The following is a 72,089-nucleotide window of genomic DNA, read 5'->3' as shown; positions in this document are numbered from 1 at the left end:
ATTGCCTGGATGAGTGGATCTCCAACAACACCAAAGAAACTCAACACCATCCAGGACAAAGCAGATCACTTGATCAGCACTCCATCCACTACTTTAAATATTCACTTCCTGCACCACCAGTGAACAGTGGCAGCAGTGTGTACCATCTACAAGATGCACTGCAGCAACTCACCAAGCCTCCTTCGACAGCACCTTCCAAACCCCCAACCTCGACCACCTAGAAGGACATTGGATGAATGGGAACACCACCATCTGCAAGCTCCCCTCCAAGTTACACACTGTCCTGACTGGGAACTATATCACCATTCCTTCACTGTCACTGGATCAAAATCTTGGAACTCCCTTCCTAACAGCACTGTGGGTTTACGTACAACACATGGACGGCAGCAGCTCCAAAAAGGCAGCTCACCACCACCTTCTCAAGGGCAATTAAGGATGGACAATAAAGGCTGCGTTTGCTGACAACGCAACCACTAGGTGGCACAACTCGCTTTCTCCCCCTGCTTTGCACCGGCCCATCCACCCTCCATAGTCGCTCGCTCCAGACCTCGCTGCTCCCCCCCACTACTTCCCTGGCCGATTGTCTCCCGATCATGTCACCCCATTCTCCAGTCGTTCGCTCACTCCCCACCCCCCCTCCCCGCCAGCCACTAGCTCTAGGCTGCGCTGCTTCACTTCTCTCGGCCACTTGCTCCCACGTTTGTCCAGTCTCCACGCGCCGCCCGAAGAAGCAAGGTGGGCTGCAAAGTCTGACGTAGGAGTGAGTAGTGAGTGGCCTAGAGGAGGGAAGTGGCATGGCCTAGAGCTGGCGGCTGGAGCGGGGGTTGGGGGGCAGAGAGCAAGCGGCCATAGAGCTGGATGACGCGAGTGGGGAACAATTGTCCAGGGGAGCATCGAGGTGTACAGCGAGCGGCTGAGGGGAGGAAGCATCGAGGCCTGGAGCGAGTTGCCGAAGGGGGAGAGCTCCAGCCTCAAAGTCTCCTATTCAGCCGCTTCCTCCAGCTGAGTGAGGGACTGGATACCTGATGACGCTTTAGCGCACATGTGCGAAGATGGACCAAGCGCGGATATGCGATGATGTTGGCGCTGCTCAATGACATCATCTTCCACATGTGCCACTTAATCCTGGCAAGATTTAGCTGTGCCTATGCACAGCTTGGCACAGTCCGATGATGTCAGCGGGCCGCTCCATTGACAGGAATCACATTGTGTCAGCAGTGCCCACATCCCATGAAAGAATAAAAAAGAGATTTACCACAATGGTAGCAGCGTGAGGGATTTCAGTTATGTGGAGAGATTGGAGAAGCTGGGGTTGTTCTCCTTGCAGCAGAGAAAATTCAGAAAAGATTTGACACATTTGTTCAAAGTCATGAAGTTCTTCAATAGTTTAAATCAGGAGAAACTGTTTCCAGTGGTAAAAGGGTCAGTAAGCAGAGGACACAGATATCAGGTGATTGGCAGAAGAACCAGAGGTGACATGAAGAACCATTGTTTACACAGCAATGTGTTGTGATAAAGAAAGAAAAGACTTGCATTTATATAGCACCTTTCAAGACCACTGGACATATCAAAGCACTTTGTAGACAATGAAATACTTTTGAAGTGTAATCACTGTTGTAATGTCAGAAATGCAGCAGCTAATACCCACAAACAGCAATGTGATAATGACCAACTGATCTGATTGAGGGGCAAATATTGATCACAACACCAGGGAGAATTGCTCTTCACTTGTTTGACATTGCAGCATGGGATCTTTTACATTCACCCAAAAATGCAGACCAGGTCTTGGTTTAACATCACACCTGAAAGGCAGCACCTTCAACACCCTCAGTGCTTTACTGGAGTGTCGGCTGTGAAATCTGAACCCAGAAGCTTGTGATTTCCAGGTGAGTGTGACCAACTGAGCCACAGCTTTGACCTGAGTCTCAATCCTTCTACCAACAATTTCTATCGGGTCTGTCACGACCCCTCATGATTGTGAACACCTCTATCAAATCTCCTCTCTAAAGAGAACAACCCCAGCTTCTCCAATCTATCCACATAACTGAAATCCTAACCACATGTTGCAGAAATCGATTTTTCCTCAAGTTCCTTCTGGTTTTGTGAGTCACCTTAAATCTATAACCTTCGGTTATTGACCTTTCAGCAGTTAGAAACAGTTCCTCAGTATTTACTCTACCTCAAACCTTCAATGAAGCTCTGCAAAGTAACTGAAAATCAAGTTGTCAGAAGTGCGATTTGAACACATGCCTCCAGTGAAAGCTGCAACCTGAACAGAGAAGCTGAAACCGCTCAGTCACCTCAACTGTTCAGACCTTTTTGACCTCGTCCTCACTTCTGTACTTTGAAAGGTTCACTCAGTTCAGGAACTTGTTCAATGTTGCTGGAATGCTCAGTGACTGGGATATTAACTCCCCCGGGTTTTCCTGAGCTTGTTCTCGGTGTATGGGGATGTTTGTCCTGGGCCGTGGAATCTTGCATCCCTGTAATGGACATTAACCCACTGATTGAATCTGTATTCACTGCTTTCCGCTGGTGCTGGGCAATTGCAGAGTGTGGGGCCGGAATGTTGCTGCTTGTCCCGGCCTCACTCACTCTGGGAAAGGGTGAATAATTGATGCATCTGTTTCTGTATCTGAAATGTGGCTTAGATCTGCTGTTATTAACCGAGGCAGCGCTGCAGAAGGATACGTTAACAATCTCTCACTAATCAACTGCAAACAGTCAGAATGTGTAACTTTGAGCAGCGCTTTCTGCACCGTCAGGGCTGGAAAGTTGAGGGAGGGAGAGACACTGTCAGTATCTGAGTGTATACAGCACTGTACAGAGAAAGAGCCAATATACCGGGGCTGAGACACAGTGCATCTTTTCACATTTAATCACAATAATATCCACAGTCAGGAGCTGAAAATGATGAAAAACCGAATAGCAAGAGCAAAATTAAGAAATGTAAGTAATTATAGATTAGCTGATCAGCTTTCACTGTGTTACCTGGTAGTCTACTGTTTTATATGCAATGCTGTCTCCACTGTGGCCAGGGAATGATTTCTTCTCAAAGGCTGAACATTAACAAAACTGCTTGTAATTTAAAATCTTTTAAAAGTAATTCCATGGAGCGAATGGGGCAAAGTCAAATAACTGCACCAATTATAGGAGAGCTGGTTGGTGATGACATGGATGTGTCTGCAGTGTGCAGGACCAGACTGTTTCTATAGATTCACAATGAATGTTCCATCTTTATTTATAACAGTAAAACTGATAGTGGACAATGGCTATTCTGGTTGCAGCAACCTGAAGCTTTAACTCATTAACACCCTACTTTAGGGTAATTTAGAAAGCATAACATGCAGCTCTGTCAGTTAGTATGTTTGTTTGTTAACCCACAATTTGATGGTTCAAGCACATAAATGGATGAGGCTTTATTAACTTAAACTCTTCTACATCTGCTATATTACTCTTGCTGTTGATTTTTCAAAGATAAGGTTCATCAAGTCTTTTTTTATGAAATCCATTCTGACTGTTTTATTATTTTTCATTTCCATCTGAATTTTCTACTTTGGAGGATTACAGGATATTATCATTTTTTTAATTCATTCATGGGAAGTGGGTGTCGCTGGCTAGGCCAGCATTTATTATCAATCCCTAATTGCCTTGAGAAGGTGGTGCTGAGCTGCTTTCTTGAACCACTGCAGTCCATGTGCTGCTGTTATGAAGAGAGTTCCAGGATTTTGACCCAGCAACAGTGAAGGAACGGTGATACAGTTACAATTCAGGATGGTGTGTGGCTTGGAGGGGAACTTGCAGGTTGTGGTGTTCCCATGCATCTGCTGCCCTTGTCCTTCTAGGTGATAAAGGTCGCGGGTTTGGAAGGTGCTGTCTCAGGAGCCTTGGCACATTGCTGCAGTGCATCTTGTGGATGGTACACACTGCTGCCACTGTGTGCCAGTGATGGAGGGCATGAATGTTGTAAATGGGGTGCCAATCAAGCGGGCTGCTTTGTCCTGTTGAGTTTCTTGAGTATTGTTGGAGCTGCACCCAGCCAGACAAGTGGAGAGTATTCCATCACACCCCTGACTAATGTCCAGGCTTTGGGGAGTCAGGAGGTGAGTTACTTGCCGCAGGATTCCTAGTCTCTGACTTGCTCTTGTAGCCATAATATTTATATGGCTACTGAAGTTCAGTTTCTGCTCAATGGTAACCCCCAGGTTGTTGAGAGTGGGGGATTCAGCGATGGTAATGCCATTGAATGTCAAATGGAGATGGTTAGATTCTCTCTTGTTTGGGATGGTCATTGTCTGGCAGTTGTGTGGTGAGAATCTTATACATCTTTATTGTAGGGTACTCTATTGTACTGTTGAGTGACTACACTTTAAAAGTCCTTCCTTCATTGGCTGTAAAAGGGTTTGCAATGTCCTGTGGTCGTGAAATGCAAGTCTTGCTTTTTCCATTGTTATCAGTGTCATTGTGATCAAAAGATAGGATTCATGAGCACAAAGTTTAAATCAATTTTGATTAAAATAATGTAAAAGCATCTATATTCTTGCACTGTACTTAATAATCTCCATCTTCCTATCCTTACCAAGTACAATGTCTTTGACCCTGACATTGATTCCACAATCGCAGTCCCTCAGACAATTTCAGCTCAGTTCTGATGAAAGGTCACAGATCTGAAACGTTAACTCTGTCTCTCTCTCCACAGATGCTGCCAGACCTGCTGAGTATTTCCAGCATTTTCTGTTTTTATTTCAGATTTCCAGTATCAGCAGTATTTTGCTTCTGTGTTACTTTGAAAGTTAAAACTGACCCACCTGTCTACAATTCACACTGGGGTCTCCCATGAAATGATTCTGTATAATATTGATATAATGAATACAGATTCCGACACAGAGCTTCCTGTGGGGAATTGGGGATATGAAAACCAGCAGACTCTGCAGGGATTTCCACTGGGAGCACAAATTCACAAAATCTACCTTTTATATATCGATTCATTTTGATTGTCCTTCTGGAAAATTATTTTGAAGCAATTTAAACATCAACCCACAGCTCCATGACTGGGTCAATTATGAGGTCATCCTCTGACAGGTCATGTGACAGCTGGAGCCACAAGACATCAGAACCAGATTTGTGACTGGATTCAAACCCATAATCCTGTCATAATGGCTTTTCAAATAAAGCTGTTGCTGTTTGAAAACACAGCAGTTAAACTTTCTGCCTGACCATGAGGGGAGCTGGGGAGAAATTTACAAAACTAAATCCTTTTACAAAATAGTTCAAAAACCATTCACTGAAAAATCATGTGAGGATTCATATGCAGTAGAGAAACAAGCAGAATACAGAAAGTACAGAGGAGAGTTGAAAAAGGAAATGAGATCAGCAAGAGAATGTATGAGAAAAGATTAGCAGGTCACATAACTGGGAACACTGAAGTCTTTCACCAACATATGGACAGTCAATGAAAGGGTGGGTCAATTAGGAGATCCTGTGGAGGCAGAGGGTGTGGCTGAGGTACTAATTAAGTACATTTCATCTGTCATCACAAAACAAACGGGTGCTGCAAATGTCACAGCAAAGGAGGAGGAAGTGGAGAATTTGGAGGGGATGAAAATAGATAAAGAGGAGACAATTACAAGGTTAGCAGTGCTCACACCTGTCTACAGGTCACCCGGTCTGGATGGGCTGCATCCTGGGTTGCTGAGGGAAGTCAGGGTGGAAATAGCAGAGACTCGAACCACAATCTTTCAATCCTCCTTGAATATGGGAATGATGCCAGAGGACTGGAGGATGGAGGTAAGCTTGGGTAGTTCGATCTTAGTTTAACTTGACCATTTTTATCATGTATCCATTGTCATAACTAACAACGTTAAGAAAGCCATTTTAAAATGAACACATGACCAAAGGAACCATTTTGTGTTCAGTACTAACGTTTATATCCTGTATAATTAATGAGTAGCTACCCATCCTGAAACAGATGATTGTAAAAGTAATGAACCTTGATTGAGTTATAATTAATGAATCAATAAACATTTTAGAGAGAATGGATTTTCATTTAAAGTTAGTTCAATCTAATTACTGTGAGTTTCTGTGTCTGTGTGGGAAAGGACAGTTTCAGCTAAATGTATTCAAACAATGGACCTTTCTCGGACCCCTGATAAAACCCATGGTATGGTACATCGTGACCTTCAAGAGTCTAGATTTAATGAATAGGAAACTTGTTTCAGATCAGATTGGGAGACAGTGTGAAACCACTCCATTGTACTCATGTCTGAGATTCTGAGGACAGGTGACTGTTAGTGGAAGACATTATTAAGAACTAATTAAATGTACCTAGCAACAGCTAGGACCAATTATTATTTTACATGTTGGTGTGATGGCCATCCAGGGGTTAAAAGTAGGGACCTTGTAAGGTTTCAGTGTGCAGGAACACTAGAAGATCTCAGGGGTAAAGACTCAGATCATCAACCAAGTTCTCCATCTGACGAGGGATCTAGACTGGACAAAGAGGACCGTGACACTCTGAGACCAAGCTCGACCAGTCCCCAGAGCTGTAAAGTTATATTCCCCAAGTTTGTTAAGTATAATTTTACTTTCAATTATGAAGTACTATTTTACTCTCAATAAAAGTTCTGGACTTATTAATCAAGTATCCTGTTGCTTTAATTGGTTAAAGTCATGCCCAAAGTGATTGTCTGCAATAGACTTTCCAGAATTAAAAGATAAGTCTGCAAGGGTTGTGAATATTACAGCCCTGTTTAAAAAGAGAGATAAACCCAGGAACTACAGACCAATTAGTCTAATGTCGGTGGTGGGGAAACTTTTATAGACAATTATCCAGGAGGAAATTAACTGTCACTTGGTAGAACATGGACTAATAAATGACAGCCAGTACAGATTGGTTAACAGAAGATTGTGTCTGAAATAATTAATGAATTAATTTCTTTGATGAAGTTTCAGAGAGAGTTGACGAGGGTGGTGAGGTTAATGGTACGTGTCTGGACGTCAAAATTGTGTTTGAAAAGGTACAATAAACTAGACTTGGGGCAGCACAATGGCACAGTGGTTGGCACTGCAACCTCACAGCTCTCGCAACCCAGGTTCAGTTCTGGGTACTGCCTGTGCAGAGTTTGCAAGTTCTACCTGTGACTGTGTGTGTTTCTGCTGGGTGCTCCGGTTTCCTCCCACAAGCAAAGACTGCAGGTTGATAGGTAAATTGGCTGTTGTAAATTGCTCCTAGTGTAGGTAAGAGAATGGTGGGGATGTGGTAGGGAATATGGGATTATGGCGTAGGATTACTATAAATGGGTGGTGGTTGGTCAACACAGACTCAGTGGGCCGTAGGGCCTGTTTCAGTTTTGCATGTCTCTATGACTTGCTAACAAAATTCAAGCAGATGGGATTAAAGGGGCAGTGGCAGTGTGGATCCAAAATTGGCTGCAGGGTAAAAAGTAGGGTGAATGCTTGTTTTTCAGAATGGAGGGAGTAATACAGCAATGTCCTTGTTGTTGCAATATGTTCAATGTCAGACCCCGAGCTGTCCGAGGGATGGGGCAATTTGTGATGTTCCTGTGGTTGCAATATTTGTAGTGTCTGACCTTGATCTGTCACAGGGACGTGGCATTTATGAGGTCCCTGTGGGGTGCTGTTTGTTTGGTGTATCACACTGACCTGTCCCAGAGAGCGGGAAGGTTGTGATGTCCTTGTGGGTTGCAATCTGTTCAGTGTCTGACTCTGATCTGTACCAGAGATGGGGCAGTGTGTGATATCCTTGTGCATGTCATACAGGCCCACTGGTGTGTGGTTCCATCCTGATGCCAAGAAACAGAGCCCCATCTCTGGGCAAAAAGTCTCACTTCTCAAGGGGTGTCTGGAGAAGACACAGTGGCGCAGTGGTTAGCACCGCAGCCTCACACCTCTAGTGACCCGCGTTCGATTCTGGGTACTGCCTGTGCAGAGTTTGCAAGTTCTCCCTGTGACTGCGTGGGTTTCTGCCGGGTGCTCTGGTTTCCTCCCACAGCCAAAGACTTGCAGGTTGATAGGTAAATTGGCCATTGTAAATTGCCCCCAGTGTAGGTAGGTGGTAGGGGAATTGAGGGGATGTGGTAGGAATATGGGATTAATGTAGGATTAGTATAAATGGGTGGTTGATGGTTGGTACAGACTCGGTGGGCTGGAAGGACCTGTTTCAGTACTGTATCTCTAAATAAATAAATAAGAAGGCTGAGGCAGTAAACCTGGACAGTAAATCCGGAGTGGAGTCCTGGAGGCGGTTACCTGTGACTTATCAGGCAGTTTTCCAGCAACTCCTACAACAGAACTGGTAACAAACAGTACTGGTTTTTCCTTTCCTTTGGACAATACGAGCAATGCTGAGAGGGGGTCCTGATGCTCAGGGTCTCCATACTGTTTGCCCAGGCCTGTGCCCTAGAGAGGACACTCCAGCTTCGTGGTTAAACATGAGCACAACCCGGGAATAAACAGTTACTGATTATAAGCTCTCATTCAATTGGTGTAGAGTATGAGCGCCAGGGGTTACTTCGGACAATGGGAGAGCTCTTAGTGTCTCATTGGATAGCTACCATTCACTCCAAGCTGGGCAGCCCCCAGTCAGTTAGGTGCTGTGAAGCCACGACCTGCTTGCTTCAATGGGTGCTTGGAGCTTATAGAGTCATCTCTCAACAGGCGGATTGATAATCTATGCACCAGGAAAAACAAACTCAACAAAGAAGACACCAGTCCTTCGCATCACAAGCTGGAATGTGAGGACCATGTGTCCTGGCCTTACCGACAACCTTCTGCAGGTTGATGACACACACAAGACAGCTGTGATTGACAAGGAACTCACAAGGCTCAATGTGGACGTTACTGTGCTGCAAGAAACTAGACTCGTTCAAAGTGGATCCGTCAAAGAGAAACACTACACCTTCTTCTGGCAGGGGAAAGCCCAAGAGGCAACTCGTGAGCATGGAGTGGGTTTCACAGTAAAATACACGCCACTTCAAATGAGTGAACCACCCACAGTAGGCTCAGAGAGACTTCTTACTCTTCACTTGTCAACAAGTGTGGGCCCAGTTAATCTCATGTGCATCTATGTCCCGACACTCACCTCCACCCCAGATGTCAAGGATCAATTCTATGTGACACTTGACACTGCCATCAGTAGAATTCCCAGCACTGAGGGACTGTACCTTCTAGGAGACTTCAACACAAGCTTGGGTACTGACTACACAGCTTTGCCAATGTGCATAGGGCAACAGGGGATTGGTAAGATGAACAAAAATGGACAGAGGTTGCTGGAGCTATGCTGTCACCATGGATTCTGTGTGATGAACAGCTACTTCCAGGTCAAGCTGTGCTACAAGGTGTCCTGGAGACATCCGAGATCATGCCATTGGCACCAGCTAGACCTTATCTTCACCAGACATAACACCCTCAGCAGTGTCCTCATCACTCGCAGCTATCACAGCGCTGACTGTGACACTGATCACTCCCTGGTGTGTAACAAGGTCAGGCTTCAGCCAAGGAAGCTTCATCCATCCATGATAAAAGCTCGTCTTCTGATCAACACTTGCCGAACCACTGATCCAGAAAGGACCCAGGAGTTCCTCAACATCCTCGATCAGGCTCTTTCAGACAACAATGCTCAAGGCCTCAGTGCAGTGTCAAAGTGGAATCATCTGCACACCACCATCTATAACTCTGCACTCACTGTGTATAGGAAAAGAGATGGGAGGAATGCTGACTGCTTTGAGGCTTATTGGACTGAAATGGAGTCAGTTACTGTAACTAAGAGGAGAGCCCTCATGAACTACAAACAAGTCCCCAGCAAACAACATCTAAATGCTCTCAGAGCTGCCAGAAACAAGTCTCTGCAGACTGCTCGGCACTGCACCAATCAATACTGGTTAAAACTCTGCTGATGAATCCGGGGATGCTAGAGGGATGTATGAAGGAATTAAGAAAGCAATGGGCCCAGTAGTAACTAAATCAGCACCTTTTGAAGACAAAGAGAGGGGTGATCATCACTGAACCTAACAAGCAGATGGAAAGGTGAGTGGAGCATTATCTTGAACTCTACATAACGGAGAACATTGTCATTGAAGTAGCTCTCAGTGCCATTCCAGACTTCCCTGTCATGGAGGAACTGGACAGTGAGTCCTCCATAGTCGAGCTCAACAAGGGCTCAAAACATGCGTGATGCAAACATTGTCACCTTGTACAAAATTAAGGGGGATCGAAGTGACTGCAGCAATTATCGGAGCCAGCTACTCAGTTCCACTCACCTGCTCGATCCCTTTCCTCCTGCAAGTTCCTTTGCTTCAGGTATCCATCCAATTTCCTTTTCAAATCATTGATTGTCTCTACTTCTACCACACTCGTGGGTCAGGACATTACCACTCACAGCATAAAAAAATTCCACCTCACCCAAGGATGGGAAATATTTATATCTTCTATATTTAGCTTATTCCCTATCTCTACGAGAATAGAATGGCAGTCAACATGAAAGGGAACCCAAAAATCTTCGAGCAGTATATAAATAATAAGCAGGTAGTCAGCGGTGAAGTGGGCCCCATTAGGGACAAAGAGGGTAATATATACTGAGAGCTGCAGGGCAATGTTAATCTAGTTAATAAGTACCTTGTATCAATGATCACTAAGGAAGTGGAATTTGACAAAATATCAGTAGAAGTGGATAGTGTAGAGGCAATGGAGAGGGTACAAATTGAGAGAGGGAGGTACTGAAAAGGCTGGTTATGCTTCAGGAAGATAAATTACCTGGTCCGGATGGCTTTCATCCCAGATTGCGAAAGGAAATGTGGATGCAGATAACAGAAAGGCTTGCTATAATCTTCCAATCTTCCCTGGATACGGGGGAGGTGTCAGAGGATTAAACAGTTGCAAATGTGACACCCTTATTCAAGAAAGGGTGTAATCACAGTCCGGCTAACTACAGGCCAGTTAGATTAACAGCAGTGGTGGGTAAGGTTTTAGAAAGAACAATCAGGGAAAAAATCAACAGTCACTTGGAGAGGTTTGAGTTAATTCAGGAGCGTGAGCATGGATTTATAAATGGGAGTTCATGCTTGACTAATCTAACTGCATTTATTGATGAACTAACAGAGAAGGTTTATGAAGGGAATGCAGTGGATGTTGTTTATATGGATTTTAAGAAACGACACATAAAAGGGTGATTAACAACATTGAGGTTCATGGAATAGGAGGGTCAGTGTCCAATTGGATAGAAAATTGGCTTAAAGACAGAAAACAGCAAGTCGTAATAAATGATTCATTCTCAGACTGGAAGGTTGTCGACAGTGCTGTTCCCCAAGGGTCACTGCTGGAACCACTGCTTTTTACTTGCGACAGATAAATGACTTGGATCTTGGAATATAGAGTAGAATCTCAAAATATGCCGATAACACCAAACTTGGAGAAGTGGCAAACAGTGAGGATGAAATGAACCACCTGCAACAAGACAGTGATAGGCTAGCAGAATGGGCAGACAGGTGCAGATGGATTTTAATAGTGACTAGTGTGAGGTGATGCATTTTAGCAGAAGGAATAGGGAGAGGCAATATATACTTAATGGCACAGTTCTAAAGAGTGTGCAGGAATAGAGGGACCTGTTCACTCAACAATGAACAACGTGAACAATTACTTCTTGTTGTGTGCTCTCAGATTTGTCACCTTCACTGCACTGGAGTGAGGTGACATCTACTGGCAGGAAGCAAGAACTGCAATCAAGCAGCAGAAATTCCATCGTCTGTCAGGGTGAAAGAAACATTGCAATGTGAGGAAATAGTGAATGGGTTTGATTGGGTTGGTGGAGACATGTATCCACTTGTGGTGGAGTCCAAAGCAAAGGCCAGAAATATAAAATTGTCATTATTAAAAGATATGAGGAATTCATGATAAATGTATTTAGGTAGTGAGTGGGTGGAATCTAGATAAAATAGAAAGTGAGATTGGGTGGACAGAAGCAGTGTGAAAGGATGGCTCAAACAAAAGGTAAACGCCCTGAAAGGTGAACTCTGTTTCTCTCTCCACAGATGCTGCCAGAGTTTCTGAACATTTACAACACTTTCTGTTTTTATTTCAGAATTTGCAAGATGTTGCTTTGCTCTGAAAAAAAATGGATGGTCGGCTTTGGCTGCCAGTGAAATTCCACAGGAGCTAAAAGGAAGTTCTGATATCAGTGGCATGTTCATCTAGGGGTATGATCCTTGCTTCGGGTGAGTGATTAATTAATGTGTGAGAGATCCTGGGTTCAAATCCTGGACAAGTCCTTCTTCTTTGGCATTTTTAGTTTAAGGTCATTGATTGGTTTCAGCCTTGCAGAATGCGGAATTGATTTCCATATGGAGCCTGCTTGAGGACCAGAGAGCTGGATTCAAAGAGCTTGATTAACTAAATGTACAGATAGCCAAGTGGGAATATAAAGTTGTTGCAGTAATTGTGACCTGACTCCAAAAACAACAGGACTGGGTTCTGGACTGGAATGGAATGGAATTCTTCAGTGTTTCTGTTGTTTGGCTTGCATTGACTCATCGATTTTCTTGTTTTTCACTTTGTCGATGCCTTTGAATAATTGTGGATCCTTCTTCAGATTGTCATCTTTCACCAGGTAGTTCTGACCTCTGATGATGATGATCGTAATGAGCTTCAACTCACTGATAGTTTTGGAACTGAACAGATTTCCTTTGCTTGAGTCTACAACATGGAACTCAGTCTGACATGTGGACCCATGGGAGGATTTGAATGCCACCCCTGCGTTGGAGAATACAGTTGCATCCATCCAATAAGAGACCGAGTAGAAGTGACAGTTCAGTCAGTCAAACATTAAACTTTTAATTTCAGGGTGGTGAGTTTGAGTGCCATTTTGTTTTTCCCTTTTTTAAGGCTTCATTAGCAGAGAGTACAAGGAGTGTTTGAAATGAAATTCAGCAAAAGTATGAGAAAGCCTCACTTTGATTCGGGACTCATCTCTCTGCAGCATCTCGCTGTGAAAGATTGAACTTCATCTCATTTCATTCCCAGCTCGGGGTCAGTGCGGCTCAGTGGGACTTCTGCCTGTCTCCTGTTTCACAATCCATCAGTGCTGAGAAAGCAATGGGGAATATTATTCACGGCTCTGTAACCTGAGGACACCGATTTAAGGTGAATGGCAAAAGAACCAAAGGCAACATGAGGAAAAACTTCTTTTGCACAGCGAGTGGTTAAGATCTGATATGCACTGCTTGAGAGTGTGATGGAGGCTGATTCAACCATGGCTTTCAAAATGGTACAAGATAATTATCTGAAGTGGAAAAATTGCATGTTTTCATGGAATACATGAGTCTGTGGCATGAGATGAGTTGCTCGTGCATAGAAGCAGCACAAGCACAATGAGCTGAATGGCTTCCTTTTGTTCTGTAACTATTCTCTGATCTATGATTCTTTTCAGAGTGAAATCAACACTCACATACAAGAAACTGACAGGTACACTGTAAACTTCGCATTACCAGACAAGAAATTGACAGATACAGTGTGAAACCCACAGTCACGCAGCAGCAGTTGGCAGGTAACGTGTAAAAATCTTTCTTTCATATCCCAACTGCAAGGTACAAAGAAAATTAGGTACAAACCCAGGCTCACACTTCAAAGACTGAGAGATACAAAGCAAAACACATATTCACCTACAAGTACAGAGACGAAGACACACTCAGAGGAGGTGCAGATTAAAGACACATGCATGTAACAGAAACTGATAGGGATAGAATCAAACCCTTTCTCACTTCTCAGAAACTGATAGATAAGGACAAAAGCTGATGCTCACATACAAGTTGTTGAAAGATATGTGGTGAAACTCACAGAGCAATAGCAGAAACAAACAAGTACTGAATAATACCCACAGTCACAGACCAAAAACGGAAATATACTGAGTTAAACACCACTTTCTCACACCAGAAACTCATGGCTACAAAGTGAAGCTGACTCTATCCTCCCAGGCACTGACAGGTGTAAAAGAAAACACTCACGACGATACCAGGTCATGAAATGTACGTAATAAAACCTTTCAGCTGAAAGAATAGCATTAATGACAGGTGTGATACCCAGAATGCTCAGCGGCCTAGAATCCGCCCTATCTGTGACAGGAGCGGGGGGCGCAGGCGCGGTAGAGAGCTTTGTCAGCAGCAAGAGCTGCGGGTTCGGAGTTGGAGCGGGATATTCACAAAGTGCGAGAAGACTTTGCGGGCTCACACAGCTGGAGCAGGGCCTCAGGGCCACAATAAGATGGAACAATCCCATCTGTATCCCTGCGGATGGCGGTGGTGAAGCTTTTCCCGGTGAGGCTCTCGAAACGGCGTCTATAAATGGATAAGAATTGGGGACTGGGCAGGGAGCGTCTCTAAATGAATAAAATTTGGGTACTGGTCAGGAAGCGTCTGTAAATGGATAAGAATTGGGGACTGGGCAGGGAGCGTCTGCAAATGGATAAGAATTGGGGGACTGGGCAGGGAGCGTCTCTAAATGAATAAGATTTGGGTACTGGTCAGGAAGCGTCTGTAAATGGATAAGATTTGGGGACTGGGCAGGGAGAGTCGATAAATGCTTAAGAATTGGGGACTGGTTCGGGAGCGTTTTTTTATTCGTTCGTGGGATGTGGGCGTCGCTGGCTCGATCTCAGCTCGAGTAATGTGTCCCGTTCTGGGCACCAGGCTTTAGAAAGGACATCAAAGCTTCTGAGACAGTTCAGAGGAGATTTACTAGAATGATACCAGAGATGAGGGGTGTCAGTTCTCTGGACAGGCTGGTGAAGCTGGGATTGTTCTCCTCAGAGTAGAGAAGGTTAAGGGAACATTTAATAGGGGTGTTCAGAATCATGAAGGATTTTCATAGGGTAGAGAGGGAGAAACTGTTTCCACTGTCCTGGGGGTCAGTAACCAGAGGACACAGATTTAAAATAATTGGCCAAAAATGTCAAGGGGAGGTGAGGAGAGATCTTTTTACCCAGTAACTGATTCGGATTTGGAATGAATTGTCTGACAGGGTGGTGGAAACAGATTCAATTATAACTTTCATAAAGGAATTGGACAAATATTTCAAAGTGAAATTCTCCAGGATTATGGGGAAATAGGCAGGGGGTTGGACTAATTGCATCCTATTGTCAGAGAGTCAGCAGAGGCACAATGGGGCCGAATGGCCTCCTTCTGTGCTGTATGATTCTGTGAACATAAGAACGAGGAGCCGGAGTCGGCAAGTCAGCCACTCGAGCCTGCTCTGCCATTCAATACAATCATGGCTGATCTCATCACGGCAGTTCTTGTTTCTTGCCAGTAGATGTCACTTCACTCCAATACAGTGAAGTTTACAAATCTGAGAGAGACACAACAGGAAAGAATTGTTCACATTATCGTGAATGTGTGGGATTTAGAAATACTGGGAGTGGAGACGAGTTATTACTTGTCTACTCGATCCCCATAGCCCTGTAAAATTATTTCCTTCAAGTGCCCATTCAAATTCCTTTTGTAATCCTCGATTGTCTCCATTTCCACCGCCCTCGTGGGCAGCGAGTTACAGATCATCACCAATCAGTGTAAAAAAGTTCTTGCGCACATTACCCCTGTATCTCCTGTCCAAAACCTTCAATCTGTGTCCCCTAGTCCTTGTACCAATAGCTAACGGGAACAATGTTTCCTTGCCAATTTATTTAAAACTGTCATAGCCGAAAACACATCTATCAATTCTCCCCTCACTTTCCTTTGATGCAGGGAGAACTACCCTAGCTTTTCCAAACTAACCTTGTAACTAAAATCCTCCATCCCAGGATCCATTCTGGTGAATTTCCTCTGCATCCTCTCAAGGACGCTCACATTCTTTCTTAAGTGTGGTAAGCAAAACTGGAAGCAACACGCCAACTGGGGCCTAACCAGAGCTTTATAATGGTTCAGCATAACTTCCCTGCTTTGCACTCAATGCCTCTTTTTTTCAAGCCCAAGATCCCATATGCTTTGCTAACCACTCTCGCAATATGTCTTGCCACCTTCAAAGATTGATGCACATGAACCCCAAGTCCCTCTATTCCAACACACACTTTAGAACTGTGCCATTAAGTAAATATTGCCTCTCCCTATTCCTTATGCCAAAATACATCACCTCACACTTGTCACTATTAAATTCCATCTGCCACCTGTCTGCCCATTCTGCTAGCCTATCATTGTCCTGTTGCAGGCAGTTCATATCATCCTCACTGTTTGCCACTCCTCCAAGTTTGTTGTCATCGGGATATTTTGAGATTCTACTCAATATTCCAAGATCCAAGTCATTTATCTTTAGCAAAAAAAGCAGTGGTTCTAGCACTGACCCTTGGGGAACACCTCTGTCGACTATCCTCCAGTCTGACAAAGAATCATTTCATAAGACTCCCTGTTTTCTGTCCTGAAACCAATTTTCTATCCAATTGGACACTGACCCTCCTATACCACGAACATCAATTTTGTAAACCCCACTTTTATGTGGTACCTTGTCAAACGCTTCCTTAAAATCCATATAAACAACATCCACTGCATTCCCTTCATCAAGCTGCTCTGTTAGTTCATCAAAAAATGCAGTTAGATTAGTCTAGCATGAACTCCCATTTATAAATCCATGCTCACTCTACTTAATTAACTCAAACCTCTCCAAGTGACTGTTGATTTTTTACCCTGATTATTCTTTCTAAAACCTTACCCACCACTGCTGTTAATCTAACTGGCCTGCAGTTAGCCGGACTGACCTTACACCCTTTCTTGAATAAGGGTGTCGCATTTGCCACTGTTTAATCCTCTGGCACCTCCCCCGTATCCAGGGAAGATTGGAAGATTATGGCAAACTCTTCCATTAACTGCATCCGCATTTCCTTTCGCAACCTGGGATGTGAGCCATCCAGACCAGGTGATTGATCTACCCTAAGCACAGCCAGCCTTTTTAGTACCTCCCTCTCTCAATTTGTACCCTCTCCATTGACTCTACTCTCTTCACTTCGACTGATATTTTGTCAAATTCCACTTCCTTAGTGATCACTGATACAAAGTACTCATTAAGTAGATTAACATTGCCCTGCACCTCTAAGCTTATATTATCCTTTTTGTCCCTAATAGGCCCGACTCAACCTCTTACTACCCACTTATCATTTACATGCTGCTCGAAGATTTTTGGGTTTCCTTTCATGTTGACTGTCAGTCTATTCTCATAGAAATAGAGAATAAGCAAATATAGAAGATGTAAGTATTTCCCATCCTTGATGAGGTGGAACTTTCTTATGTTGTGGGTGGTAATGACTTGGCCCACGAGTGTGGTGGAAGCAGAGACAATCGATGATTTGAAAAGGAAATTAGATGGATACTTGAAGGAAAGAAACTTGCAGGAGGAAAGGGATCGAGCTGGTGAGTGGAACTGACTAGATTGCTCCTGGGTGAGCCAGCATGGACGTGATAGGCCAAACGACCACCTTCTATGCTGTAAATGACTCTGTGTTGTTTCTCAAATTCAATCCACTGGTGCTTGGTAAATAATTTCAAAGTAAATTGTGCAACTGGAAAATCAGAACCAAGGCAAGGGACGCATAATGAAGCAAAATTGCTGAAACCCGAGATTGAACCAGGAACCTTTATATCTTCAGTTCAACGCTCTCCCAACTGAGATATTTCAGCCCTACATTAACAGTGTCTTGTTGTCCTTGTTTTGGAAGAAAATACATACACTCAAGTTTTCCAAATAATTAAAGAACACAACATGTGAGTAATATTCCCCATTGCTTTCTCAGTCCTGATGGATTGTGAAGCGGGAGACAGCCAGAAGTGCCACTGAGCCGCACAGACCCCGAGCTGAGAATGAAATGAGATCAAATTCAATCTTTCATAGTGAGATGCTGCTGAGAGGTAAGAGTCCTGAATCAAAGCGAGACTTGCTCATTTCAAACACTCCCTGTACTCTCTGCTCATGAAGCCTTAAAAAAGGGAAAAACAGAATGGCATTCAAACTCACAACCCTGCCATTAAAAGTCTCATATTCGACTGACAGAACTGTCACTTCTACTCGGTCTCTTATTGGATGGATGCAACTCCAACGCAGGGATGGCATTCAAATCCTCCCATGGGTCCACATGTCAGACTGAGTTCCATGTTGCAGACTCAAGCAAAGGAAATCTGCTCAGTTCCAGAACTATCAGCGAATTGAAGCTGATTACGATCAACATCATCAGAGGTCAGAACTACCTGGTGAAAGAAGACACCCTGAAGAAGGATCCACAATTATTCAAAGGGATCGACAAAGTGAAAAACAAGAAAATCGATGAGTCAATGCAAGCCAAACAACAGAAACACTGAAGAATTCCATTCCATTCCAGTCCAGAACCCAGTCCTGTTGTTTTTGGAGTCAGGTCACAATTACAGCAACAACTTTATATTCCCACTTGGCTATCTGTACATTTAGTTAATTACAATTTTGTCGACAAGCTCTTTGAATCCAGTTGTCTGGTCCTCAAGCCAGCTCCGCATGGAAGTCAATTCCACCTTCTGCAAGGCTGAAACCAATAGATAACCTTAATCTAAACATGTCAGCAGGCCAGGGCTCATCTGGGATTAGAAACCTGGATTTCTTACATGTTGATCAACCACATTCCCTAAGCAAGAATCATACCCCTAGTCCAACGAGCCACTGACCAATCAGGTTGCTTTAGCTGCTCTGGAATTTCACTGGAACCCCCCAGCCAATCATCCATTTTTTTTTCAGATCAAAGCAACATCCTGCAAATGCTGAAATAAAAACAGAAAGTGCTGGAAATGTTCAGCAGCTCTGGCAGCATCTGTGCTGAGAGAAACACAGTTAACATTTCACGGCACTCACCTTTTGTTTCAGCCATCCTTTCAGACTGCTTCTGTCCATCCAATCTCACTTTCTATTCTATTCACATTCTAACCATTCACTACGTTACTACATTTTTCATGAATTCCTCATTTCTTTTATTAATGGCAATTGTGTATTTCTGGCCTTTGCTTCAGACACCACCACAAGTGGAATCATGTCTCCATCTACCCAATCAAACCACTTCGCTGTATCCTCACATTGCAATGTTTCTTGAACCCTGACAGAGTTTCTGCTGCTTGATTGCAGTTCTTGCTTCCCGCCAGTAGATGTCACCTCACTCCAATACAGTGAAGTTTACAAATCTGAGAGAGACACAACAGGAAATAATTGTTCACATTATAGTGAATGTGTGGGATTTAGAAATACTAGGAGTGGAGACGAGTTATTATTGCACTCTGCTATTACATCTTTTATAAAGGACTCCAGCATTTTCCCCACGACTGATGTCAGGCTAACCGGTATATAATTCGCTGTTTTCTTTCTGCCTCTTTTTTTAAATAGTGGAGTTACATTAACTACCGTCCAATCCATTTGAACTGTTCCAGAGTCTACAGAATTTTGAAAAAAGACCAGAAATGCATCTGCTATTTCAAGGGCCACCTCCTTAAGTACTCTGGGATGTAGATTATCAGGCCTTGGGGATTTATCGGCCTTCAATCCCATCAATTTCCCAAACATTCCCTACTAATACAGATTTCATACAGTTCCTCCTTCTCATTAGACCCTATGTTCCCCAACATTTCTGGGAGGTAATTTGTATCCTCCTTTGTGAAGACAGAACCAAAGTATGTATTTAATTGGTCTGCCATTTCTTTGTTCCTCATTATAAATTCCCCCGTTTCTGACTGTAAGGGACCCACATTTGTCTTCACTAATCTTTTTCTCTACACCTATCTATAGAAGCTTTTACAGTCAGTTTTTATGTTCTCTGCTGGCTTACTCTCATACTCTATTTCCCCCTTCTTAATCAATCCTTTTGTCCGCCTCTGCTAAATTCCAAACTGCTCACAATCTTCAGGTTTGCTGCTTGTTCTGACCATTTTATATTTCTCCTCCTTGTATCTAATACTTTCCTTAATTTCTTTTGTAAGCCACAGTTGAGCCACCCTTCCTGTTTTACTTTTGCACAGACAGGAATGAACAATTGTTGTAATTCATCCATGCGCTCTTTAAATGCTAGCCATTGCCTATCCACTGTCAACCCTTTAAGTAACGTTCCCCAATCTATCATCGCCAACTCCCGCCTCATACCTTCATAGTTTCCTTTGTTTAGATTCAGGACCCGAGTCTCTGAATCAACTCTCTCACTCTCCATCTTAATGAAGAATTTTATCATATTATGGGCGCACTTCCCCAAGGGACCCCACACAACAAGATTGTTAACTAATCCTTTCTCATTACACAATACCCAGTCCAGGATGGCCTGTTCTCTGGAGGTGTAAAACACCTCTATCAATTCTCCACTCAATCTCCTTTGATATAGGCAGAATAATCCTAGCTTTTCCAACCTAACCTTGTAACTAAAATCTCCCATCCCTGGAACCATTCTGGTAAATCGCCTCTGCATCCTCTCCAGGACCCTCACATTCTTTCTAAAGTCTGCTGAGCAGAACTGGAAGCAACACTCCAATTGGGGCCTAACCAGAGTTTTATAATGGTTCAGCATAACTTCCCTGCTTTTGTACTCAATGCCTCTATTTATAAAGCCCAAGATCCCATATGCTTTGCTAACCACTCTCGCAATATGTCTTGCCACCTTCAAAGATTGATGCACATGAACCCCAAGTCCATCTATTCCAGCACACTCTTTATAACTGTGCCATTAAGTATATATTGCCTCTCCCTATTCCTTATGCCAAAATACATCACCTCACACTTGTCACTATTAAATTCCATCTGCCACCTGTCTGCCCATTCTGCTAGCCTATCACTGTCCTGTTGCAGGCAGTTCATATCATCTTCACTGTTTGCCACTTCTCCAAGTTTGGTGTCATCGTCATATTTTGAGATTCTACTCTGTATTCCAAGATCCAAGTCACTTACCTTTACCAAAAAAAGCAGTGGTTCTAGCACTGACCCTTGGGGAACACCACTGTCGACTATCCTCCGGTCTGACCAAGAACCATTTAATATGACTCGCTGTTTTCAGTCTTTAAAACAATTTACTATCCAAATGGACACTGACCCTCCTAATCCATGAACCCCAATTTTGTTAACCACCCTTTTATGTGGTACTTTATAAAATGCGTTCGTAATATCCATATAAACAACATCCACTGCATTCCCTTCATCAGTATTCTCAGATAGTTTATCAACAAATGCAGTTAGATTCGTCAAGCATGAACTCCCATTGATAAATCCATGCCCACTCTCCTGAATTAACTCAAACCTCTCCAAAGGACTTGATTTTTTTCCCTGACCTGTTGATCTCATGCTGATAGCAAGCTCAGCAAAGAGCATGTATTTGGCAATGTGACGGTCATCCATTTGGCCCAGTCAACAGAGTCACCGCTGACTCAAGAGGGCAAACATGCTGCGGATCCCTGCACGCTGGTGTACTTCCGCATTCGGCACTCTGTCCTGCCAGGAGATGCCCAGTATCCATCTGAGGCAGTGGAGGTGGAAGCTGTTCAGCCGCTTTTTTTGGCTTGTATAAGTTGTTGATGCTTCTCTACTATAAAGGAGGGTGCTGAGAACACAAGCCTGGTACACGTGGAGCTTTGTATTTTCGGTCAGTTTGCTGTCGGTTCACACTTGTCTTCTCAACTTTGACATGACAGCTGCAGCATTGGCAATCCTGGTGCTGATTTCAGCATCAAGGGCCAGATTGCTGGTGATTGTTGATTGAAGGTATGTGAAGCTGTTGACAACCTCCAAAGTGAGGTTGTCGATGTTGATGGAAAGTGGAGTCTCTACGTCCTGGCCCGTAACTTTCATCTTCGTGATGCTGATTGTCAGTCCAAACTCTTTGCAGGCCAGGGAGAACCGATCGACAAGCTGCTGTGACTGAACTTCATTATGGGATGTCAGCACAGCATCATCAGCAAATAGCAACTCACAGACTAGGAATTTACCCACTTTAGTCTTGGCGCACAGTCTTGCCAAGTTGAACAGCTTGTCGTCAGCTCTGATGTGCAGGTGAACACCTATATCTGAGTAATTGAAAGTGTACAATAGCAGCATGGAGAAGAATATGCCAATTATAAAGGATGTGATAACTAGACAGTTCGAAAATGATGACATGATTGGGCAGAGTCAACATAGATTTATGAAAAGGAAAACAGGTTTGAAAAACCTGTTGAGATTTTTGAGGATGTTACCTATAGAACAGATAAAGGAGAACCAGTGGATGTGTGGTATTTGTATTTTCCTTTGGTAAGGTCCCACACAGGAGGTGAGTAAACAAAATTAGAGCACATAGGCTTGGGGATAATATACTGATATGGATTGAGAATTGGTTAACAGACCGAAAACAGAGAGCAGGAATAACGGGTCCTTCTCAGGATGGCAGGCTGTTACTATTGGGGTACTGCAAGGATCAGTGTTGGAGCCACAGCTGTTAACAACCTATATAAATGATTTGGATGTGGGGATTAAATGTAATATTTCCAAGTTTGCAGATGACACAAAGCTCGGTGAAGTGTGAGTTGTGAGGAGGATGCAGAGAGGCTTCCAGGGGACCTGGAGAGGCTAAGTGAATGGGCAAGAACATGGAATATAATGTGAATAAGTGTGAAGTTATTCACTTTGGTAGAATAAACAGAAAGTCAGAGTATTTCTTAAATGGTGAGAGGTTGGGAAGTGTCGATGTCCAAAGGGACCTGGGTGTCCTTGTTCCTGAGACACTAAAAGCTCTTGTGCAGGTGCAGCAATCAATTAGGAAGGCAAATGGTATGTTGTACCCACACGAGGGGTCATGAGTACAGGAGTAAAGATGTCTTGCTGCAATTGTATAGAGCCTTGGTGAATCCGCACTGGAGTATTGTGTACAGTTTAGTCTCCTCATCTTATGAAGGATACACTTGCCATAGAGGGGGTGAAACAGAGGGTCAACAGACTAATCTTTTATTTGCATTTATTTCATTTCATCTCAGTTTGTTCAGTTTGCTTACCTACTGTTTTTTTTCAGGTTTGTACTTCCTGCTTTTCAATATTCAGTTCATTAACACCTAATCTGTACTAATGCTTTGTCTTTCAACACACCATTAACATATTGTTTGCCTTTGCTGCATGACCTTTTGGTCAGCTATGTGGCCTTGTCCAATCTACACCTTCTCCTTTGTTATCTCTTGCCCCACCCCCACCCCACTTGCTTATAACCTGTGACTTTTCTAATATATGTCAGTTCCGAAGATGGGTCACTGACTTGAAACGTTAACTCTGCTTCTCTTTTCACAGATGCTGCCAGACCTGCTGAGTGGTTCCAGCATTTCTTGTTTTTATGTCACCAGACTAATCCCTGGGATGGTGGGATTGTCTTATGAGGAAACTGGGCCTGTATTCCTTAAAGTTTCGAAGAATGAGAGGTGATCTGATTGAAACTGACAAAATTCTTACAGGGCGTGACAGTGTGGATGGAGACAGGATGTTTGCCCTGGTTGGTGAGTCTAAAACCAAAGGACATCGTCTCAGAATAAGGAGTAGGCCATTTAAAACTGAGATGGGTGGAATTTCTTCACTCAGACGGTGGTGAATCATTGGAATACTGTGCCCCAGAGGGCTGTGGCAGCTCAATCATTGAGCATGTTCAAGACAGAAATTGATAGAAATCTTGATACTCATGACATCAAGGGATATGGGGATAGCATGGGAAAGGGGCTTTGAGGTAGGTGATCAGCCATGATCGAATTGAATGACAGAGCAGGCTCGACGGGCTGAATAGCTTACTCCTATGTTCCTCTGTTCCTAAGAGAGTTGGCGCCAGCGCGCAGCCCTGCTTTACCCCACTGCTGATCTTGAAAGCGTCTGATGTTGCTCCATTGTAACTGATGGAACTGTGCATGTTCTCGTAGAAAGAAGAGATGATGCCCAAGAGGTCAGGAGGGCAGCCTATGTTCCATTGCAGTTTGAAGAGGCCGTCTCTGCTGACAAGATCAAAGGCCTTAGTGATGTTAATAAAAATGTGTGAGGCTCTGTGGCGCAATGGATAGCGTGTTGGACTTCTAAATAATGATTGAGACGATATTCAAAGGTTGTGGGTTCAAGACCCACCAGAGTCAGATTTTTGGACCAGAAACAGAAGATCACAACGGAACAACAAATGAAGAAATGCGCCAAAAGCACAGATTCGGAGACAGAGCGAGAGAGAGAGGAGCAGAGCAGGGGGAAAAAAAATCGAGGAGTGACGTCACAATGGAGAGTGAGAGCAGGGAAACGGAGAGCCGCTGAGGTGAGGATACAGGATTTGGTTCTTTCTTCGGTGCAGTGGAAGGAGCTGTTTGGTGAGGATCTGGTAAGCTGTGACATCACAGGCAAGCAGGTAGTTGATTGGTTTGGAAGAACCGACCTGCTTGATGCGCATCTGGTAAGTGATTAAGATCCATTGTGGTCCTCACGTTTAAAATAGTAAACAAACTAGTGGTAAGTTTAATAAAATATGCAATAAAATGAATAATTGAATAAAATATTTAAGTAGTTAATTGAAACACGTTAAGGATGACAGGACAGGTGATGTGTCACAGCTGCAGCATGTGGGAGTTCCTGGATGCCAGTGTGATCCAGGGCAAACAGGTCTGCAGTAAGTGTTTGCGGCTCAAAGAGGGAGAAAAAAGGAATGTAGTGGTAGTAGGGGACAGTATAGTAAGGTGGATTGACTCTGTTCTCTGCAGCAAAAGCAAGAGTCCAGACGGCTGTGTTGCCTGCCGGTGCCAGGATTCAGGACATCTGCTCAGGGCTGGAGCGAAACATACAATGGGAGGGGGAGGATCCAGTCGTCGTGGTCCATGTCGGTACCAAAGACATCGGCAGGACAAGGATAGAGGTTCTGCAAAGTCAGTGTGAGGAACTAGGCACCAAATTAAGAAGCACAACCTCAAAGTTAATCATCTCTGGGTTATTACCTGAGCCATGTGCAAATTGGCATAGGACAAATACAATTAGAGAAAGTAATGTGCGGCTGAAAGACTGGTGTGGTAGTAGTGGGTTCTGGTTCATGGGGCGTTGGCACCAGTACTGGGAAAAGAGGTGGCTGTACCGTTGGGACGGTCTACACCTGAACCGTGCTGGTGCCGGTGTTCTAGCGAGCCACATAACGAGGGAAGTAGAGACGGTTTTAAACTGAATAGTGGGGGCAAGGGATCAAATTTGGGAAGATATGGTGAATCAAGGAGGAGAGACAAGGCAAGAGAGAAAGGTATAAATATGGGAAATGATAAACAGACTGTGACAGGAAGGGACAGAATGTACAAATCTAAGAGTAAATCGACAGATAAGGCTAGAGGTGACAAAAATAATAAAAGGACAAAACTAAATGCTCTGTATCTGAAAGCATGGAGCATTTGAAACAAAACAGATGAACTGGGAGCACAAATAGAATAAATAAGTACGATCTGATAGTCATTACAGAGACATGGCTGCAGGGCGACATAGATTGGGATGTGAATATTGGAGGTGACATGGCATTTTGGAAGGACAGGAAGCTAGGAAAAGGTGACGGGGTAGCTCTGTTAATTAATGATGGTATTAGCGTAATAGAGAGGGATGACCTGAGTTCTGGAGATCAGGATGCAGAAGCAGTTTGAGTACAAATGAGAAATCATAAAGGCAAGAAGTCACTTGTGGGAGTGGTGTACAGCCCACCTAACATTAACCACACTGTCAGATGGGATATAAAGGAAGAAATAATGGCAGCTTGTCAGAAAGGTACTGTGATAATTATGGGGGATTTTAATCTACATATAGATTGGAAATTCAGATGGGCAGAGGTAGCCTAGATGAGGAGTACATAGAATGTTTTGGGGATAATTTCTTGGAACAATACATTCTGGAGCCAACCAGAGAGCAGGCTATACTAGACCTGGCATTGTGCAACGAGATAGGATTAATTAATGACCTCATAGTTAAGGTGCCCCTAGGTAGTAGCGATTATAATATGATTGAATTTTACATTCAGTTTGAGGGAGAGGAGAGTGGGTCCCAGACTAGTATTTTAAATTTAAATAAGGGCAATTATAAGGTCATGAAAGCAGAGCCAGCTAAAGTGAACTGGCAAATTAGGTTAAGGGATAAGTCAATAGAGATGCAGTGGCAGACATTTAAGGGGATATTTCAGAATACACAGAATAGATACATTTCAACGAGAAAGAAAAGTTCCAAAGATGGGACTCACCATCCATCGTTCACGAAAACAGTTAAAGATACTATCAAACTTAAAGAAAAAGCCTATAATTGTGCAAAGGTGGGAGGCAGGTCAGAAGATTGGACAGAATATAAAAAGAACAGCAAAAAATGACTAAAAGATTGATAAGGAAGGTAAAATTAGAGTATGAGAGAAAGCTCGCAAGAAATTTCAAGACAACTAGTAAGAGTTTCGATAGATATTTTGAAAAGAAAAGAGTTAACAAAGCGACTGTTGGTCCAATAGAAAGTGTGTCTGGGGAATTAATAATGGATAATTAAGAGATGGCAGATGAATTGAACAGATACTTTGCATCGGTCTTCACTATTGAGGATACAAATAACATCCCAGTATGAGCCGTATATCAGGAAATTGAAGGGATGGAGGAACGCAAGAAAATTACAATCACCAGGGAAGTGGTACTAAACAAATTGTTGGAGCTGCGGGTTGACAAGTCGCCAGGTCCTGAATTGGCTAGTGAGATAGTTGATGCGCTGGTTTTAATATTCCAAATTTCCCTCGCTTCGGGAAGGTTCTGTTAGATTGGAAAGTAGCGAATGTAATTCATTTATTCAAAAAGGGAGGGAGACAGAAAGCAGGAAACGACAGGCCAGTTAGCTTAACATCTGTCTTAGGGAAAATGTTAGGAGCGATTACTGAAGATGTTATAGCAGGGCATTTAGAAAAAATTAAGGTAGTCAGGCAGAGTCAACATGGTTTTTTGAAAGGGAAATCATGTTTAACCAATTTATTGGAGTTCTTTGAGGGAGTTACATGTGCTGTGGATAAAGGGGAACCAGTGGATGTATTGTATTTCGATTTCCAGAAGGATAAGGTGCCTTATCAAAGGTTATTGCAGAAAATAAAAGCTCATGGTGTCGGGGGTAACATATTGGCATGGATAGAAGATTGGCTAGCTGACAGGAAACAGAGAGTCAGCATAAATGGGTCATTTTCTGGTTGGCAAGAAGTAACGAGTGGTGTGCCACAGGGATCTGTGCTGGGGCCTCAACTTTTCACAATTTATATAAATGACTTAGATGAAGGGACCGAAGGTATTGTTGCTAAATTTGCTGATCACAAAGATAGGTAGGAAAGTAGGTTGTGAAGAGGACATAAGGGGGCTACAAAGGGATATAGATAGGTTAAGTGATTGGGCAAAGACCTGGCAAATGGAGTATAATGTGGGAAAGTCGGAAATTGTCCACTATGGCAGGAAGAATAAAAAAGCATATTATCTAAATGGTGGGAGATTGCAGAGCTCTGAGATGCAGAGGGATCTGGGTGTCCGAGGGCATGAATTGCAAAAGGTTAGTATGCAGGTCCAGCACGTAATTAGGAAAGCTAATAGAATGTTATCATTTATCACCATGGGAATTGAATACAATAGTAGGGAGGTTATGCTTCCGCTATACAGGACATTGGTGAGACCTCTTCTGCAGTACTGAGTACTGTACTGGTCTCCTTATTTGCGGAAGCATGTAAATGCATTGGAGGTAGTACAGAGAAAGTTTACGAGACTAATACATGGAATGGGTGGGCTGTCTTACGAGGAAATATTGGACAAGCTAGGCTTGTCTCCGCCAGAGTTTAGAAGAGAAAGAGGTGACATGATTTGTTATTTAATTTATTAATTAACAAATTAGCTATCCTCCAGTCTTCCGGTACCTCACCCGTGGCGAACGATGATACAAAAATCTCTGCCAGCGCCCCAGCAATCTCATCCCTTGCTTCCCATAGCATCCTAGGATACATCTGATCAGGCCCTGGGGATTTATCCACCTTAATGCGCTTCAAAACCTCCAATACCTCCTCCTTTGTAATGTTGATATGCTGCAGGATATCGCTGTTCCCTCCCTTGAACTCACTAGCTTCCATGACCTTCTCCACGGTAAATACAGACAAGAAATATTCATTTAAGACCTCGCCCATTTCGCGTGGCTTCACACACAGATTGCCACACTGATCCTTAAGGGGACCTACTCTCTCCCTAGCTACCCTTTTACTCTTAATACACTTATAGAATCTTTTAGGATTCTCCTTTATCTTATCTGCCAGGGAAATCTCATGGCCCCTTTTCGCCCTCCTAATTTCCTTCTTAAGTATACTCCTATATCCCCTATACTTCTCGAGGGACTCGCTCGATCCCAGCTGCCTATACCTGACGTATGCCTCCTTCTTTGTCCTGACCAGACCCTCAATATCCCTCGTCAACCAAGGTTCCCTAAACTTGCCAGCCTTGCCCTTCCATCTAACAGGAACATGCTGGCCCTGAACTCTTCCTATCTCACTTTTAAAAGCCTCCCACTTGCCAGACGTCCCTTTACCTGTAAACAGCCTCTCCCATTCAACTTTTGAGAGTTCCTGTCTGATGCCATGGAAATTAGCCTTCCCCCAATTTAGGACTTCAACCTGAGGACCAGTCCTATTCTTTTTCATAACTATCTTGAAGCTAATAGAGTTATGGTCACTGGTCCCAAAGTGCTCCCCCACTGCCATATCAACCACCTGCCCATTCTCATTTCCTAAGAGGAGATCGAGTGTAGCCCCTTCTCTAGTCGGGCCATCCACGTACTGCTTCAGAAAACTATCCTGGACTCACTTAACAAATTCTTCCCCATCTGATCCCTTAGCACTAAGGCAGTCCCAGTCAATATTAGGGAAGTTAAAATCACCTACTATTACAACCCTATAATTCCTATACCTATCTGTGATTTCCCTGCATATATGCTCCTCCACTTCCCTCTGACTATTGGGGGGCCTATAGTATAATCCCATCAAAGGGATCACCCTTTTATTATTTCTAAGTTCTACCAGTATGGCCTCACTGGACATTCACCCCGGGATATCCTCTCTAAGTACTGCCGTGATGTCCTCCCTAATCAATAGTGCAACTCCCCCTCCTCTCTTACCTCTACCTCTGTCACGCCGGAAGGATCGGTACCGCGGAACATTGAGCTGCCAGTCCTGCCCATCCCTCAACCACGTTTCCGTAATAGCTACAATACCACAATCCCATGTACCGATCCATGCTCTGAGTTCATCTGCCTTACCTGTAAGGATACTTGCATTAAAGTAAATGCAGTTTAGCCCACCAGACCTTCCACGCTCCCTGTCCTGCCCCTGCCTGGCCTGCCTACTGGACTTGCTTGCTTTAACCTCTCCATTTGCCTCAACTATCTCATCGGAGAGACTACTACTTTGGGTCCCACCCCCGCTGCAAGACTAGTTTAAACCCTCCAGTGTATTACTATAAAATCTCCCTACAAGGATATTGGTCCCCTTCCAGTTCAGATGCAACCCGTCCCTCTTGTACAGGTCACCTCTGCACCAGAAGAGATCCCAATGATCCAAGTACCTGAAGCCCTCCCGCCTTCGCCAGTCTTCAGCAATGCATTCATTTGCCTAATCCTCCTATTCCTACCCGCACTAGCACGTGTCACAGGGAGTAATCCTGAGATTACAACCCTAGAGGTCCTGCTCTTTAACCTTCTGCCTAACTCCCTATATTCACTTTGCAGAACCTCATCTCTCTTCCTGCCTATGTCGTTCGTACCAATATGGACCACGATCTCTGGCTGCACGCCCTCCCCTTTCAGAATTTCCGGCAGCTGCTCCGAAACATCCTTGACCCTAGTATTAGCAAGGCAACATACCATCCTGGAGTCTCGTTTGCGGCCACAGAAACGCCTATCTGCACCCCTTATGATAGAATCCCCTATCACAATAGCTCTTCCACCCCTTTTCCTCCCCTGCTGTGCAGCAGAGCCCTCCGTGGTGCCACGGACCGCGCTGTTGCTCTTTTCCCCTGGGAGGTCTTCCCCCCAACAGTAACCAAAGCGGTGTATCTGTTTGAGAGGGGGTTGGCCACAGGGGACTCCTGCACTACCTGCCTGCTCCGACTATTCCATCTGGTGGTCACCCATCCCTTTTCTGCCTGTGCATCCATTACCTGCGGTGCGACCACTTCACTAAACATGCTATCCATGACGCCCACAGCTTCGTGGACGCTCCACAGTGAAACCACCCGCAGGTCCAGCTCCATAATGCGAGTAGCCAGTAGCTGCAGCTGGATACACTTCCTGCACACATGGTCGTCATGGAGACTGGGAGGGTTCCTGAATCCCCACATAGCGCAGGAGGAGCATATCACGGGGCTGAGCTCTCCTGCCATGACTTACCCTTAGATTAATTAGTTACTCCCTTAATTAAAAAATACTAATGACACTAGGGGCCTTGTTCTACCCACTACAATCTAAAGTCCTTCATAAGCTACACTGAATAAAAAAAACACTTTAGTAGTACTCATCTTATCAGCAGAGGTTTTTTTTTCAAGTAAAAAAACTTTGCCCTTTTCTTTAAGATATTTAAATACACAAACAGCAGTGACTCACCAACCAATCAACTTTCAGCTCTCCTCTGACATCACAGTTGGCTTCTTTTTTTTCAAAACTCCAGCACACTGTAAGAGCTCCACTCCACTCCTGGAAGGTAAGAGACTGGGCCTCGATCCTCGGATTGGATTTATCGGCTCCACTCTCAACGTTCTCCTTATATCGGTCCATATAGGTCAGCTCCGCTCCGCTCCTCTCCGCTCCCGGAAGGTAATTCACCAGCTTTTGCAGAAAAGTAGGTCTTAAGCTGTTGCAGTACCTGTTAGAAAGATAGTCTAAGCTATTCTGAAGTCATCTTCCAATGTCATCTACATGGAAGCAGGATTTTAAAGGATAAGATGTAGTTTTTAAAAGTCACTTCAATCTTGCTCAAGAGTCTTTACAAAGAAGCCAAGTAAATCTTGATAAAAAGTCATATACATTTAGAGATCTTTTAAAAGCACTTCAATCTTGTTAATAAAAAGTCAGATGTAAATTTGAGAACTCTGATCAGGCTATGCTAAAAAGTTACATACAATTAAGAAATAAAATACATCATTTAAAATGTCTGAACTCCCTCTGAAAGTTGACAACTGCTGCTGCCGGTGTCTTCCTGGAATAGTGGAGCTGTTGTGTCAACAGAAAAGTCTTTCCCGAGCAGGCCCTGAGCCTGTTGGTACCGGCTTTAATCCAACCCAGGTAAAAATCAGGGTACATTGTGGGCAATGAGCCCAAATTGCTGAACTACAGGTCCCTGTCACTTTAAAGAGTTGGCTGGTGCGATTATGATCAGAGGCTCCTTCCAAGCACATTTCTCACCACCACAACTTCCAGATGCAAGTGTTAGTGTGTGCATGTACCGGCAGTTGCAGTGCTGTTCAGACCCTCAACAGCAGTGAAAGTCTCAGAGTTCACCGCGATTGGGGCTGTAAAATCCAGGCCAATATCTCACAGTCCTGTTAGATTTGCTCTCCCTCTGTACAAAATCAAACTCCACACATTGTCTTTCACTCACTCCTGTTTCCAGCCCTGATGGTGCAGAAATCCCCTCTCAAAGGTACACAATCCAGTTGATTTCTGATCAAATACCTCCTTCCTCATTCAATAGAGGAAACAGAGACATGAACAGGAGTCAGGTGCAAGAAAGTTTCACCAACAGAGCAAAGAAAGGCACCAACAAAAGTCACACCTACTTTCCAAATCATTTCACTGTAATATTCTTTCACTTGTTTTGTAAGTGACTGCAATAAATCTGAAAATGAGCACCATGAGGTTTGTGTTCACTAGTCACTTGTTCTCCTGTGTTTGTCTGTCAGGTTTGTAATACAGTTTGTATTGGATATTGAAGAGAATCTCTTTTCAAGATGATTGCACATCGTACGGTGTTTAAAGCAACCAACTTGGAAAATGGCAGAAAATGAATGTTTCAATACCTGTGTGACCAGATTCTTCCAATGCTTTTCAACAGCTCGATTGCTGATGCTTGCAATCTGTATCCTGTGGAGAATGGGAGAGGAGATTAAAAACATGGTGCATGAACAGGACAGACTGTGTAAAATGGGAGCACAGAAATACTGCCACCTCATTGAAAGTTAATGAGATTTATTCGAAGTCAGACACCTGTCCACAATGAACAAGTGAATACATTAATTGTCCACTTTCAATCTAACTGGGACTGAGGTTCCAACAGAGATGTTTTCTGGAAAATACCTGCTGCAGTTTTAAAATTGATGAACTGGAACATCTTATACTAACTTTCAAATAACTGTAGTGATTGTATAGTTCTCATAGTGGAGAGAAGGAGTTGTTTATAAATATAAGCAGAAAAACACATTTGTGGATTGGTGAATGAGATTTATCTTTCTGAAATGTATTTGTCCATTGGTTGCAGGTCACTGGAAATTCTTTTTTACATTTCAATTGTAGCAGCAGCAGTTAGCAGCAAAATGTCTGATTAATCAGAGTAGTGGGTCTCGGAAACACTTAAACAGCCGAGACCCTGTAAAACAGAACTCCAAGTAATAGTTTAAATAAGGCACTGAACTGACAGAGCGGTAAAGGCCTGCTCAGGTCAGGAAAAAAAACCCGACCCGAACCTGACAGAACCACATTGGACCCGAGCCTGACCCGGCCTGAGTATCTCCATTTATTCCCACGCCCAAACTAACCCGAGCCTCACCCGACCACCGGAATGTTCACTTTATCTACCTCCCGATTCCGAATCGACAGGAAGCTGCAGCATGAGCGCAATGACGTCATAGAGATGCTCACTTGCTCACTGCGCAGACTCAGAGTTTCCCTCCTTAATGACCCGGACTCCCGGCTTTGGTTGGCTTTTCAACTTTTGACACTTATTAAACTTAACTTCCCAGCAAAGTTAAATGTAATACTTACTGTGTGTGTCCGACACGGACTCAGACCAACCTGGACCCAGCCTGACCTGAACCTGACCCAACCTGACCCGAGCCCGAAAGCCAGAACCGGAAGAGCGACCCGACATGACCCGAACCCGACACAGGTCGTCGGGTTCAGGTCGGATTGCAGGCCTTTACAGAGTGGAGGTCAGATGAGGATTGAATTAATTTCAATCACTGAATCTAAACAAGAAGTAAATCTGTCAGGAATGGAACCACTTTGCTTTATCTGTGAGCTTGTGGCACAACGGTAGCGCGTCTGACTCCAGATCAGAAGGTTGCGTGTTCAAATCACGTCAGGCTCAGTTGCGTTTTACAGCAGCTCAAGTTCCTGGATTTTATTTCAGAAGAGAGTTCGATCAATTGGAATGTTCAGTGAATGGTTGAATTTCAAGATCAACTTTAATAGATTAAAGTCCTGATTTCTGGTTCCGTTCCATTTCCATGCTCAGTTCTTATTTTACACTGTTTTATATCAGAACAATGTTTCCGGGATGTGATGTGTCCATTGTTTGTACAATTGCTCTGTCACCCAGTGTGAGAAATAAAACACAAAACGCCCAGCGTGCGGCTCAAACCCATACCTGGCTCTGTCTATAGGCCGCTTAGTTCAGTTGGTTAGGACGCAGTGTTGATAACAACAAGGCTGTGGATTTGATCCCCATGTGCGCTGTCACATGGTCAGTCAATAATTTGACACATTTTTGTTACACTTAAAATCCAACTTTTGGATGCAAACAAGTTTACATAAAATGTCAAAGGGAATTTATTTTGAATAACATCCATTGTATCTTTGTCACTGATCTGGAGTAACACAGAATTCTTTCCAATTATCTTCCGTTTGCTGATAAACGTTGAACTCGTGGCCTGTTCTCGTTAATGGTCACGAGCAACAAAAACAGACAGAGCGAGTCTGACCACCCAGAGATGTGGAAAAGGCTTCAGTTTGGGACAAATGCAGCAAATCAAATGTTCACCCGGCCCCGAGAGAGTCAAAAACTGGGGGAAAGGACACAGGGAGATAGAGAATAAGCTAAAGCAGACAATGTAAATATTTCCCATCCTTGATATCTCTCTATTCCAATCCAACCTTCAGAGTTGGGTAAATAATTTCAGTGTAAATTGTGCAGCTCAAGAGTCAAAACCAAAGGGTGATGCAGAATAAATGAGAACTGACAAAACCCCAGATTGAACCAGGGATCTTCAGTCTAACACACTCCCAACTGAGCTATTTCAGTCTCACAGGCTTGGGATGATAAGTGGCAAGTAACATTCGCACCACACAAGTGCCAGGCAATGACCATCTCCAACAAGAGAGAATCTAACCATCTCCCCTTGACATTCAATAGCATTACAATCACTGAATCCCCCACCATCTACATCATGGAGGTTACCATGGGTAGCCATACAAATAACGTGACTACAAGAGCAGGCCAGAGGCTTGGAATCCTGAGGTGAGTAATTACAGTGCAGCTGTTGGCTCCACCCCAGGGGCTGAATTTGTTCTGTAAACCATGAATCAGCTTCCTCTCAAATCCCAGGTTTATTAATAAATCCTTTTACAAAAGCCCCAAAGTGTGATATATTCCTCTCACTCATCCATGACTCCTGACTCCCCAAAGCCTGTCCACCATCCACAAGGCACAAGTCAAGAGTGTGATGGAATATTCTCCACTTGCCTGGATGGGTGCAATTCCAACTCAAGAATCTCAACACCGCCAGGACAAAGCAGCCCGCTTGATTGGCACCCCATCTGCAAACATTCACTCCCTCCACCATCGACGCACAGTTGCAGAGTGTGTACCGTCTACAAAATCCACTGAAGCAATGCACCACAACTCCTTAGACAGCACCTTCCAAACCAGTGACCTTTAGCACCTAGAAGGGCAAGGGCAGCAAATACAGGGGATACCACCACATGCAAGTTCCCCTCCAAGCCACACACCATCCTGACTTGGAACTATATCGCCGTTCCTTCACTGTCGCTGGGTCAAAATCCTGGAACTCCCCTTCTCACAGCACTGTGGGTGTACCTACCCCACATGGACTGCAATGGTTCAAGAAGGCAGCTCACCACCACCTTCTCATGGGCAATAAATGCTGGCCTAGCCAGCGATGCCCACATCGCATGAATGAATGAATAAAAAAGTGAAGTATCCCTTGTGTCATTGTTTTGGTAGAAAATATAACCCTGGTGGAATTGCCCCTCCCAATCACACCTCACTTCATAGAACATAGAAAATGGAGAAAATTTATGGCACAGACTGAGACCATTTAGCAATCGTGTCTGTGCCAGCTGAAAAAGAGCGATCCAGCCCAATCCCACTTTCCAGGTCTTGGGAATGGGATCTGAACAGATCTCAGAGCTCACATTATGTGAATGTTCTGTTGAAGTGTTGGTGAGCTGATATACCAGGGGAGATTCACACTGTTAGACACAGTGTGAAATACATTCAAGTATTTATAAAACATTACAACATGTGAGTAATATTCCCCATTGATTTCTAAGCACTGATGGATTGTGAAGTGGGAGACAGCCAGAAGTCCCATTGGTCCACACTGACCATGAGCTGAGAATGAAATGAGATAAAGTTCAATCTTCAGCAGCGAGTTGCTGCAGAGAGGTAAGAGTCCTGAATCAAGGAGAGACTTTCTCATACTGCTGTTGAATCTCATTTCAAACACTCCTTGAACTCTCTGCCGAGGAATTCAGAGCTGGAGAATGGCTGTAAAATCAGCCTAAAAAGGAAATAAAAGACACCCACCGTGGGGCTCAAACTCAAAAACTTGAGATTCAGAGTTTCATGCTTTCATCGACTGAGCTCACCAGGCCTGAGACAGTGTCCCCATCCTGTCTGTTATTGGACGGTGCAGCTGTTGGCTCCACCCCAGGGACTGAATTTGTTCTGTAAACCATGAACCAGCTTCCTCTCAAAACCCAGGTTTATCAGTAAATCCTCTTAAAAAGCCCCAGAGTGTGATATATTCCTCTCACTCAACCAGAATAAAAGTTACATATTTTGCTCTTTTTACCTTCCAAACATTGACTTCTATTTTTCTCAGCATTTATTTCTCTCTCTTTTTTATATTGTGCATTTCCTAATAAACATTTCATTTCAATTATTTATGAGGGATGAAATGAACGGAAGAGATTTTCTGCAATGGTACCAGGGGTGTGGGACAGAGTGAGTGGTTTGGATCTGGAATACACTGCCTGAGAATGTGCTGGAGGCAGATTCAATCGTGGCTTTCAAAAGGGAATTGGATAAACACCTGAATAGAGAAAATTTGCAGGGTTACAATGAAAGGGCAGAGGAGTGGAATTAGCTGATTTGCTCTTGCAAAGAGCTGTCATGGACATGATGGACTGAATGGTCTCCTTCTGTACTGTAACCATTTGATTCCTTGATTCTAACTCTGTCAAAGTTGTTCTGAACTTGCTCTGCTCCAAGGAGAACAACCCCAGCTTTTCCAGTGTCTGCACATAACTGAAGTTATGAGGAACCATGGGGAACCCACTGTAAACCTTCCTCCAGACAGAAATACAACTGTTCACCACCACACTGTGACCCAGCTGTTCACAATATATATCAATGATTCGGAGGTGGGAACCAAATGTCGTATTTCCAAGTTCGCAGATGACACAAAACTAGGTGGGAATGTGTGTTGTGAGGAAGATGCAAAGCAGCTTCAAGGGGATTTGGACAGACTTAGTGAGTGGACAAGAAAGTGGCACATGGAATATAATGTGTAAAAATGTGAGGTTATCCACTTTGGTAGGAGAAACAGATGTGCAGATTATTTCTTAAATGGTAAGAGATTAGAAAGTGTAGATGTACAAAGCGGCCTGGGTGTCCTTGTCAATAAGTGACTGAAAGCTAACATGCAGGTGCAGCAAGCAATTCAGAAGACGAATGATATGTTAGCCTCTATCACAAGACGATTTGAGTACAGGAGTAGTGAAATCTTGCTTCAATTGTATATAACCTTGATTGGACTGCACTTTGGAATACTGTGTGCAGTTTTGGTCCCCTTACCTTAGGAAGGATATCATTGCCATCGAGGGAGTGCAATGAAGGTTCACCAGACCTGTTCCCGGGATGGCAGGACTGTCCTATGAAGAGTGATTGGGGAAACTGGGACTGTATTCTCTAGAGTTTCAAAGAATGAGAGGTGATCTCATTGAAACTTACAAAATATTTAAAGGGATAGACAGGGTAGATGAAGTTTTTCCTCCGGTTGAGGAATCTAGAACCAGGGGACACAATTTCAACAGAAGGGGAAAGCCACTTAGGACAGAGACGAGGAGAAATTTCTTTACTCAGAGGGTTGTGAATCTTTGGAATTCTCTACACCAGAGAGCTGTGGAAGCTCAGTCATTGAGTATGTTTAAAGCAGAGATTGACAGATTTCGAAATACAAATGACAGAAGGGATATGGAGATAGTGTGGGAAAAAGGCATTGAAGTGGATGATCAGTCATCATCATATTGAATGGTGGGGTGGTCTCGATGGGCTGAATGGCCTACTCCTGCTTCTATGTTCCTATCATTCTGCAAACTTCATATCCATGCTGTCATTGTCTCTTTTATTCCATGGGCTTCAGTTTTACTGGCAGTCTCGTATGTGACATCATCAAGAAGGTTTTCAATAAGTTAAATAAGGAGAAATTGTTTCCAGTGGCAAAAGGGTCAGTAACCAGAGGATGTATTTATCAGGTAATTGAGAAAAGAACCAGAGGCGAAATGAGGAATGATTTTTTATACACTGATGTGTTGTGATCTGGAATGCACTGTCTGATCAGGACTTGAAAGCAGATTCAGTCGTAACTTTGAAAAGCAATTGGGATAAATACTGGAAGGAAAAATGTACAGATTACAGGAAAAAGCTGAGCAGCAGTTCTAATTGGATAACATAACCAAAGAGACAGCACTGACACAATGGACCAAATGGTCTCCTTCTTTGGGTATCATTCTATGGTTTTATGAACATAATGTTGATATAATTCGCTGAGTTGGAAGGGAAGTGAACCCAGATTCCGGGTATTCTAAACACCAGACCCAAACCAACTGAACAAGCCTGTTGTTTAATCTCTGTTTTTCACACCAGCTTCTCCTCGCTCTTTCTGTGTTTCCTGCCTGGTCTGTTCCTCTGACCTTCATTCCTGACACTCTATTGAGAATGGCCAACTCACTGCACCTCTCACTCACACCATCACTCCACCCCTTCACCCACTTCCAAACCTCTCTGTTGAACAGCACCTCACATCTGCTCCTCTGCTCCATTAATATAACAGGAAAACATTTTCAAACAGACATTTCCAGACAGTGAACGTTCCAGTAAGACAAGGTGAAGAGCAGATTCATTCACTTTAAACACAGAGAGAGCAGCTCTCCCTGTTCAGGCTAAGGAGCAGATGTAGTTTCACTCCCATTAGTCTTAGAGACATGGGCCAGAATTTTAAGGGACCGTTGGAGACGGGAATGGAGGCTGGGGAGGGGGAGCGGGGGTGGATAAAATAGGGATGGAAGACGTCGGACCGGATTTTTCTGTCGGCGGCTGACATGGAGGGCAGACTTCGCACATCCACTCGGCAAGAAGGCATTTAAAGTATTTATGAGTCCAATTATCAGAAATTTTATTCACTGGATCCAATTGAACGAATAGCACACGGGAACCACGGGGCTTCAGAGACTCGCCTGGTTAAAGGAGTTGACTGGGAGGTGGGAGCTGAGTGTTGGCTTCACTGGGAAGCTATCGGGTGAGGCAGCGTAACTTGGCAGTAAGGGTGGAGGGGGAAAGGGCATCGGGAAACACTGTCAGGAGTGGGGGCCAATGTGCCAGCTCTGCAGGGGGAGCCACACCAGGGTACGATTGGGGCAGTGCCACCTCATTGAGGGTGACAAGTGAGGTAAATGTGGCTGGGTGTTGTTTACTGTGAAGGACTTGCACTCAGGGAGGGGCAACCTGTCATGGGCCTCATTCAAGGCTCACATTGAGGAGGAGGAGGAGTAGAGAGGAAGGGAGGGAGGCGCAGGCACCAGCAGGGGCACCACAGCAGCTTGGGGGCCCACAGGAAGGCCAGCCTCGAACAGGAGGCTGGAGAAGGAGGCAGAGGAACACGTCAGCTGAGGTTCAACTACCTGCAGATGCCCGAGTGACAGTGTCTCCACAGACTGCGCCTCTGCACGGAGGTCGTCACTGATCTCTCTGCCATGATGCAGCTGTGCCCCATGGGACTTGGTGGGCACCTGATACCAGTGTCACTGAAGGTCACTGTGCCACTGAACTTCTGCACCAGCAGATCATTGCAGGGATCCACTGGAGATATGTGTGGAATCTCACAGTCTGTGGTGAATCAGTGCATCAAGGAGGTCACCAATGTCCTGTTCAGGAGGGCCGGTGACTATGTGCACATCGATCCAAACAGTCAAGCTGAGAGGACCTTAGGATTCGGGGCCATCACTGGATTCCCCCAGGTGTAGGGTGTCACCCCATGTGACCATCATGGCTCCTGCAGACCAGCCAGCAGCCTTCAACAGGAAGGGCTTCCACTTGCTCAGTGTGCAATTGGTCTGCAACCACTGCAAATGGATCCCATAGGTGTGTGCACAAATCCCGGGAAGCAGCCACAACGCCTGCATACCAAGGCACTCCCAGGTGCCAGGACCTTTCCGCGGCCCCATCCGCTTTCAGAGATGGATCCTTGGAGACAAGGGCTACCCACTGAGGACATGACTACTGACGTCTGTGAGGAACCCACGCACGGATGCAGAGGAGAGATACAACACCTGCTGCGGGTCAACCCGAGCGACCATCAAGGAGGCCATTGGTCTCCTGAAGATGAGATTCAGGTGCCTAGATCGATCCAGTGGAGCCCTTCAGTATGTCCCGGCGAGGGTCTCACATATCGTGGTGGTTTGCTGTGCACAGCACAATCTGGCATTACAGAGGGGTGAGGTGTTGACAAGTGAGGATATCGTGGAGTGTGATGTCTCCTCTGATGATGAGGATGTGGAGGAGGATGCTGCCCAAGCAGTGCCAGATGAAGAACCTCACGCACAGCACGAAAGGGGCCATGAGATACACACAAGGGAGACATGAGATACCCTTATACATTCAAGTTTCCTTTGAGCCTTACCACCTTCTGGAACCACAGCAATAAAGTCTTAGCTTTAAGCAGCCCTGTTGTCGCCTGCTTCCTTCTGCACTGCAGCGTCCAGGTACACATCGCAATGTGACAAGACCGAAGCTTTGTGAACTCAGGGCTTGGTCCCTCACTTCCAGCCCCTTGGGAGGAAGGGTTTAAATGAAGTCCCATAGGGCATCAACAATAGGAAGGAGACATAGTGAGAGAACATCATTTCTTTCTTCCGTGTGACATCAAATGCAACCCTATCCATCTGGAATGCACATTCACCATGAACACAAGTGAATCTAGGTGCTCTTCGGAAATCTTTTCCGCATGCTCCTACGTGGTGCTCCCCCTGCTCTGTCAGCTGAGGTGAAGACAGGCTGCTGACCTTGCTGCCCCATGGCTTGGGATGACATTGGTGGCCGTCCTCTTGCTGCCTGAGGCCTGGAGGGCCCCGGCACACTGAGGGCCTCCTGCACAGGTACAGGGACCCCCCCTCTGTCATCGAGGGTGATGGAGGCAGGCACTGGCATCACTTGTGTCACTGGCAGAGGGGCTTTGGAGCTACTGTCCACACCAGGAGCACCCTGAGAGGAGACCCCAGATGTAGCAGCCAGCTGCTCCTCCCCCTTATAAGACACACTTGTACCTCGCTGCTGACCTGAGAGGGACGTGGACCTGGTGAAGAGTTCAGGTGCCTCGTCCCCCTCTCTCACCTTGTCACCGCTGGATGGAGCTCATGGACAAAGCGATGGAGTGCAGGTCTGCACACATCTCCGGCAGCCACTGATTGGTCGGCTGGATCTGGCTCTCCATCAGAGTCACCAATCTCTCAAGTAAGGAAGCCAGACACACCCCCATCAGAGATAGTACAGCATGCAAGGCCTGGATGGACTCCTCCATCATCCGAGCTTGGGTACACATAACCTCCGGCAACTCTGCCAGATGTTGCCTGACCTCTTGCTGCAGCTGCAGCATTTCCCGAGTTGCTGGTGACACCAGAGGCACGTCATCAGCCTGGGACTCAGCATGGGCCTGGCCTCCCACAGACTTCCAACTGCCAGTGGCCTCGGCTGTCACAGCCTCCGTCAGCTGCCCGGGCCTGTCTGTGACGTGCTCACCAGCTTGTGTGCCCAAATCTAACAGCGAGTGGATACCCACCGAGTGAGGGTTTCTGTGCTGGTGGTGGGTGCAGGGGAATGATGTGACGGTGCACCCTCTGAGGCTCCCTCCTCCTCCTCAGAGGTGTCTGGCTGTCCCCCAGTCTCTCCAGCTCTTCGCTCTTGTCGTTCATCCTAGCCTGCATGTGAAAACAGGGACATTGAAGGGTTAGAGTCTGCCCATCGTGACATTCCAACCACCCCTACTGTGCAGCTCCATTGATGCAGTGGTGAACAGATGAGCAGTGTGGCTCCTTTGCAGCGGATGCACCCTTGTGCCCCAGGAGATGTTCACTCACTCTCTTAGGTAGGTGTCCCTGTCTCTCCTTCAGCTATGGAGCAGCTGCTTTGCTGCCCGGCCTGTTCCATGGCCTCCTCCTCCATCGGGATGAGGACATGGAGATAAGGCATCCACTGCCAGTCTTGACACGCTCTTTCCGATTGTGGGCTGTCTTCTATTGCAGCCACTATGATCAACAAAGTTCGTCTCCCAGCGGGGACAAGCCCAACATCTCTGATGGTGATAATCCAGCAGTCCATGATGTGGACACACATATTCCTCCTGCATGTGGCCCCTCTCGAGGGACTGTGTGAGTTTAGACAATGACTGACGTGCACCTCCCACCGAGATGCAGCCAAGCCTCAGGCAGCGTGTCCTGCTGCCCTTCCCCAATACACATGACTGGGTGGTCACTCCCTTTCCACCAAACACTCCCTCTCACTCTGCCATGCGCAATGTCCAAAGGGTCCAAAGTGTTTTGAGTTTGTGCCTGAGCAGCCTGGATCCGGTCATTGACCCACTTCGTGCACTGGATCCATGTCTTGGGGTTGACCCCATGGCTGCTGACTTCACCTACTATCTCAAAGCAGCTTTGCTTGGTCAGGTGGACAGGTCTCCACCTCCCATCCCTGGGGAAGAGGATCTTCCACCTATCTGTTGTCACCTGGAGGCGAACCTGCAGGAAGGCATCGCCAAACCATTGGACCATGGTCACTGCAGGCTCGCATTCAGCTCCTTACCTATCAGGCAGCAGAGACAGCAGAACGGGTCCTGGGGCATCAGTGACAGCAGAACGGGTCCTGGGGCATCAGTGACAGCAGAACGGGTCCTGGGCAGCAGAGGCAGCAGAACAGGTCCTGGGGCAGCAGATGCAGCAGAACAGGTCCTGGGGCAGCAGATGCAGCAGAACTGATCCGGGGGCAGCAGAGGCAGCAGAACAGGTCCTGGGGCAGCAGATGCAGCAGAACTGGTCCTGGGGCAGCAGAGGCAACAGAACAGGTTCTGGGGCAGCAGAGGCAGCAGAACGGGTCCTGGGGCAGCAGAGGCAGCAGAACGGGTCCTGGGGCAGCAGAGGCAGCAGAACGGGTCCTGGAGCAGCAGAGGCAGCAGAACGGGTCCTGGGGCAGCAGAACGGGTCCTGGGGCATCAGAGGCAGCAGAACGGGTCTTGGGGCAGCATAACGTGTCCTGGGGCAGCAGATGCAGCAGAACGGGTCCTGGAGCAGCAGAGGCAGCAGAACGGGTCCTGGGGCATCAGAGGCAGCAGAACGGGTCTTGGGGCAGCAGAACGGGTCCTGGGACAGCAGAGGCAGCAGAACGGATCCTGGGACAGCAGAGGCAGCAGAACAGGTCCTGGGGCAGTAGAGGGCTCTCAGGAAGACACTCCTTTAAACCAGGCAGCAGTGAATGCAGGTCTGGCAGTCCTTTCAATATGGTGCCAGCACCTGCCTTTGTGTCAGATGTCGGTGCCATCGGTGCCTCGTTCCCTACCTCTGGTCCTTGTTTACATGGGCCCCACGCCTCCCCTTCATTAATTGGTCGGCTGCTCCGTGATCGGGGTCGGCCGGCCACATTTCACTCGTGTGGTGATGACACCCGCTTCCGGTGCCTCTGCCGAGAGCCGCACCGTTAGTTTAAAATTCAGCCCATGGGGTCAAGAGTGGAAAATCTCCCCTCTGATTCTCTCTACTTGAACTGATGGAGACACCAAATTAAAACTGATGAAACCAGGGATTGTATCCTGGTTCTTCAATCTAGTGTTCTCCCAACTGAGCTATTCCATCCTCACTGTGAACTCATCTTCATTGGAGACAAATATAACTCCAGGTGGAATTTCCCCACCCGTTCATTCCTCACTTCAGGGGAATGGGACCCGACCAGATCGCGGAACTCAGATTATGTTAATGTTCTGCTCTTGATATCTTAATATTATCTTGCGTTTGAGCCACTTTTAATCAGGTTCACGGACAAATTCTTCCATCATCCCTTCTCCCACATTCTCTCTCTCTCATTCATTCTTTATTCCTCACAGTCCAGAAAGGGTTAGGAATCAGAGCTCACCCCCAAACCCTCTGCACACAGACCTCTGTCTGTTACCCTGTTTGATCCAAGAGACCAGTCAATAAATTACACTCTTTATAAACACAGTAAGCTGCCTCACAGTGTTGGACAGAGATAAATACACTGAAGTCTTTTGAAAAAAGTTCATCTTACGGGTTGTTACTGAGCCCACAGAGCAGGACGGGCCCAGGCTCCAGCCCCAGCCTGTGCTGTGTTAGCTGATGCCACCTGGTGTGATACTGAGCCACACGGAGCAGGAAAGGGCCTGGTTGTATTCATGGCCTGTATTGAGTTAACTGATCCCACTCAGTGTGGTAGGAGCCACACAGAACAGAATGGGCCCAGGCTCCTTCCTCAGCCTGAGGGATGATAGTTCTTCTCACACGTTGTTGTACAGAGCCCCACACAGAACAGGGAAATCTCAGGCTCCATCCCCGGCCTGTGGTATTTTACTTCATCGCACCTGGTATGGTACGGAGTCCCAAGAGCAGGAAAGGTCCAGCTTCCATCTCCGGCCTGTGCTGAATTAGCTGATCTGACCTGGTTGGCACTGAACCGCAATCGGGGAAGGATGGGCCGAGGCTCCATGGCCTGTGGTGTGTTAGTTATTCTCATTTGGTGAGGTACTGAGCACCATATAGAGCAGGATGGGCCTGTGCTCAGTGAGCTGATCTCACCTTGTGTGGTCCTGAGACCCACACACATAGCAGGACAGGCCTAGGCCTCATCCCCGGCCTGTGTTCAATTAGCAGATCTCAGCCAAAAGATTTTGATAAGGTTCCACACAAGACGCTTCTCTATAAGATTAAAGTCCCTGGTATCAGTGGTAATATATTGATCTGGATTGGGAACTGACTGGCAGATGTAGGCAGAAAGTAGTTCCAGATGGATCTGGATCTGTTTGGAGACCAGTTACCAGTGGTGTCCCACAGGGATCGGTGTTGGGTCTGTTGCTCTTTACTATTTTTATTAATGATCTGGATGTAGGTGTAGGGCGCACCATCTGTAAATTTACAGATGATTTGAAGATCTGTGAGAGTGTTTAGACTGCAGACGATGCTCGACTGTTTCAGGCTGATCTTAATGTGTTGGGAGATTGGGTTCATCACTGGTAAATAATGTTTAATTTGGGTAAATGCAGTGTTATTCATGTGGACAGGGCGAATGCTCAACATTCATACACCCTTCAGGGAAAAACATTAAAGTAGGTGGAAAAAAGAAAATCATTTTGAGCAGAGATCTGGATGTTCTAGTGCACAGATCTCTAAAGTTACAGCAGCAATGCTGTGAAGTGATAGTTGGAGCAAATAGAGGGTTGGGCTGCATTCAGAGGACAATTGAATATAAAATGAGGCATATTCTTTCATGGGATGTGAGCGACACTGGCAAGGCCAGAATTTGTTACCCATCCCTAATTGTCCTTGACAAGGTGGCGGTGAGCTCCCTTCTTGAATTGCTGCACTCCATGTGGTGTAGGTACACCCACAGTGCTGTTAGGAAGGGAGATCCAGGATTATGACCCAACATCAGTGAATGAACAGCGATATATTTGCAGATCAGATGGTGTGTGACTTGGAGGGGAGCTTGCACATGGTGGTTTTTCCATGCATCTGCAGCCCTTGTCCTTCAAGGTGGTGGAGGTCTTCGGTTTGGAAGGTGCTGTCTGCGGAGCCTTGGTGAGTTGCAGCAGTGCATCTGGCAGATGGTACACACTACTGCCACTGTGCGTCAGTGGTGAAGGGAGTGAATGTTTAAGGTGGTGAATGGGGTGACAATCAAGGCGGCTGCTTTGTCCTGAACAGTGTCGAGTTTCTAGAGTATTGTTGGTGCTGCACTCATCCTGGTTTGTGCCTTGTAGATGGTTGACAAGTTTTGGAGAGTCAAAAATCACAAAATTATTACAGTGCAGAAGTAGGCCATTCGGCCCATTGTGTCTGCATAGAATCATAGAACATAGAAAGTTTACAGCACAGGCAGGCCAAAAAACGAGCCACCCAGCTGAATCCCATTGACCAGCATTTGGACCGCAGCCCTGCAGGTTCAGGTACTTGAGGTGCACATCCAGACTCCTTTTAAATGAGTTGAGGGTTTCTGCCTCAGCTACCCTTACAGGCAGTGAGTTCCAGACTCCCACAGCACTCTGGGTGAAAAAACCTTTCCTCATCTCCCCTCTAATTGTTCAACACATCACTTTAAATCTATGCCCTCTAGTCACTGACCTCCCTACTAAGGTAAATAGACCCTTCCCATCCATTCTATCCAGACCCCTCACAATTTTGTACATTTCAATCAAATCTTCCCTCAGCCTCTTCTATTCCAAGGAGAACAACCCCAGTCTATCCAATCTTTCCTCATAGCTGCATTTTTCCAGTCCTGGCAACATCCTTGTAAATCTCCTCTGTAACCTCTCTAGTGCAATTACATCCTTTCTGGAATGAGGTGACCAGAACTGCACACAGAAATCAAGTTGTGGCCTAACTAATGATTTCTACAGTTCCAGCATAACCTCCCTGCTCTTATATTCTATACATCGGCTAATAAAGGAAAGGGTTCCATAAGCCTTCTCAACCAACTTATCAACCTATCCTGCTACTTTCAGGGATTTGTGGACATTCACTTCAAGGTCCCTCACTTCCTCTACACCTCTCAGCATTCACCCATTAATTGTGTCTTCCTTTGCTGTGTTTGACCTCACCAAAGGCATAACCTCACACTTCTCCAAGTTGAATTCCATTTGCCACTTTTCTGCCCACCTGACCAGTCCATTTCTCCAGCTCTCCTAATGAGCATTTCACCACGTGCCTTGAGCTGAGTTACTCATCACAGAATTCCCACTATCTGATTTACTCTTGTAGCCAGAGTATGTATATGAATGGTCCAGTTAAGCTTTTGTCAATGCTAACCCCCAGGATGTTGATGGTGGGGGGATTCAGCGATGGTAATGCTGTTGAACGTCAAAAGGAGATGGTTACACTCTCTCTTGTTGGAGATGGTCATTGCCTGGTACTTATGTGGTGTGAATGTTACTTGCCACTTAGCAGCCCAAGTCTGAATGTTGTCCAGGTCTTGCTGCTTCTGGACACGGACTCCTTCAGTATCTGAGATGTCCCGAATTTGTCCTTTTATGAAACCTTGGTCAGGACTCACTTGGAATATTGCATCCAGTCTTGGTCTCCTCACATGATGGGTGATATTGAGGCTTTGGAAAGGGTACAGAGGAGAGACATTCGACGAATTCCCAGTATAAGACATCTTGGTTATCAAGTTAGACTAAAAGAGTTGGGACCCTACACCTTAGAGAAACCTAGACTGAGGGGTGATCCGATTGAGGTTCATAAATAATGAAGGGTCCAATTCAGCATGGGAGAGGAGTCATAACTTGATATTGTCAAAGGCCATATGGCACCCGGATCACATTAAATTCCATTTTCAGTGGCTGGTTAATGTACCAGGATGGCTGAGTGGTTAAGGTGTTGGACTTAAGATCCACTAAACATGAGTCTGCGTGGGTTCAAACCCCAGTCCTGGTATCTGTGCTTACAAAATGTTACTTATTCTTTCCCTGACTTTTGCCTTGCACCATCATCTTTTCTGTCATTTAATCACTCTTGCCTTCCATCTGAGCACAGCTTCCTATTATTTGATCTGCCCCAGCACCGTTCCTTGGCTCTGCGCTTGCTTATAAACTGGTAAATCTTTAACTTAATCTCCTCTGTACCCTGACAATGACCTTCTCATCCTTCCTGGATTGTGGTTCCTCACAGGATCCGCTGCCTCTCCGACTCCCCTCCAGGTAACTGAAGGCCCTGAGCCTTGGTCTCGCTTTATACGCTGGCTGGTAGTTGATTCCTTCCAGGTCTGCCACCGCTCAGGAGAAGCTCAAGACCCAGATCAAGCAAAGTATCAAGAGGAATGTGAACAAAGGCTCCCTGGTGCAGAGCAAGGGACAGGGAGCCTCCGGCTCCTTCAAAATCAGCAAGAAGGAAAACCCAGGGAAAAGTGGGAAAGAAGGTGAAGAAACCAGCAGACAAGAAATCTTCAGTGAAGAAACCAGCAGACAAGAAATCTTTAGTGAAGAAACCAGCAGACAAGAAAGTGACAACAAAGAAAGTAACAGCCAAGAAAACGAGCAGCAAGGCGGCGGCAACGCCAAATAAGGCGGTGAAGAAAGCAGTGCTTCAGAAAAAGTCTCCTGCGAAGAAGGTCAAAAAAGGCAAGAGTGCGGCGGGTGGAAAGGCGCTGAAGAAAGTGCAGACATGGAAGAGCAAGGTCAAGCCGAAAGCAGCGAAGGCTCAGAAAGCAGGGTCTGGAAAGAAGTGAAAGAGCGCGGGAAACTTGGAAACATCTGAACACAAAGGCTCTTCTCAGAGCCACCCACATCTCTCAGGAAAGAGCTGATCCCCTGATCAAATGATCCCTGTCCCGGCCCCGCCTGCAGATTCCACATGGAAATGATTTGGGGTAAATCCAGGATCCCTGGTGACTCGCTGACATCCCCTCCACACAGCCCTTTCCCCACTCTCTGTAATAAAACAGAGGGATATCCGGCCTCACTCCAACTGGAGATGTCTTCGGTGCAGTCTCAGTTCACAAATTCAGGGGGAGAGTTTGTAAGACAGTAACACTGGCGGAGAAACCCCACCTCACAACTCAAACCCCAACACATGAGTTTCTCCAATTCAGCTGGAGTCGGGTGACAACAGGAGCTGGGATAGGCTGTGATCGGGAATGTTAGGAATGGATTTGTTCAGGGAGGAATGTACCTGGAATCTCCGAATATAATAGTTCCTTATTTCCCCAGATGACACATTCTGCAGTGAGAGTGAAAAGTCTCTTCACTGCTTCACATTCACTAATTGTTTGGTTCTAGATGAATAATGAGTCAGAGAGTAATGACAGGATCTGAAGCTTCTCTCACACCAGCCCTTGAATGATTCAGTGTGAAGTGTCCAATGTGTGAAGCTGCTGCCAGGGTTTGTCAATCTGAACAGTTTCAGCTCAGTTACTGGGGGCCTGGAATCCCCGCAGTTTGACTCTGTCTCTGATTGGTCATCCTCTTCTCAATCCAATTCTTAACCAATAGGAGAATCACATGTAAGTAAATAGAAGTTCTCATTGGCTTAGATTTTCCAATTGGAAAAAGCCCGGCAATTCCAGAGCAGGAAGGAATTGAAGTGATGGAAAATTTCAATTTTCAGGCAACAATTTTAAAACCTCTCATTTTATGTTCTGTTTTACTGTATTTACCGTCACAAAATCCTGACGCGATTTTAGGAATCGTTTTCATTTTTCAATCTGTTAACTGTAAGCGGCGGGAGGAAGGTCCGGTTCAGCAATTTAAAACGGGACAAATATCAGCTTCCACTCTGTAAAAGGAACAAATTAGCGACTAACCGCTTCTCACAGGCTTCTCGGGGACTGACAGAAACGAGCGGTTTCTGATCTTTTCTCCTGAAAGAGGCGGATAATGCTGCAGGGAGCAATGAACCGCCCTTCACTTTCTGGCTGCTAATACACCCCTGACTTTAAACAGTTCAAACAGCGACTGATGCTTCTGCCGGAAAATGAGCAGATTCACCAGAATGATCCCGGTCCATCATGGCCAAAGAGATCCAGCTGGCCCGCCGCATCCGCGGGGAACGCACCTAAAACCCAGCTTCAGTAACAAGTGTAACAAGCTCTTTTCAGAGCCACCAAATCAGCAAAGGAAAGAGCTGCCATCTCTGTTCATCATCAAAGCCATTAGATTGGAGGGGCGGCCACATGGTTTCTGTTTTGTCACATCACTTTCCCGAAAGGCCTGCAGGACTGAGAGCTGATCTGGAATTTAGAAAGCAGCATTACCGGAGACTCATTGCTGCTCAGCACAATCTCAACCCCGCTCCTGGGATCCGTTAGCTGGCATTTGGGGAAAAGAAATGGATCCCAGTTTTATTTGGAAGGCATTAATGGAGCCGGGTCCGTTCACATGAGGGTTATTTACAAACATTACCCAATGAGTTCACTAATAGTTGAATCCATTGGAGATCAGTACACAGGATATGTAAGGCAGCTCGGTCACTCTGACTGAAACCGCCAGTTCCCCGGGGCTGCAGACCCTGACACTGCGGGGAGAGAATCCCCGACTCTATCCCGCCGCCGGGGGAAACAGACAGCTCTGTGTCCGCAGAATAGGGAGGGCCGGGGGGAAGGCACATCTGAAAGCGCTACAATGGACTCAGCTCCTGTGTGTGCACAACTCTCACTGATTCTGTCCTCTGGGAACAGTGCGGTCTAAACAGATCAGGTTAGGAGAGAAACACACAGCCCGAGAATGGCCTCTTCCTTCCTGCATTTACTCTGTTCCGGGAGCAGATTCTCATTGAGAAGCGGCGCTCAGATCACCGGAGAGAAAAAAAAAACACAATTCAAACTGTACAAATGAAAAACAGAGAATTAACCCGGACACTTCCATTATTAAATTAATTCATCAGCTCCGAACCAGTTCCCGTTAATGAACCGGGATAATCTCGGGATTTATAAAATCGAAGGCAGCGGGATTTATTAAATTGTTGATTCTGACACCCTGTAGTTCACTTCTTCACTTAACGAGAGGGGGAGATGTGTGAGCAGAGAAACAGAGCGAAATCCAGAGAGGGAACTGAAAACACACCTGGACAGATGTGAAACAGGTCAATCCACTGTGACAATAACTCCATCACTGACTCCCTCCTGACAGTAACCAGTCCTTTCACAGAGACTGTGGGTGGCTCTGAAAAGAGCCTTTGGTTTATTTGATGACATTTTGGCCGCTTTACTTTTTCTGGGAGCTCTGAGCGCTGGTTTTCTTGTGCAGCAGCACGGCCTGGATATTAGGCAGCACCCCGCCCTGAGCGATAGTCACTCCTCCCAGCAGCTTGTTGAGCTCCTCGTCGTTGCGGACGGCCAGCTGCAGGTGTCTGAGGACGTTGCGGGTCTTCTTGTTGTCCCGGGCCGCGTTGCCGGCCAGCTCGAGGATTTCAGCGGTCAGATACTCGAGCACAGCAGCCAGATAGACCGGGGCTCCGGCACCCACACGCTCAGCATAGTTACCCTTTCTCAGGAGCCTGTGAACACGGCCCACCGGGAACTGCAGTCCAGCCCGGGAGGAGCGAGACTTGGCCTTGGCTCGAGCTTTCCCGCTGGTCTTTCCTCTTCCAGACATTTCCACAATCTCACAAATACTTTCACAAAGAATGAATAATTTCCTTAGCATTGATAGCATGTCGCAGGTAGTCAGGATGGCCGAGCGGTTTAAGGCGCTGCGTTCAGATCGCAGTCTCCATTGGAGGCGTGGGTTCGAATCCCCCTTCTGACACCTTGTGTATTGACTGCCCTGGAGGCGTTTGGGAGCAGCGGTGAAGAGCAAAGAGAAAGCAGGAAAGAACATGGACAAACAAAGTAACAATGAACCCAAAGATGTTGCAACAAAACATGAGAGTTAGAGGCAACTAAGCAAACAGCAGGGCACATAAAAGATCAAAAATGTAACCTTTGTATCGCGGTGGAAGATGTTGCCAATATCCTTAATGAATCCTTTACTGTTTTCCCGAATGAGAGGGCGATGCAAATATTGTTATGAAGGAGGAGGAGTGTGAAGTATTGGACGTGATAACTTAACGAGAGAGGAAGTCTTAATGGGATGAACATCCTTGAATGTGGATAAATCACCAGGTCCAGATGAAATGTACCCCAGGCTGTTGAAAGAAGCCAGGGAAGAAATAGGGGAAGGCCTGACCATCATTTTCCAGAGGATTGGAGGTCTTGTAACGTTGCAATAAAAGTAAAATACCACGCAGATCAAGCATGGCTGAGCCTTTAGAGTAGAGAAACAGGGCTGAATTCCCTGACCCAGTGCTACATCTTTCAGAATAGAAGGAGCCTATACACACCTGATGGGTTCCACTTAAACAAAAGAGCTGGAGGTGTTGACGGTCAGAACAGATAAAATGTGGAGGAGTGTTTGAAGCAGATTCTGTGTGGTTACTGTAGTTGTAGTATGGAGTTATTTCAAGGAGGTGATTCTGAATGTAATGGATCAACGTGGACCCGTCCAAAGCAAAGGTTCTAAGCTTCCCTGTGGTCCAGCCTGGTTGAATGGAACAGAAGCAAACAAATCATCCAGAAGAGGAAAAGATATGTAAGGCCATGAAAGCACAGAATTCAGATGGATGCAATACCAGATGGTATGGCAAGAGTGTAAAACAGCAACAGACTGCTGAATAAAACTTTCCCATTGAATGAGACAAGAGAAAAGAAGGGTAATAATAGTGTCAGGTGAGTTGTGACACTATTCACATTCCACCTTGATCTGAATAGGACTGTTGAAGGGAGTGATTGAGAAGAATAGAGGAGAAATGAAAAGAAAGGAGAAATAAACAAAAGGTCTTTTGATTTTAGAATGCTTGTTTTTGGAAATGACAGACTGTAAAGTGTGTGTGTCAGAAGATATAGAGCGAAGTTGGGTATGACAAGATCACAGGAAAGTTGTGCCCTGAGACAAGGTGTGTGTTGACAGGAAAGCTGCTTTCTTTTGCACAATATGTATTTTATTCATATAATTTGTGCAATTACATTGCAAAGCAGTTCAAATTTAATATTACATGAGGTACAATACAGATCAGTTTCCTTCAATAATGTACATGATGTATCTCACTATCCCTGCCTGCACAGGTTATATTTACAGTATTTACATTACACATCAAACATTCTCTGGTGCAAACAGTCCGAGGGGTTTTACACGGGTTCCAGCCCCTCACTGTACTATGGCCTACTAGGGCCTCAGACTGCAGCCTTTCCCCATTGAGTCTCCATGGTGGCTTGCCCAAGCTTTAATGCCGTCCCACAGCACATAGTCTTGGACGATGCAATGTGCCAGTCTGCAACACTCGGTCATGGACAGCTCTTTGCACTGGAATACCTGTCCCACGGCCGGGCTCGTTCTCAATAGAGATCATTTCAAATGAACATTTCCTAAATCCGTGCTTTCTCTCTCGCAATAAAGAGAACAGGATGTCTGGCAGATTCAGTGTGAGACAATAACAGTGCCGGGTAAAGGCCGCTTTCCAACTCCAATCTTAACACAGGAGATTCCCCAAACAGCTGCAGTAAGGTGTTTGTAAACTGCAGGAAGCGGATGTGTGAGGAAATGGTGATGTTACTGAGGAGGTTTCTTAGTATAGAATGGACTGTGTTTAGGTGGGAATATTACTGAATGTTAATTGCATCGGGACCATATTTAAAAGCTCCGGCTTTCTGGAAAGCGTTCACTATGAAGGCCGAGTCTGGAAGGGTTTGTGTGGAGAGCTGGGTTTTGGTTCTACTGTTAATAAAGGGTTTGAAATTGGCAGCCCGGAGGAAACTGGAGGTGGAGCTGAAAGATGAGGGGCCGTTCTCTCTCTGTCTGTCACTCTGGGTGTCTCCTCCATCTAGTTCTCTGTTTAATCTTCACTCTTGTCTCCTCCCCTCCCTGCTCTCACTCTGCCTTTCTCAGCCAGGTCCAGGTGGCCTGTATAAAAAGGAGCCTGCAGAATCAGTCTCTTTTATTGTGCACTGATTTGAGGAAAGAATCAACATGTCTGCCAGTAAACAAGAGTATGCTCCAGGCTGGCAGCATGTTAGAATCCATGAGGAAAGGCATCATCACCCTCATCGACAAGCAGAAGGGGGAGAGGACAGAAATCAGAAATTGGTGGCCCAATTTCTGCTTAATGCTGACTACAAGATTCTGTCAAAAGACATAGCCAGTCGATTCATGTCTGCTCTGGAGTTGGTGATTCGCCCTGATCAGACCTATACTAAACCAGGCAGGACAATCTCTGATAGCTTTGCGCTACTCAGGGATATGATCACCTATGTATGGGACAGGAGGGTGGACACCTGCCTCATCAGCCTGGACCAGGAGAAGGCTTTTGACAGGATATCGCACACTTACATGATGGATGTGCATTCCAAAATGGGGTTTGGGGAGGGAATCTGCAATTGGATCAAACTACTCTACACAAACATCAGTAGTGCAGAATCAATCAATGGGTGGGAATCAATAAGTTTCCCGATCAAATCTGGAGTCAGACAGGGCTGTCCTCTCTCCCCTGTCTTGTTTGTTTGCAGTATTGAACCCTTTGCTGAGTCTATTAGGAAGAATGCGAGCATCAGAGGGGTGAAAATCCCAGGCAGCGGAGGCACTCAGGTTAAAACCTCCCTGTACATGGATGACGTCGCCGTTTTATGCTCGGATCCACTGTCTGTGCGCAGAGTGATGAGCATCTGCGACCAGCTCGAACTGGCCTTGGGAGCCAATGTTAAACACGGCAAGAGCGAGGCCATGTTCTTTGGGAACTCGGCTGACCGATCCTTTGTCCCCTTCACCGTTAGGTCAGATTACCTGAAGGTGCTGGGGATATGGTTTGGAAGGGCTGAGATGTGCACCAAAACCTGGAACCAGCGAGTAGCCAGGGTACAACATAAGCTGAGCATGTGGGAGCAGCGATCTCTCTCCATTATGGGTAAGAACCTGGTCATCAGGTGCGAGGCGCTCACATTCGTGGTGCAGGTCTGGCCCATACCGCATTCCTGCGCTGTGGCGATCACCTGAGCCATTTTCCGCTTCATCTGGGGATCCAAAATGATCCGGGTCCGGAGGGACACGATGTTCAAACCTCTGGATAAGGGCGGGAAAAATGTACCCAACGTCGCCTTCATCCTTATGGCTACCTTTGTGTGCGGCTGCATCAAGCTGTGTGTAGATCCCCAGTTTGCAAACTTCAAGTGTCACTACGTGCTGTGGTTCTATCTGTCCCCAGTGTTGCAAAGGATGGGCCTGGTCATATTGCCGTGGAATGCTCCATCCAGTTGGACTGTGCCGTACTGCCTATCCTTCATGGAAAAGTTTCTGTGGAAAAACACCTTTGACCACCAATCCATCAGGCAGTGGTCTGCACGGAATATCCTCAAGGCCCTACGGGAAAAGGAGATGGTGGATCCTGTCGGATGGTCCCCTGAGCAGAAGTCCAAAGTCATTTGGCAGAATGCCTCATCACCAGAACTTTCAAACAAGCACCAAGATGTAGCCTGGCTGATGGTGAGAAGAGCCCTCCCTGTCAGATCCTTCCTGCACACCCGAAGTCTCACCCCATCCACACGCGGCCCTCGAGGTGGCTGTGGTGGAAAAGAGACGTTGCCCACCTCTTTCTGGAATGTGTCTTTGCAAAGCAGGTGTGGAAGAGATGCAGTGGTTTTTGACGAGGTTCATCCCAAGCAGCTCTGTAGCACAGGAGTCTGTGCTCTATGGGCTGTTCCCAGGGACGCACACCAAGATAAAAATCAACTGTTGCTGGAGGACTATCAATTCGTTGAAAGACGCTCTTTGGTCTGCCCGAAACTTGCTGGTCTTCCAGCGCAAAGAGTTGTCCATGACCGAATGTTGCAGAATGGCACATTCCAAGGTCCAGGACTACGTGCTGAGGGACGCACTAAAACTTGGGGCAGCCGCAGCAAAGGCTCAATGTGGAAAGACCACAGTGTAAGGTCCCCTCACCAAGCTGAACTGAGGAGCTGGATCCATGTGAAACCACTCGAACTGTAGCCAGAAAATATTTGTTTGCTGTAAAATGTACATGGCATGACAATGAAATGGAAGGGTTGTGAGGCAACTCACTCCTGTATTGAAGGAAACTGATCTCCTTTGCACTCTTTGTATTGTTTGACTTGGTGCTTTTTGGAACTGTTTTGTAATGTATTTTTTTTTTACAGATTTTTATGAATAAAGTATATTTTGGAAATTAATAAAAGAAAGTCTGGCAGAGGTAAAGGAGGGAAAGGACTGGGCAAAGACGGAGCAAAGCGGCACCGCAAAGTGCTTCCTGATAATATCCAGGGCATCACTAAACCAGCAATCCGCCGCCTGGCTCGCCGTGGCGGGGTCAAGCGGATCTCAGGTTTGATCTATGAGGAGACTCGCGGGGTGTTGAAGTTTTTCCTGGAGAATGTGATCAGTGATGCAGCCACCTACACTGAGCACGCCAAGTTCAAGACGGTCACTGCCATGGATGTGATGTACGCTCTGAAACGTCAGGGCCGCACTCTCGACGAATTCAGCGGCTGAACATCTCGACCCTTTCCAGCAAACACAACAAATGCTCTTCTAAGAGACACCCACCGCCTCACAGAGAGAGCAGTGACCTGGAAACGGGAGCTGGGATAGGCTGTTTAGAACTGTCTGGAATAAATCTGTGCTGTGCTCGAGATACAAAACTAGAATCCCCAAATTTGACATTTCATTTGTAGCAAGGATGTGCAGTGGATTTGATTTTCTGAACGGGCTGTGTAAACAGTGCCCGAGGCACTACAGTTAGTTATTTCCCCAGTCGACACATGCCCTCAGTGAAAAGCCATCACTCCTCCAGAATCACTCATTGTTTTCATAGAATTTCAAAATGATTTCGCTGCAATGAGAGAATCCGGGAGTTTTGCAGCAGCCGTCACTGGAACCAGACCCACTTGTGATGTTATTTCTCCCGAGACGGTGTTTCCTGCACTGAAACTGACAGGGTTTGTGAAACTGATCAGTTTCAGCTCAGTCATTCAGGGACCTGGAATTCCCGCAGTTTGAGCCCGCGCTATCCAGAGCCCACTTCTGATTGGTCACCCTCTTCCCATTCGCATGTCTTAACCAATTGCCGAGCCTCGAATTAGAAAATACAGCAAATCATTGGCTTAAATTGTCGTCCTGGCAGAAAGATTGAATTCAAAAAAGCCGCCAATTTCAGTGTTGGGCAGAATCGAATTACTCAACGAATCTCAATAACGAATTGTCAGCACATTTTATACTTTCCCCGATTTTCCTTTCCATCGATTGGGGTGCTAATTCACTCGGGTGCGTTTGCTAATACTAACTGTAATCCTCAGATCCATTTAACATTTCAGTAATCCTATTAAATACAAAAGGAATTTTATGATTGAATTTCCATTGGAAGATAGTGAATTAGCACCCCGATCGATGGAAAGGAAAATCGGGCAGAGGATAAAATGTGCTGCCAATTCGTTATTGTGATTTGTTTATATAACTGACCAGGATTGACTTCACCCGAACGCAGCTACTGGCTCCCACCCCACTGACCGCTCTCCCCCTCTCTGCAACTCGCTTTCTCCCCTCCTCCCTACTGGCGAAATTCCGCACTCTGGCTCTTCGCTCTCCGCACCCCCACCCCCCCACCCTGTCCCAGCTCAGCCCACAGCTGCTAGCTCTGTCCGTGACACTCGCTCCCACATTTCTTCACCATGCGCCACCTGTAGAAGCAGGAGGGCCGCAAGGAGTGACGGGGCGACGTAGGAGTGCGTGGCTGAGAGGAGGGAAGCGGCACGGCCTGGAGCGAGTGGCCAGAGAGTGGGGTGGTGCGAAGCGAGGAACAACTGGCCAGGGGAGTTGGGGGGGGGGGGGCGAGCAGCGAGGTTTGGAGCGATGGCTGAGGGGGGGAATCGTCGAGGCCTGGAGTGAGTTGCCGAGGGGGGAGAGCTACAGCTTCAAAATCTCCCATTCAGCCACTTCCTCCAGCCAAGTGGTGGGGGGATGGGGTGGCTAGATACCCAATGATGCTTTATCACGCATGCACGAAGATGGATTTGTTGCGGAAATGTGATGATGTTGGCGCTGCAAAATGCTCGAGTATCTGACCGCTGAAATCCTCGAGCTGGCCGGTAACGTGGCCCGGGACAAAAAGAAGACCCGCATCATCCCCAGACACCTGCAGCTGGCCGTCCGCAACAACGAGGAGCTCATCAAGCTGCTGGGAGACGTGATCATCGCTCAGGGCGGGGTGCTGCCTAATATCCAGGCCTTGCTGCTGCCCAAGAAAACCAGCACTCAGAGCTCCCAGAAAAAGTAAAGCGGCCGAAATGACATCTAATAAACCAAAGGCTCTTTTCAGAGCCACCCACAGTCTCTGTGAAAGGGCTGGTTACTGTCAGGAGGGAGTCAGTGATGGAGTTATTGTAACAGTGGATTGACCTGTTGCACATCTGTCCAGCTGTGTTTTCATTTCGCTCTGTTTCTCTGCTCACACATCTCCCCCTCTAGTTAATTGCAGAACTGAACTACAGGGTGTCAGAATCAACAATTCCCAGGATTGGGGGTGAGATTGTGCTGAGCAGCAATGAGCCTCCAGTAATGCTGCTTTCTAAATTCCAGATCAGCTCTCAGTCCAACAGGCCTTTCGTATTTTAAATATCACAACAGAGCTGAGCGGGGGTGAGTGCAGCCTCAGCTGCACCGAGTCTCAGGGGCTCTCACGACCCCAGTCAGAGCCACCAGGCCTGGCGGACGTGCAGCGAGGACCCCGGGGGAGGGAGGGTGCACCTTTAAAGTGATGGTGCAGCACCTCCCCCATCCTCGCCGCCACTTCCCGGTTTCTTCTCCCATTTACCTCAACATTAAGAAGACGCTTTTGCTCTGGACTACACTGGTTATAAAGTAAGACCCAACTTTGTCTCTGAAAGTGATGAATAGCAGCAACAACAGCAGAATCCAACCCCTGCAGTTACATGTGAACTTTCTGATGTTGCAGCAGATTGAATGACTGAGTGAATCCCTTCCCACACACATGGCAGGGGAACGGCCTCTTCCCAGAGTGAGTGTGTTGGTGTTTCAGCAGATCATTACTGCTTTTAAAGCTCTTCTCACAGTCAGGACATTAAAAAGGTCTCTGATCAGTGTGAACAAGTTGATGTTCAGTGAGGTTGGATGACTGAATGAACCCCTTCCGACACACGGAGCAGGTGAATGATCTCTCCCCAGTGTGAACTCACTGGTGTTTCAGCAGGTTGACTCTGGCTGGGTTCACTTCTACACTCACTGGCTCCTCTCTCTCTCTTCCCCTGAAGGTGCTGATTCTGACTGTATGTACCTGCTCTCTCCCCCTCCGACCCTCCCTGTCCAATGTAGTATCTCCCAGTTTTGGTGATGTGCTCTCCCTGACCTGTCTCCATTTCTCCTTCTTATACAGACTTGCCCTGACTGTCACTATTTCATAGAATCATACAGCACAGAAGGAGGCCAATCGGTCTTTTGTGCCTGTGCTGAATCTGTGAAAAAATTGATGCAATTAGTCCAACCCCCTGACTATTTCCCCATAGTCCTGGAGAAATTCACTTTGAAATATTTGTCCAATTCCTTTATGAAAGTTATAATTGAATCTGTTTCCAGCACCCTGTCAGACAATTCATTCCAAATCCGAATCAGTTACTGGGTAAAAAGATCTCTCCTCACCTCCCCTTGACATTTTTGGCCAACAATCCCAGCTTCACCACCCTGTCCAGAGAACTGAAACCCCTCATCTCTGGTATCATTCTCGTAAATCTCCTCTGAACTGTCTCAAAAGCTTTGATGTCCTTTCTGAAACCTGGTGCCCAGAACTGGACACATTACTGTAGCTGAGATCGAGGCAGCGACGCCCACATCCCACGAACGGATAAAAAAAGCTTCCTGCCAAATCCCCAATTCTTATCCATTTACAGACGCTCCTTGCCCAGTCCCCAAATCTTATTCATTTAGAGACGCTCCCTGCTCAATCCCCAATTCCTATCCATTCACAGACGCTCTCTGACCAGTTGACCTTGCTGGCGGGCAGTTTCGGGAAGCCTCACAGGGAAAAGCTTCACCGCCACCCGCAGGGACACAAACGGGATTGTTCCATCCTATTGTGGCCTTGACGCCCTGCTCCAGCTGTGTGCACCCGCTACGGGCGCGGTCTCCCTGCACTTTGTGAATATTCCGCTCCAGCTGCAGATGGAGCTCAGCCACTACCGCGCCTGCTCCTTATCAGAGACAAGGCAAATTCTGGAGCGCAGAGCATTCTGGGTACCACAACTGTCATTAATGCCAATCTCTGACATGATAATCAGGTTTTATTTCCTACATTTCATTTCCTGGTATGTTAGTGCGTGTTTTCTTTTGTACCTGTCAGTGCCTGGGAGGAGAGAGTCAGCTTCACTTTGTAGCCGTGAATTTCTGGTGTGAGAATGTGGGTTTTTACTCTGTATGTTTCAGTTTTTGGTTTGTGACTGTTTCTGCTATTGCTATGTGAGTTAACTTTGTGGAAAGAGATGCAGTGGTTTTTGTCGATGTTCATCCCAAGCAGCTCTATAACACAGGAGTCTGTGCTCTACGGGCTATTCCCAGGGACGCACACCGAGACAAACATCAACTGCTGCTGGAGGACTATCAATTCGGTGAAAGACGCCCTTTGGTCTGCCCGAAACTTGCTGGTCTTCCAGCGAAAAGAGTTGTCCACCACCAAATGTTGCAGACTGGCACACTCCAAGGTCCAGGACTACGTGCTGAGGGACGCACTAAAGCTTGGGGCAGCCGCAGCAAAGGCTCAATGGGGAAAGACCACATTGGAAGGTCCCCCCACCAAGCTGAACTGAGGGGCTGGATCCATGGGAAATCCCTCGAACTGTATCGGAGAAATTTTGTGTAAATGTAAAAATGTATATGGCATGACAATGAAATGGAAGGGTTGTGAGGCAACTCATGATTATATTGAAGGAGACTGATCACCTTTGCACTGTTTGTATTTTTTGACTTGATGCTGTTTTAAACTGTTTGGGAATGTAATTTTTACAGATTTTTGTGAATAAAGTATATTTTGGAAATAAAAAAAATGTGAGTTTCACCACATATCTTTCAACAACTTGTATGTGAACATCAGCTTTTGTCCAGATCTATCAGTTTCTGATATAGAGTCATAGAGTTATACAGCACAGAAACAGGCCCTTCAGCCTATTGTGTCTGTGCTGGCCATCAAGCACCTAACTATTCTAATACCATTTTCCAGTATTTGGCCCGTAGCCTTGTATGCTATAGCATTTCAAGTGCTCATCTAAATACTTCTTAAATGTTGTGAGGGTTCCGGCCTCTACCACCTCTTCAGGGAGTGCGTTCCAGATTCCAACCACCCTCTGGGTGAAATTTTTTTCCTCAAATCCCATCTAAACCTCCTGCCCCTTACCTTAAATCTATGCCACCTGGCTATTGACCCCTCCACTAAGGTAAAATGTTTCTTCCTATCTAACCCATCAATGCCCCTCATAATTTTGTAAACCTCAATCTTATCTCCCCTCAACCTTCTCTGCTCTAAGGAAAACAATGCTAGCCTTTTCAGTCTCTCTTCATAGCTGAAATGCTCCAGCCCAGGCAACATCCTGGTGACTCTCTTCTGCACCCTCTCCAGTGCAATCACATCCTTCCTATAGTGTGGTGCCCAGAACAGTGCACAGTACTCCAGCTGTGGCCTAACTAGCATTTTATACAGCTCCGTCATAACCTCCCTGCTCTTATATTCTCTGCCTCGGACGATCTATATTGGCCTGTAATCTAAGGCTTTCCTCCTCACTATTTACGACACCAGCAATTTTCGTGTCATGTGTGAGAAAGGGTTTGATTCTATCCCTATCAGTATCCGTTACATGCATGTGTTTTTAATCTGCACCCCCTCTATTTTATTCTCTGTACTTGTCAGCCTCTTGTAGGTGAGTCTGTGTTTTGCTCTTTATCTCTCAGTCTTCGAAGTATGAGCCTGGGTTTGCACCTAATTTTCTTTGTACCTTGCAGGATGGATATTGAAGAGAGGTTTTTACACATTAACTGCCAAATCCTGATAAGTGATTTTTGGGTTTCACACAGTATCTGTCAGTTTCTTGTCTAGGACTGTTGGTTTTACTCTGTCCCTGGCATTTGCTGGTTTGTTAGTGTGGGGTTTGCACTGTACCTGTCAGTTTCTCATCTGTGAGTGTTGGTTTCACTTTGTATAGAATCATAGATCACAGAATACTTACAGCACAAAAGGAGGGATTCAGCTCATCGTGCTTGTGCTGCCTCTCTGCACAAGCAACTCAGCTCATGCCACATCCTCATGTATTCAATGAAAACCTGATTTTTTTTCCACTTCAGATAATTATCATATATCCTTTTGAAAGCTATGGTTGAATCTTCCTCCGTCACACTCTCAGGCAGTACATATCAGATCTTAACCATTTGCTGCATAAAAAAGGTTTTTCCTCATGTTGCCTTTGGTTCTTTTCCCATTCACCTTAAATCGGTGTCCTCTGCTGGCTCAGCCATGAGTAATATTTCCCGTTGCTTTCTCAGCACTGATGGATTGTGAGGTGGGAGACAGCTAGAAGTCCCACTGAGCCGCACTGACTCCCAGCTGAAAAAGAAATGAGATAAAGTTCAATCTTTCACAGCGAGATGCTGCAGAGAGTTATAGAACACAGAACATGACAACGCAGTACAGGCCCTTCAGCCCTCGATGTTGCACTGACCTGTGAAACCATCTGACCTACACTATTCCATTTTCATCCATATGTCTATCCAATGACCACTTAAATGCCCTTAAAGTTGGCGAGTCTACTACTGTTGCAGGCAGGGCGTTCCACGCCCCTACTACTCTCTGTGTGAAGAAACTACCTCTGACATCTGTCCTATATCTATCACCCCTCAACTTAAAGCTATGTCCCCTCGTGTTTGCCATCACCATCTGAGGAAAAAGGCTCTCACTGTCCACCCCTCTGATTATCTTATATGTCTCTATTAAGTCACCTCTTCTCCTCCTTCTCTCTAACGAAAACAACCTCAAGTCCCTCAGCCTTTCCTCGTAATACCTTACCTCCATACCAGGCAACATCCTAGTAAATCTCCTCTGCACCTTTTCCAAAGCTTCCACATCCTTCCGATAATGCGGTGACCAGAACTGCACGCAATACTCCAGGTGCGGCCGCACCAGAGTCCTGTACAGCTGCAGCATGACCTCGTGGCTCCGAAACTCGATCCCCCTACTAATAAAAGCTAACACACCATATGCCTTCTTAACAGCTCTATTAACCTGGGTGGCAACTTTCAGGGATTTATGTACCTGGACACCAAGATCTCTCTGCTCATCTACACTACCAAGAATCTTCCCATTAGCCCAGTATTCTGCAATCCTGTTACTCCTTCCGAAGTGAATCACCTCACACTTTTCCGCATTAAACTCCATTTGCCATCTCTCAGCCCAGCTCTGCAGCCTATCTATGTCCCTCTGTAACCTACAACATCCTTCGGCACTATCCACAACTCCACCGACCTTCGTGTCATCCGCAAATTTACTAACCCACCCTTCTACACCCTCATCCAGGTCATTTATAAAAATGACAAACAGCAGTGGCCCCAAAACAGATCCTTGCGGTACACCACTAGTAACTAAACTCCAGGATGAACATTTCCCATCAACCACCACCCTCTGTCTTCTTTCAGCTAGCCAATTTCTGATCCAAAGCACTAATTCAACTTCAATCCCATACATCCGTATTTTCTGCAATAGCCTACCGTGGGGAACTTTATCAAACGCCTTACTGAAATCCATATAGACCACATACACGGCTTTACCCTCATCCACCTGTTTGGTCACCTTGTCAAAAAACTCAATAAGATTTGTGAGGCACGACCTACCCTTCACAAAACCGTGCTGACTATCTCTAATGAACTTATTCTTTTCAAGATGATTATAAATCCTATCTCTTATAACCTTTTCCAACATTTTACCCACAACCGAAGTAAGGCTCACAGGTCTATAATTACCAGGGCTGTCTCTACTCCCCTTCTTGAACAAGGGGACAACATTTGCTATCCTCCAGTCTTCCGGCACTATTCCTGTCGACAATGACGACATAAAAATCAAGGACAAAGGCTCTGCAATCTCCTCCCTGGCTTCCCAGAGAATCCTAGGATAAATCCCATCTGGCCCAGGGGACTTATCTATTTTCACACTTTCCAAAATTGCTAACACCTCCTCCTTGTGAACCTCAATCCCATCTAGCCCAGTAGTCTGTATCTCAGTATTCTCCTCGACAACATTTTCTTTCTCCACAGTAAATACTGACGAAAAATATTCATTTAACACTTCCCCTATCTCTTCCGATTCCACACACAACTTCCCACTACTATCCTTGTTTGGCCCTAACCTATCTCTAGTTATTCTTTTATTCCTGATATACCTATAGAAAGCCTTAGGGTTTTCTTTGATCCTATCCGCCAATGACTTCTCGTGTCCTCTCCTTGCTCTTCTTATATCTCCCTTTAGATCCTTCCTGGCTAGCTTGTAACTCTCAAGCGCCCTAACTGAGCCTTCACGTCTCATCCTAACATAAGCCTTCTTCTTCCTCTTGACAAGCTCTTCAACTTCTTTAGTAAACCACAGCTCCCTCGCTCGACAACTTCCTCCCTGCCTGACAGGTACATACTTATCAAGGACACGCAGTAGCTGCTCCTTGAATAAGCTCCACATTTCGATTGTGCCCATCCCCTGCAGTTTCCTTCCCCATCCTACGCATCCTAAATCTGGCCTAATCGCATCATAATTTCCTTTCCCCCAGCTATAATTCTTGCCCTGCTGTATATGCCTGTCCCTGCCCATCGCAAAGGTAAATCTAACCGAATTGTGATCACTATCACCAAAGTGCTCACCAACTTCTACATCTAACACCTGGCCGGGTTCATTACCCAGTACCAAATCCAATGTGGCATCGCCCCTGGTTGGCCTGTCTACATACTGTGTCAGAAAACCCTCCTGCGCACACTGGACAAAAACAGACCCATCTAAAGTACTCGAACTATAGTATTTCCAGTCAATATTTGGAAAGTTAAAGTCCCCCATAACCACTACCCTGTTACTCTCGCTCCTGTCAAGAATCATCTTTGCTATCCTTTCCTCTACATCTCTGGAACTATTTGGAGGTCTATAGAAAACTCCCAACAGGGTGACCTCACCTCTCCTGTTTCTAACCTCGGCCCAGACTACCTCTGTAGACGAGTCCTCAAACGTCCTTTCTGCCGCTGTAATACGTTCCTTGATTAACAATGCCACCCCCCCCCTCCTTTTACCCTCTTCTCTGTTCTTAGTGAAACATCTAAATCCCGGAACCCGCAACATCCATTCCTGTCCCTGCTCGACCCATGTCTCTGAAATGGCCACTACATCGAGATCCCAGGTACCAACCCATGCTGCAAACTCACCCACCTTATTCCGGATGCTCCTGGCGTTGAAGTAGACACATTTTAAACCAAGCTCTTGCTTGCCAGTGCCCTCTTGTGTCCTTATAACCTTATCTCTGCCCTCACTACTCTCAACATCCTGCACACTGGAACTACAATTTAGGTTCCCATCCCCCTGCTGAATTAGTTTAAACTCCCCCGAAGAGCACTAGCAAATCTCCCCCCCAGGATATTGGTACCCCTCTGGTTCAGGTGAAGACCATCCTGTTTGTAGAGGTCCCACCTACCCCAGAAAGAGCCCCAATTATCCAGGAAACCAAACTCCTCCCTCCTACACCATCCCTGCAGCCACGTGTTCAACTCCTCTCTCTCCCTATTCCTCACTTCGCTAGCACGTGGCACGGGCAACAACCCAGAGATAACAACTCTGTTTGTTCTCGCTCGAAGCTTCCACCCTAGCTCCCTGAATTTCTGCCTTAAATCCCCATCTGTCTTCCTACCTATGTCGTTGGTGCCTATGTGTACCACGACTTGCGGCTGCTCCCCCTCCCCCTTGAGGATCCCAAAACACGATCAGAGACATCACGTACCCTGGCACCTGGGAGGCAACACACCAACCGTGAGTCTCTCTCGTTCCCACAAAACCTCCTATCTGTTCCCCGAACTATGGAGTCCCCAATGACTAATGCTCTGCTCCTCTTACCCCTTCCCTTCTGAGCAACAGGGACATACTCTGCGCCAGAGACCTGTATCCCATTGCCTACCCCTGATAAGTCGTCTCCCCCAACAGTATCCAAAACGGTATACCTGTTGAGGGAAACGGCCACAGGGGATCCCTGCACTGCCTGCTGGTTCCCTCTCCTTCCCCTGACAGTAACCCATCTACCTTCTTCTTTTACCTGAGGTGTGACTGCCTCCCGATAACTCCTCTCAATAATCCCCTCCGCCTCCCGAATGATCCGAAGTTCCTCCAGCTCCAGCTCCAGTTCCCTAACGCGGTCCTCGAGGAGCTGGAGCTGGGTGCACTTCCTGCAGATGCAGTCAGCAGGGACACCCTTGGCGACCCTTACCTCCCACATTCTGCAGGAGGAACATTCAACTGCCTTACCCTCCATTCCCACTATTCTAAATACCCAAGTTTTTAACCAATCACACGATAAAACAAGAAGAGAAATTGAAAAAGCCTTACCTTACCTACACACAACCGAGTCCTTTTTTTGGTAAGAGGAGGAGGGCGGGTGGGAGACACTACAAGAGTAGTGTCTCGGGTTCAGAAACAGCTCAAATATATAGGTTTCTACTTACCCAGCAGTCCCTGCTCCACCGAAACTCCCGATGAAATTGACTTCCCAGCTGTTCACTCCTCGCTCGCAATGCCTGTGCTCCTGGAAAAGCTGCACAACGAAAAGGTAAGAGAATTTACACAGCCCAAATCTATAGGTTTCTACTTACCCAGCAGTCCCTGCTCCACCGAAACTCCCGATGAAATTGACTTCCCAGCTGTTCACTCCTCGCTCGCAATGCCTGTGCTCCTGGAAAAGCTGCACAACGAAAAGGTAAGAGAATTTACACAGCCCAACTCTATAGGTTTCTACTTACCCAGCAGTCCCTGCTCCACCGAAACTCCCGATGAAATTGACTTCCCAGCTGTTCACTCCTCGCTCGCAATGCCTGTGCTCCTGGAAAAGCTGCACAACGAAAAGGTAAGAGAATTTACACAGCCCAAATATATAGGTTTCTACTTACCCAGCAGTCCCTGCTCCACCGAAACTCCCGATGAAATTGACTTCCCAGCTGTTCACTCTTCGCTCGCAATGCCTGTGCTCCTGGAAAAGCTGCACAACGAAAAGGTAAGAGAATTTGCACAGCCCAAATCTATAGGTTTCTACTTACCCAGCAGTCCCTGCTCCACCGAAACTCCCGATGAAATTGACTTCCCAGCTGTTCACTCCTCGCTCGCAATGCCTGTGCTCCTGGAAAAGCTGCACAACGAAAAGGTAAGAGAATTTACACAGCCCAAATATATAGGTTTCTTCTTACCCAGCAGTCCCTGCTCCACCGAAACTCCCGATGAAATTGACTTCCCAGCTGTTCACTCCTCGCTCGCAATGCCTGTGTTCCTGGAAAAGCTGCACAACGAAAAGGTAAGAGAATTTACACAGCCCAAATATATAGGTTTCTACTTACCCAGCAGTCCCTGCTCCACCGAAACTCCCGATGAAATTGACTTCCCAGCTGTTCACTCCTCGCTCGCAATGCCTGTGCTCCTGGAAAAGCTGCACAACGAAAAGGTAAGAGAATTTACACAGCCCAAATATATAGGTTTCTACTTACCCAGCAGTCCCTGCTCCACCGAAACTCCCGATGAAATTGACTTCCCAGCTGTTCACTCCTCGCTCGCAATGCCTGTGTTCCTGGAAAAGCTGCACAACGAAAAGGTAAGAGAATTTACACAGCCCAAATATATAGGTTTCTACTTACCCAGCAGTCCCTGCTCCGCCGAAACTCCCGATGAAATTGACTTCCCAGCTGTTCACTCCTCGCTCGCGAGAGTCCCGAATGAAAGAGAGCGTTTCTCATACTGTTGTTGAATTTCATTTCAAACACTCCTTGTACTCTCTGCTAATGAAGCCTAAAAAATGGAAAAACTAAATGGCGCTCAAACTCACAACCCTAAGATTAAAAGTCCCATGATCGACAGACTGAAGTGAATATGTCACTTCTACTGTACCTCTGTTTGGATGGATGCAACTGTATGCTCCAATGCAAGGGCAGCTTTCAAATCCTCTCATGGGTCCACACATCAGACTCGGTTCCATGTTCTAAACTCAAGCAAAGGAAATCTGCTCACTTCCAAAACTATCAGCAAATTGAAGCTGATTACGATCAACATCATCAGAGGTCAGAACTACCTGGTGAAAGAAGACACCCTGAAGAAGGATCCACAATTATTCAAAGGCATCGACAAAGTGAAAAACAAGAAAATTGATGAGTCAATCCAAACTAAACAGAAACACTGAAGAATTCCATTCCAGACCAGAACACAATTAGAGGCATTTTTTGTATTCAAAGCTGGGCATTAGTATTTAATAGTTGATATATAATTTTGAATATATTTGAATTTCTTTATTCATTTGGCACTGCTGAACATGAAGCAGTCTTAAATCATTTAATTTTTTTTTGTAAAATCTGACTTACCAGATTAAAATATTAGATCAAGGGAGAAATTTCAAAGATTACTGGACCAGTAATCCAGAGGCCTGGACTCAAGATCCAGTGACAGCCAGGACGTCAAGGCGGGAAACACTCCGCACTAGTCTGCAGTGAGCGATTCCATCGAAGGTAGAGCACAATCTCTTTAATATAAGAATGTATATTTTATAATAATTAATCACTCAAGACCTTCCTGGTCTCTGCATCTCAGCTGCTCTCTGGATAAACTTGCAGAAAGTATTTCAACCTGTAAAGCAGGAGTCTAGGGAATGTATAATGATATTTTCTTGCCTTCGGGCAATATTTTAATCAATACAGTGTGAGACAACCTGTCTGGGCACAACTCCATGAGTTTCTCTTTAACTAGTGACCTCACAATCACTAACTTCCATGGTAACAATCTTCAGCTCATCACCTCCGGTACGTAGCTCTAATCTTAATGTACATTTAAACAACCTTTCAAGTCCAGTTACAGTTTTTGTTGCCTTACCTGCACAAGCTTAAAAAGTGAAAAACGGAACCAAGTTTAACTGAACATTCTGGTGGTCAGTTCGGGCACGGGGAAAAAATGAAAGGACTCGGACCAGGTCGGATGTGGTGCTGTCAGGCTTGGGTCGGGTTTCATTTGCTGACCCGAGCAGGCCTTCAGTTACTGTTGCAACCTTATATTCCCACTTGACAATCTGTATATTTTGTTCATTTCAATTTTGTCGACAAGCTCTTTGAATCCAGTTCCCCGGTCCTCAAGCAGGCTCAGTTTGGAAATCGATTCCGCTTTCTGGAAGGCTGAAAGCAATCGATGACCTTAAACTAAAAATGGCAACAGAGAATGGCTCGTCTGGGATTTGAACCCAGGACCTCCCACATATTAATCACTTATATACCCAAAGCGAGAATCATACCCCTAAACCAACGAGCCACCATCAGCCGATCATGCATTTTTTTCAGATCAAAACAATATCCTACAAAGCTGAAATAAAAACAGAAAGTGCTGGAAATACTCAGCACATCTGACAGCATCTGTGGAGAGAGAAACAGAGTTAACATTTCAGGGTTTTCACCTTTTGTTTGAGCCATCTTTTCAGACTGCTTCTGTCCATCCAATCTCACTTTTTACTCTATCCACATTATAAGGGTGGTGCAGTGGTGAGCACTGTAGCTTCACAACTTCAGTGACCCTGATTCAGTTCTGTATACTGCCTGTGTGGAGTTTGCAAGTTGTTTATGTGGGCTTCCACAAGGTACTCTGGTTTCCTCCCACAACGAAAGACTTGTGGGTTGATAGATAAATTGACTGTTGTAAATTGGCCCCAGGGTAGGTGATAGGAGAAATATGGGGATGTGGTAGGGAATTCTGGGTTAACATAGGATTAGTATAAATGGGTGGTTGATGGTCAGTGCAGACTCAGTGGGCCAAAGGGCCTATATCAGTGCTGTATATCTCTATAACCATTCTCTAAGAAAATGCATTTTTCATGAATTCCTCATTTCTTTTATTAACGACAATTTTATATTTCCGGCCCCTGCTTCATACGATACCACAAGTGGAATCATGTTTCCATCAACCCGATCAAACCCCTTCACTATTTCCTCATATTGCAATGTTTCTTTAACCCTGACAGACTGTGGAGTTTCTGCTGCTTGATTGCAGTTCTTGCTTCCCGCCAGTAGATGTCACCTCACTCCAATATAGTGAAGTTTACAAATCTGAGAGAGACACAACAGGAAATAATTGTTGACATTATAGTGAATGTGTGGGATTTAGAAATACTAGGAGTGGAGACGATTTATTATTGAATTTGTCAAACCAAACATATGTTATAATGTTGTGTTAAATCTGTCACTCTGATGTCTTGATTCTGAGAGTGACATAGACTCATCGAGTCATTGGGTCATTTGTGGTATAGAAGGAGGCCATTTGCCCCATCGAGTACAGGCCAGCTCTCCATGGAGCGATCCAGTCAGTCCCACTTGTCTGCTCGATCCCCCTAGCCCTGTAAATTTATTTCCTTCAAATGCCCATCGAAATTCCTTTTGTAACCAACGATTGTCTCCACTTCCTCCGCCCTCGGGGGCAGCGAGTTACAGATCATTACCAATCACTGTGTAAAAAAGCTCTTCCGCACATTCCCCCTGCATCTCTTGTCCAAAACCTTCAATCTGAATCCCCTAGTCCTTGTACCAATATTAATGGGAACAATTTTTCTTTGCCAACTTATCTAAAACTGTCATAGCCTTCGACACCTCTATCAATTCTCCCCTCAATCTCCTTTGATACAGGCAGAAAAAACCCTGTTTTTCTAACCTAAACTTGAAACTAAAACCCTCCATCCCTGGAACTATTCTGGTAAATATTCTCTGCATCCTCTCAAGAATCCGCACATCCTTTCTAAAGATTGGTGAGCAGATCTGAATGCAACACTCCAATTGGGGCCTAACCCGAGTTCAGCATAACAACCCTGCTTTTGTACTCAATGTCTCTATTTATAAAGCCCAAGATCCCACATGCTTTGCTAACCACTCTCGCAATATGTCTTGCCAACTTCAAAGAATGATGGACATGTACTCCAGGTCCCTCTATTCCAGCACACTCTTCAGAACTGTAGATTTGAGGATATATTGCCTCTACCTATTTCTTCTGCTAAAATGCATCACCTCACACTTGTCACTATTAAATTCCATCTGCCACCTGTCTGCCCATCCTACTAGCCGATAACTATCCTGTTTCAGGTAGTTCATATCATCCTCACTGTTTGCCACTCCTCCAAGTTTGGTGTCATCGGCATATTTTGAGATTCTGCTCGATATTCCAAGATCCAAGTCATTTATCTGTAGCAAAAAAAAGCAATGGTTCTAGCACTGACCCTTGGGGAACACCACTGTCGACTATCCTCCGGTCTGACCAAGAACCATTTCATATGACTCGCTGTTTTCTGTCCTTAAAACAATTTCCTATCCAAATGGACACTGACCCTCCTAATCCATGAACCTCAATTTTGTTAACCACCCTTTTATGTGGTACTTCATAAAATGCTTTTGTAAAATCCATATAAACAACATCCACTGCATTCCCTTCATCAACTTTCTCAGATAGTTTATCAAACAATGCAGTTAGATTCATCAAGCATGAACTTTCATTTATAAATCCATGCCCACTCTCCTTAATTAACTCAAACCTCTCCAAATAACTTGATTTTTTCCCTGACCTGTTGGTCTTGTGCTGATAGCAAGCTCACCACAGAGCATGTATTTGGCAATGTGACTGTCATTCATTTGGCCCAGTCAACAGAGCCGCCTCTGACTCAAAAGGGCAAACATGCTGTGGATCCCTGCACGCTGGTGTACTTCCTCATTCGGCACTCTGTCCTGCCAGGAGATGTCCAATATCCATCTGAGGCAGTGGAGGTGGAAGCTGTTCAGCTGCTTTTCTTGGCTTGCATAAGTTGTTGATGATTCTCTACTATAAAGGAGGGTGCTGAGAACACAAGCCTGGTACACGTGGAGCTTTGTATTTACGGTCAGTTTGCTATCGGTTCACACCCGTCTTCTCAACTTTGACATGACAGCTGCAGCATTGGCAATCCTGGTGCTGATTTCAGCTTCAAGGGAGAGATTGCTGGTGATTGTTGATCCAAGGTATGTGAAGCTGTTGACAACCTCCAAAGTGATGTTGTCAATGTTGATAGAAAGTGGAGTCTCTACGTCCAAGTCTCTACGTCCAAGTGGAGTCTTGCCAAGATGAACAGCTTGTCGTCAGCTCTGATATACAGGTGAACACCCCCATCTGTGTCACTGAAAGTGTACAATAGCAGCATGGAGAAGAATACACCAGTTATAAAGGATGTGATAAATAGACAGTTAGAAAATAATGATATGATTGGGCAGAGTCAACATAGATTTATGAAAAGGAAAACAGGTTTGAAAAAACCCGTTGAGTTTTTTGAGGATGTTACCTGTAGAACAGATAAAGGAGAACCAGTGGATGCTTTGTTAATGTCCCACACAGGAGGTGAGTAAACAAAATTAGAGCACATAGGATTGGAGATAATATACTGGTATGGATTGAGAATTGGTTAACAGACCGAAAACAGAGAGCAGGAATAACGGGTCCTCCTCAGGATGGCAGGCTGTTACTATTGGGGTACTGCAAGAATCAGTGTTGGAGCCACAGCTGTTAACAACCGAAATAAA

General features: G+C 45.7%; 1 protein-coding gene and 3 non-coding genes across 4 annotated transcripts; 3 read left to right on the top strand and 1 right to left on the bottom strand.

Annotated features, from left to right (window-relative positions):
• The first annotated feature begins 24,010 nt into the window (after window positions 1-24,010).
• trnar-ucu (transfer RNA arginine (anticodon UCU)) lies at window positions 24,011-24,101 on the top strand. Its single transcript is given in 2 exon segments — window positions 24,011-24,047; window positions 24,066-24,101. It is a non-coding gene; the product is annotated as a tRNA-Arg (tRNA).
• Window positions 24,102-33,238: 9,137 nt separating this feature from the next.
• On the top strand, window positions 33,239-33,310 carry trnaw-cca (transfer RNA tryptophan (anticodon CCA)). Its single transcript has one exon. It is a non-coding gene; the product is annotated as a tRNA-Trp (tRNA).
• Window positions 33,311-50,432: 17,122 nt separating this feature from the next.
• LOC137345328 (histone H2AX-like) lies at window positions 50,433-50,822 on the bottom strand. Its single transcript, XM_068008825.1, has one exon. The coding sequence runs from the start codon at window positions 50,820-50,822 to the stop codon at window positions 50,433-50,435; it is 390 nt and encodes a 129-aa protein (XP_067864926.1).
• A 70-nt stretch (window positions 50,823-50,892) lies between these two features.
• Window positions 50,893-50,975, top strand: trnal-cag (transfer RNA leucine (anticodon CAG)). Its single transcript has one exon. It is a non-coding gene; the product is annotated as a tRNA-Leu (tRNA).
• The last annotated feature ends 21,114 nt before the right edge of the window (window positions 50,976-72,089 follow it).

Source organism: Heterodontus francisci, chromosome 28 (assembly GCF_036365525.1).
Source record: "Heterodontus francisci isolate sHetFra1 chromosome 28, sHetFra1.hap1, whole genome shotgun sequence".
In the NCBI taxonomy this organism is placed as follows: Eukaryota; Metazoa; Chordata; class Chondrichthyes; order Heterodontiformes; family Heterodontidae; genus Heterodontus; species Heterodontus francisci.
The sequence above is the reverse complement of the archived record's forward strand: the minus strand, read 5'-3'. Positions and strand labels throughout refer to the sequence as shown.

What these genes read in the sequence shown, in the direction of transcription:
- LOC137345328 (XM_068008825.1), bottom strand. Translation starts at nt 50,822, where the DNA reads ATGTCTGGAAGAGGAAAGACCAGCGGGAAAGCTCGAGCCAAGGCCAAG.